Raw genomic sequence first — 59,223 nt, forward strand, 5'->3', positions numbered from 1 at the left:
ATTGTGAAATGTCTCACAGTGTACAATAGATATTAAATAATAATATGAATAACTGTAGAGAGAGGTGAGATTTGTAATAAATATAGAGAGAGAATTTTCATGTTCTGTTCTTATAAATTGTGCAAGGTAGACATGACTCATTGGACAAACACTTGCATCTTTAAACTTGTTAGTAGTGCTAGCTGCTCTTTCCCCCCTTCCTGTGCGTTGTACTGTATTCATCATGTCAGAGCAGGAGATACACAGTAGTGGTGTGCAGTGCATTATTAATCAGTTTTTAACAAATGAAGGAGTTATTCCATCCCAGGTTTATTCCAGACTTTGGGGATGAATGTCTCTCTCTCTCTCTCTCTCAGTCTAGAGGGAATGATTGGAGCAAGGCATTCAGGGAGGGTCTGTCATCTCTTCGGTCCACTTAAGGAAGTTTTAGGAGCGAGGTATTTCAAGTCGAATGACGAGGTTACTGACGCTGAGCAAGAATGGGTCAACATGAAGTGAAAAGACTTGAACTCTTCTGGGATTTAGGAGCTTCCTGAACACTGGAACAAGTGTATTTATTGTAGGGGCAGGAGACTACTCAGAAAATAATGTGGAAGTCGTTTCATTATATTCAATAAATAAAGCGTAGCTCATAAATTCCTGCTTATATTTGAACGCCCCTCGTATGTATATATCTTTATATATATATATATATATATATATATATATATATATATATATATATATATATATATATATATATATATATATATATGGCACTATAATAACAGATCATTATAATAACCACTCTATCATTCAGTGCCTTCGTATCAATGTACCTTGTACAGTTCCTTTCATAACTATCTTATAGTGCCATTCATATCTATTTACCTAGTCTAGTTTCTTTCATAGCTACATCTCTGTGTCATATAGTGTCTTTGATGGCTCTGTCTATTTACCTAACTATAATATACGATTGCGCCCTTCATATCCCTTAATCTTCTCTGCAGTCCGACTGCACTGTAAAGATGTCCAATTGTTCGGCGCTTTCGAGGGTCCACGTTTCCTTGATTTTTCGAACCAGTTGCCCGTCGTGGCACACTCGGAATGAAAGTAGTAATTAGTGTCGAGACCCTGTTAAAAGGAGCTGGGCACACAGCCAAGGGAGTCATGGCCATTGGACGAGCGGCTCGTCGCAGGTGTAGATACGTCCGAGGAGGGGCTAATTGCGCGGCTAGTCCTTTAGGGGCCGGACAAGGAGAGGCGGCAGTCACGGCTCTCCTCACTCCGATAGTTATTTACAGGCGTATGCATCAACGGCGGTCGAAGACTGACTCACGTTTTGTTTGGAGACCCACCGTGGCGCTGGACGCGATCTGAATCCTGAACCCGGGGCGCCTCACCCGTTTGTTTCGCGGAGCGAGTGCCAGGCTTCCTGTGGCGGCGCTTGGTGTCGGGGTGGAGGATCTGCTGCGGAGGAGTTCTGGGTACCTGCATCCATTCTGTGTCTTTTCTGTGGGCCAGCTTGGCTGTTAATTCTTCTTTTCATCTACCTTCTGATTCGAAGTACTGTATATCTGTGAAGATGGAATGACAGAAAGCACACCGAAACGAGAGCGCGACCACCCGAAGGTGACTGGAACGGAGGTGCGCGCCACACGCGTCGGTGGAATGGGCTTCTGGTAGCCAACGAACGCGCACAACATGTGCATTACAGATTCCATAAACTAGCAAACATAACGGTGATCATTCAATCTACATCCCAGCGACACCGCGCAAAAAAAACAAGTCGCTTTAAACTGATCAGAAACATCAGCGGCCGCCCGGTAATTTGTGAGTACATTTGCATTCAAAACTTTGACGGTTAAATGCTGGTCGGGTATTCACGAATAACGGCTTATGTGTAAAACTGAGTATATACGAAAGGCTTTTGGAGTTGTAAAACAATAGTTATGTTAGAGCTGCAAAGGATAACATCCCTCGTCACTTTCGGCTCATATGTGAATAGAGAAAGAGAGGGGCGTGTGCTTGGTGCCCAGGGCGGCATTTTCACTTTTGAACGCCGCGTCTCAAGTGTGCCCTGTGGGCATCTGTCCGCAGCAGGGAGTCCAGAGGGCATGAGAGTCTCGGAGCTCCGAGCTGGACAGCACTGACCCCATCGGACAACTTAGTAGTTAGGGCTTGTACAACAGTAAATGTTTGTTGTGGATGTCGCTTCTAAAAACGTTATAGGAATCAAATGGCACATTTTCAAATAACCAACTTGAAACAACAGCTCCGTGCTTTCACTGCCGAATTGAAGTCTCCAGTTAGTCAGATTAATTTTTTTCTAGATAGTGTCATCTTACAGAGAATGCATCCACAAGGTGCTGTAAAAAAGAGTTCAATTTTAGTCTAACAGGTACAATATTACGAGGAACTGTCAGAAGCGAGTTAAATTGACACGAGGACAACCGAGGTAGAAAACCGAGAGGCGCTGGGACAGGTTTGAGGATAACGAGGACCATAAAACACGCGCTGTGTTGGCGTAACTTTATACATTTCGAGTACTTTTACTTCCAAGCAGAACCTCCTGTGATGGCCTGATGTGATATTCCAGTGTGTATGCCGCTACTGCAGGTGAAACGTCCTTTAGTGCCAAGACCCCCGAACTACTGCTGGTGTGAAGCTTTGTTAAACCCGCACGTTGGCTTGTGTGTCATCAGAAAGAAAGCAGACCACCGCAGACACGGGTCACAAACAGCAGGGGTTCGTGGTTTAGTTTATACGGTATCGGTATTAGTTGGTTATCTCTAACTTCTCCTTTACAGTATTTACGGATACACTTATAGGTCTCGTTTACTTCGAAGGCGGTATTTCTTTCTTAGTTTTTCTTTTTCATTTTTTTCCTTTACCCTAATATTGTTTGCGTTTTTTTTATTTATTGAGCTTTTGTAAAAAACAAAATTTCCTTCTGGGGACAAATAAAGAATCTATCTATCTATCTATCTATCTATCTATCTATCTATCTATCTATCTATCTATCTATCTATCTATCTATCTATCTATCATGTAGTGCCTTTCTTTATCTATCTATCTATCTATCTATCTATCTATAGTGCCTTTCATATCTATCTATCTGAATTTCTTTTTTATCAGTGGGAATGACCACATTTTACCAGGCTTACAGTTTATGCATTTATTTATTTTTTTGTCATTTTTGGAAAAAACTGAAGTCTCATAATGCAGATTATTTTCTTAATGGGTGAAAGGATTAGAAAATTTACTGATAAATGTATGCATTACTTTAATCAGTTATAACAAAGGGACAGTGTATTTTTTATTATTGTAGTATTTTAATAAGGATATTATTTACATGTATTTTATTTAGGACATATTGATTATTTTTAATCATCATGCATGATGAATTTTTAGGGAATCTACTTATATACTGTATGTGTAACGTAACTGCTTGAATTTAAAATTTTACAAAATATAGCAGATTTCATGTACATTTTATCGTTACACCTTTATTTTAATACCACACATCTTTAAGCAAGCATTTATTTTAAATGATCTCTTTTGTTATGCAACAACATAAACGAATTACACAATTATTCAGCTCAATCCTAATCTCTTCCATTTGTGCATTCATGGTATTTTAATGTGCTATTAGACTTTTCTTGAGTCTGTTGACGTTTTCTCCAGGATCTCTAGATTTCTGCCCACACCAAAAATGTTCACATTTAGTTAATGGGCATCCTAAACTTTCCAGAATGAGCAGCTGTAGGGTGCTTAAGAGGTCACTGGAGCAGCATGGTGTCCCATCATGGGAGACTGCAGGGTTAGCCCACCGCTGTTCCTATGGGATCTTGCATTGGAACAAAGCACGCTAAGAGAATTCACTATAAGTCATTGATTTGAATCGACTAAGTCCAAAGCAGAGTCAAATATATTATATTATATTATATTATCTCTGAAATGAACTGGCGTCCTGTCCAAGTGGTATTCCTCTCTTGCAGACTGTTGAGACTCTGCCCAAGATTAGCGGGTTAAGAAGATGAATGGATATTATATTATATATTTGTTACATACAAATTATACTTATAGTACAATATGTTGTTAAATGCGTAGTTGCTCAGCTCCAGTGAATGTGCCTGTAAGAAGAATATAAAAGGACAATAACAATAAAAAATGACTTTATAAAAATCAAAAATCCTTCATAGAATTTTAAATATGTGATAAATGCTAAGTAACTTAATGTAAAAGTTAACAATATGGCACAATGTAGTTCTGGACCATTCAAGATGCATAAGGACTGTGGGGGGAAAAAAAGCTCCTCCACAATCTCCCCGAACTGGGGTTTAGACAGCAGTATTGTTCATATTATATATTATGTTAGATTAGATTAGATTATGTACTGCTTCTTCTTAACCCTGCCCTGATACACTGGCTAAGAAAATAGATGAATCGATGGATTATATACCGTTTCTTGTGTAGTGAATTTGATCTTGTATAATTTCAGTACCGATGTTGTTTATTAGCTTATTGTTGTTAATCTTTTACTGAAAACATAAGCATGAATAAATGTGATACTGTAGTTCTTATAAACAATATACTGCAATTCATCCATTGAACTTGATGTGTATAATAATTAGATTTTTTTTGTGCATACAGGAAAGCCTCCAGATCAAGTGTGCTGCTTGTGAGCCCAGCCAGGCCCTTCTCCAACAAAGACGGAGTGCAGTGCCCATGAGAAGCAGGCTGTTTTGCTTGGAGAGCTTCAAGTATTTTCTCCGCCAACAGTGAAGTGTTTTTTTTTTTTTTTTACTGACACTGACAAGTAGTTCTTCATCCTGTTAAGCCATGGAGAAGTATGAGAAGATCGGCAAAATTGGAGAGGGTTCCTATGGAGTGGTGTTCAAGTGTCGAAACAAGGATACTGGCCAGATTGTAGCAATCAAGAAGTTTGTAGAATCAGAAGATGACCCGGTTATTAAAAAGATTGCTTTGAGGGAGATCAGGATGCTGAAGGTACTTTCTGAGTTATGACATTTTCTTCTCTTCATGCAAAAATGGAAAGTGTTTTTGTTGAACTTTTAATACCAAAGTGATTATGTGTTTAGAACTATTATAATTATATTCACTTACTGTAATAAAAATAATGCAAGGAGAACTTAAATATGTGGCCTTGCATTTGTCAAAAAAAGAGATTTGAAGGTTAACTTATGTATAACACTAGAAGTGCATTTAAGAGCCATGGTAAAACGGCTAACTGCTTTCTATTAGTTATGCAGTTAAGTCATTTCCAAACAAACAAATTCCCAGCAATTTAGTTGCATTACTAAAATGTACAGAAGGTAGAAAAATGGGGGCTTGTGCTGTTACAGAATGTGCTGGCCGGCGGAGCTAAAGGTGATAGGAATGAATGCATAAGCGATGCCAGTCAGGTCTGTGAAGCGCTGTTACATTTTGTACATTTTAGTTACAGTATTTTTAAGTATACAAGCATTTTGTATTCACAACTCATAGCATGCATAGTCGACTCGACTACTCCTGTCTTTGTTTTTTTCTTTGTTAAGGCAACACTTTATTGTATAAAATTTGACGAATACTGTATATAGTGTAAAGAATAAAGTGTTTATAATGCCAGGGTAAACAGCAGGCCGTGTTGAAGAGGATAACCTTTCTTGAGCAGGTTCTTAGAAATCCATTTTGAGCATGTAGCAGCCTGCGTATTTTACTTTGCACTCGCACATTTGTCTTTTTCTGTGTCCTGTGTACACTCTTTTCTGCTTGCACTGTACAGTCATTCAATATTTACCAGAGGAAATGTCAGTTAACCAAATGTTAAGTGATTACATTGAACCAGCTGCTTTGATCCCAGCCTGTAGTGAGTTTTTCAAACACACTGCTGACCTTCTTAGAGTTTCTGGTATCTGATTGTGTTGTCAGCCTGAGCTATGGAATCGGAGAAGAACCTCCCTCTGTCCGTCCCTCTGTCCCTCTGTCCGTCCATCCACACATTGCAGCATTTTTGTCTTCCTTTAGTTGAATTTAAAATGAAGAGAGTAAAGAGACAAACTAACAGCAAGTGCAACTCTAAGTTTTGGAGATTCAACCGATACCTCCGGTGTTTTCACCTTGTGGCTAGTAGCTGCACTTTCTCTGTGTGTCTGTTTCTTTTTTTTTTTTCTGTCTGTCCCCTCATTGTCCAGGGTATTAATTCCTGTGTTTTTATCACTTCCTGGGGCTATTTCCTTTGAAATCTCCCACATACCTCCCTCCAGTCTTGCTTTTATTTTGACTGTTTGTGGTATCAGAGTTTCTCACCTTGTTGTGATGTTTCAGTTATGTTGTGTCTTTCATCTCACTAAAGTGCAAGTCTATTTTTTTTTCCATTCCTAGCAGTAGAGTGTTGTACCGTGTTAGCCATAGATTGATACAAGAGAAAGTAGGGTGAAATGACACATTTTATTGGCTCACTAAATAGATTACAAATGCGAGCTTTCGAGGCAGCTAAGGCACCTTCATCAGGCGAGGTGTAACAAAGAAACTGAAAAATACTCTCGCTTATATTGGGACAGCAAAGCAATTTTTTTCTTCCATCTTAACAACCTTTTTGTTCAAATGTTAGCAAAATGAATATACCTGAGATGAATTAACCCTGAAAGAAGAGAACAGTGAACTAATAAAATGTAGAGATAAGATAACCATCACTAGAGAAAGTCCTGTAAGGTCTTTTTTGAAGTGCATTGTCTGTAAGAGAGGCCTGTGATGTCGTCAGCTGGTCAGTCAGTCTGTTAGTCCACATATCAGCTCATCAAACTCTCGTCTATATTCAGACCATTTTGTAGACAGTTGAATTTAAGCATAAGTTTGTATTCCCATTGTTTCCGCTCCTGTTGGGTCTTGAAATTACCCATAAGCACAGTGACCCTCAGATCCTTTATGCTGTGGCCATTACGCCAGCGAATGAACTCGCATAGATTTCATATAACAGTACTGATCTTCCGGTGGCAGCACACTTTAACAGTAATGGCTTGAGGGTCACTGTGCTTATGGGTAATTTCAGGACCCAACAGGAGTGGAGAGAATGGGAATACAAACTTATGCTTAAATTCAACACTCTACAAAATGGTCTGAATATAGACGAGAGTTTGATGAGCTGATATGTGGACTAACAGACTGACTGACCAGCTGACGACATCACAGGCCTATCTTACAGACAATGCACTTCAAAAAAGACCTTACAGGACTTTCTCTAGTGATGGTTATCTTATCTCTACATTTTATTAGTTCATTGTTCTCTTCTTTCAGGATTAATTCATCTCAGGTGTATTCATTTTGCCAACATTTGAACAAAAAGGTTGTTAAGATGAAAGAAAACAAAAATCGCTTTGCTGTCCCAATATAAGCGAGAGTATTTTTCAGTTTCTTTGTTACACCTCGCCTGGTGAAAGGGCCTTAGCTGCCTCGAAAGCTTGCATTTGTAATCTATTTAGTGAGCCAATAAAATGTGTCATTTCACCCTACTATCTCCTTTTTCCATTCCTGAAAGAGTCATCTGTGGCCATTTATTTGGAGGACGTCATAGAAGCTGCAGAGAAAGAATGGCAGCACATTCATCAGTGTTGGCACTTGGTGTCATGGAATGCATTTGACCATCCATGGTGTGTTGTCTTTGTGGAAATGGTGTGTTTTGCGTGTCTGACAGGCTCAATACTCTCCACAAGGACCTTGAACTGGACTCAGCTGCTAATAGGTGGATAAATAAATAGACGGACTAACGTAAAAAAAGGCAGTTTGGGCTTAAATTTGCATTATGATTGACATTTTTTTTTCCTCTCTTTCTCTATGGGATCCTAAATGTCTATCTTGAAAGGTTCATGAAATGTTCTAGCTGATTTAAGTAGAAAACAGGGTCACCTAATCAAGATGAGTCTTATCTGGCTCCTCTGGCCATTAGCTGACTTCACCCATTCACTTAAAGATGGCCTCGCACTGATGCACTGTGTCTGCTTTACCTACATGACACTGCAGTTTGTTCCAGATGTCCACTCCTCTGTGTGAAGAAATGCTTTCTGGTTCCCCTTATTTTCAGCTGGAGCTCAGAGGTGACAGATTTACTATTTAATAAAATGAATTTTCTTTGAAAGACATGACATTGAGCCTCATAAAACAGATTGGATGTCCCTCTGCCTTGGCAGTTCTGGGTCTTTCATGGTGGTGCGTAACTGTGCCAGTTGCTGTCCTTGTTAGAAGAGAGGGTCCAGGCACTGTGGTTTTGTGATTGTGTGTATATGTGTGTGAGGACTTTCTGCACTTTCCTGGCACTGTTGGATTACTCATTTTTTGTCTTAATACTATTTGCTTGGCATACTGTGCACCGTATACAGCAGCTCTTGAGCATTTTTTAGAAATTATGACTCCCAGTCTCATACTAGGGACAGTTCTCGGGGACCCTGCTGTCACAGCTCTGGGCAAGTCATGTTTCGTGAATTAGTAGAAAAGGAAATACAATGTGTTGGACTGCCAAATGCAAATATATTTTTGAAAGTTCTTCCTTGATGGTATTGTTAACTTCTCAGAAATAACATTGTGGGTGGCAGAGGCTAGAGCTCTAATAAGCCGTATTGTCGTATGTGAGACACCTTAAAAAAGAAGGCATGTGCAGAAGCGTTAGAGATGGAAAAATAAAAGGAGATACGGCTAATAAGAGGAGAAAAATGTCTGATTTAGTAGAGCAGACAGGGGACTAAAGAAACTGACAGAACTGATCATCAAAGTCACAAACACAAACCCAATACCGTAGTCAATATGTAAGATGTTGTCCTCATCCTAACTGGTAGAAGTTGTGGTTGATGAAGAAAATCCAATCCTTTGGATCTCCAAAAATGTGCACTGCTGTCTTAAGTAGGTGAGGGTGTGATGATAAACTGTCACATTTAGGGTTGGGTGGTTTAAGAAGTAAATGGCAGCTTTAAAAGACCATCAGGTGCCAAGCAAAAGAGGGCGAGGAGGTAGTAGAAACCCTGGCAAGGGTTGGTAGAGTGCATGCAGAGGGCACCTAATCCAGGCCTTAGCAGTAGCAAGCAAGTGACTAAAGTGAACTTAAAATATTAGTATGAGATTCTGTGGTGTATCTTGTATCTCACTTGCCATGGATATAGCAAGCCTTTACATATTGTTATGGATACCATAAAAAGAAGGCATGTACAGAGGCATTAGAGATGGAAACATAAAAGGTGATAAGGCTAATAGGAGAAGGAAAAAATTCTGATTTAATAGAGCGCTCAGGGGACTGAAGAAACCGACAGAACTGACTGTCAAAGTCACAAACCTAAAACCGTACTCAATATGCAAGATGTTGTCCTCGTCCTAACTGGTAGAAGTTGTGGTTGATGAAGAAAATCCAATCCCTTGCATGTCCGAAAATGTGCACTGCTGTCTTAACTAGGTGAGGGTGTGATGATAAACTGTCACATTTAGGGTTGGGTGGTTTCAGAAGTAAATGGCAGCTTTAAAAGACCTTGTACTCTGCACTTCACTCTTCTGTTCCTCAACGGGCTCTAATAAGCCGTATTCTCGTATGTGAGGTGGTCCTGAAATATAACACAAATCTTTTCAATTAACACAATTGTGGTGCAGGTTTCTAGCAAGGATTTTGATCACCAGGATTTCCAATTCAAAGTTTTCACGGTAAGTTTAAGGGGATGGCAGACCTGTATACTTTGTCACTTCTTGGTCACATGCATGCACGTTAATGATGTCATCAAACACAACAGTGAGATGAAAGTTGAAATCTAAGTTTTGAATTATGATTTGACTTGTTTATAATGCATTAGTACACATGTCTGTTCCTCCACTATGAATTGCTGACAGATACTGCCCAGAACGTCACATGTTAAGCCTGTCTTTAGGGGACGCAGTCGTGCTTTCAGTTCCCTGTCACACCAACGTGACATCTCAGATATTGCCTTGTGTTTTTGTCGTCTGCTTTGCTAGAGTAGTCACATCTGATCAGAGGTTCCCCTACAGCACTGACAGACTGTAACTTTATACAGCCCAGCGTCTGTGTGTGCATGGCTCTATAGGTCACAGATGAGCTGGCTGGGCCATCCCTTCAAGGACGTTCATGACTGCCAGTCTGACATGTGCGCATCCAGGAGATGGGGGTAAATCATTAGTGAAATACTGGACCCCGTTTCTTGTATTGTAACCATTTGAGGTTCATATTCTACACTTGAATGACTGGCAGCACTGGTGTGCATGCCTGGGGTCGGCTGACAGATCTCTTTGTATACTGGGATGCAGAGCTACATTTCAAGGCAATAATGTTGTTATCTGAAAGCGTCAAGTGGTCTCTTCAATCTCTTTGCTCTGTGTAGACTCCTAAAGGTCGGAACAGCTGATCTGATACCGTGGATTTAAACTGGTAAGTTCAGGGTCTGTGTGGAAGTTAGCATTGCTGCTTCTGGTTTGAGAGTGACAGTAATTATTTAATTCCAGAGAAGTGAGGTTTTCCGTGGTTTAAAAGATCTTTAGGAGCCGTTGTGACAGTCTCATCAGGAAGAAGCGTGCAGGCCAACTTTATTAAATTGCCCAAGACTTGAGAAGAAAACAAAAGGAGGAACGAGCATTGAAGTGCAGCCATGTCCATTAGATGACTGGCAGAAAAAGGAACCCCGAACAGCACCACCCTAGCTTTTCAAGTTTTCTGTCTTCCACTTGTAAACAAGGCGCACACACAACTAGTTGACCATGGAGACGCCAAGCCTGTTTCTTCTTGTTTAGCCAGGTCTGTTTGTTTTAACGTGTGGTAGCTTGCCTCGGAGGGAGATGCTGTAATCCAATATAAACAAAAAGCCTGCATGTGTGGGGGTGTGTACCACTCCGAGTTGGCGTCCTTGTGGGAAATTGCTCAAGTGACTTCACGCCTGCCCACAATGAAATATACATGTTTGAAGAGGTGGAGTTCTTCACAGGAGTAGTGCACTTCATTGAAGCTGCTATGGAGTGACTTGAATATTGAATTGCTATATCACTCCATCCATTATCCAACCCGCTATATTCGAACTACAGGGTCACAGGGGTCTGCTGGAGCCAATCCCAGCCAACACAGGGCGCAAGGCAGGAAACAAACCCCTGGCAGGACACACACCAAGCACACACTCGGGACAATTTAGGATCTCCAATGCACCTAACCTAACCAATTGCACTGTGGGAGGAAACCCACGCAGACACGGGAAGAACATGTAAACTCCATGCAGGGAGGACCCGGGAAGCAAACCCGAGTCTCCTAACTGCAAGGCAACAGCGCTTATATCACTCCAAAATATAGATTTAATTTGTACAGAGACTAATTCACCCAAATCAGTAAGGAATAGCTGAAATATCGCTGTCTTAAAAGGCCACTATACCTCACAGGCTGAATGATTGATTGAGGTATGGATCAGGTGCCATCAGTTGCCAAGCAAAAGAGGGCGAGGAGGTAGTAGAAACCCTGGCAAGGGTTGGTAGAGTGCATGAAGAGGGCACCTAATCCAGGCCATAGCAGTAGCAAGCAAGTGACTAAAGTGAACTTAAAATATTAGTATGAGATTCTGTGGTGTATCGTGTATCTCACTTGCCATGGATATAGCAAGCCTTTACATATTGTTATGGACACCATAAAAAGAAGGCATGTACAGAGGCATTAGAGATGGAAACATAAAAGGTGATAAGGCTAATAGGAGAAGGAAAAAATTCTGATTTAATAGAGCGCTCAGGGGACTGAAGAAACCGACAGAACTGACTGTCAAAGTCACAAACCTAAAACCGTACTCAATATGCAAGATGTTGTCCTCGTCCTAACTGGTAGAAGTTGTGGTTGATGAAGAAAATCCAATCCTTTGCATGTCCGAAAATGTGCACTGCTGTCTTAAGTAGGTGAGGGCGTGATGATAAACTGTCACATTTAGGGTTGGGTGGTTTAAGAAGTAAATGGCAGCTTTAAAAGACCTTGTACTCAGCACTTCATTCTTCTGTTCCTCATCATGCTGGAGACTCCACGGGGACCCTAAACCCACTCACCCCACCCCTTTCCCCTTGAAGTGTTGTCGACTCCACAGGGACCTCTCCACACACACTTTGGACACGCTGGAGGTTCCGTCTAGCTCCAGATCCCTCTATGCTTTTCAATGCAATTGTAAATTGAAATGGTGAACTGCGGAGTGTGGCTGGGCAAAGAGGTTTGCATTTATGTGGTGTAACAGGGAAGCTCATGACTGTGCAGTGCACAGGGGTGGCTGGAATGAGACAGGGGGATTTGGAGGGGTATTTGCTTTTGCATTGTTTCGGTACTGATGCCGAGGTCCAAAACCTGGTATCAATTCAAAATTTTAGCACTGATCCAATACTTGTCACATTACCAGGAACCAGCGTAGCAGCAATAAACAACATGGCCACAATGGTGCAAGCATTGACACTTAATGACGGTGACCACACCAAAGCCAAAAAACAAACTGACTTCACCACAATAATGATAGAAATTATACATGTATAAAAAAAGACCTGTTATAATTGCAAAAGTATATCAAGTAGTTTACTGAGGCATCAAGACCTTGATTTGTCACACATATTTTTATACGTGGGCGGCACGGTGGCGCAGTGGTAGCGCTGCTGCCTCGCAGTTAGGAGACCCAGGTTTGCTTCCCGGGTCCTCCCTGTGTGGAGTTTGCGTGGGTTTCCTCCGGGCGCTCCGGTTTCCTCCCACAGTCCAAAGACATGCAGGTTAGGTGGATTGGCGATTCTAAATTGGCCCTAGTGTGTGCTTGTGTGTGTCCTGCGGTGGGTTGGCACCCTGCCCGGGATTGGTTCCTGCCTTGTGCCCTGTGTTGGCCCATGTGACCCTGTGCTCGGATTCAGCGGGTTGGAAAATGGATGGATGGATTTTTATATGCTGATAAGACATCATGAGGCAGTATCATTAAATTTACTTCAATAAATGCATATATAAAGCAGTTCCATTACATGAATAGAAGACTCTACACTTCCATCTATTCATCTGTCCTTTATCAATCCAGCGTTTTCTTTGGTATACTATTAATTAGTTGGCCTAATAACCCAAAATTTTCAAATGCAAGGAAATAAAAATATGCCTAGCTGTTTTATTGTTGTGTTTTCTCATAGTTTAAGAATTAACAAGACAAAAGGGCACCATATACAAAAAATATTTTGAAGGGGTGCAATGTGGAGATTGGTTTTGTAAGCAAAAGAGGGCGAGGAGGTAGTAGAAACCCTGGCGAGGGTTGGTAGAGCGCATGCGGAGGGCACCTAATCCAGGCCTTCAAAATCCTCCATAGAATTTTTTCAATTTAATGGCAAATTATGTACTAGAGGACACCAGTGGAATGAAAGGGGGAGTGTGTTTACTACTGAAGCCAGGAAGCCTCTTTTACTCAAAAGGTTTTAGGAATCTGGAACAAACTACTGAGCCATGGAGGAGAAGCAGAAACCATTAAGGAGGATCAGGATGAGATACTGGGACAGCTTAGCTATTAGCTAAACAAACAAGCTTGATGGACTAAATGGTTTCCTCTTATTTTGAGTTTCTTACATTCTTTTAAGATTTTGTCTTGGAACTGATTGTTCTTGTCCTTACCCTAAGAAAAGGGCAAGGGATGGGGTGTGGGGGCATTTAATAATATAAAAGAAGTTCCCAGTCAGACTAGGACACTTGTTGCCTTTTGTATGACTCCGCTACCTGTTATGGTGGACAGGGTTGTTGAGTGTTGCTTTCCCCTTTTAACATGTCACTCCAGTGACAACTGGGACTAATGTGGACAGCTCAAGGAGGATTAGCCCAAGAATTTTAGAGGGCATTCCTGTAGATGTATTGTATAGATGCAACAAATGTCTGATTATGAAAATTTCAGTTCCACTTTATTTGATTCTAGGTCTCAGTTGAAGATTTGACAAAGTTCACTGTGCAAAATATACAATGATGCAGAAAGTTAGATGGAGAAAATGTTTTTTCACAGCATTTTATCATGATGTTAAATTTAATTTGCACAAGTGTATTTCCATCCAAGACCCAGTTAGTAATTGAGATTATTTCTATGCTCTGTAGTCATAAACCTTTAGATCGCCTTACTGTTCTAATTAATGGCCTGTGGTATGAAGTTGCACTTTGTGTACGTTACTGATGTAAGCATCAGATAAGTTACTGTTGTTGTGGTTTCATTTTATTACAGCCGGCTCCTATCAAAGTCCAAATTGAGTATCTCGTGCAGAGAGGATGCCATGCCAATCAAAGGCCCATTCCCTTCCCCTATTAAATGTCCACTCCAGACTCCACCTCATCAGCAACTTGCACAGGAAAAAAAAAACAAGTTTTTTTTTCAGCTTGTTTGTGTAATACTATCTCCACTTACACCTCAGACCGAAAGTTTGAAACATAAAACTCATTAATATTCAACACCTGTTTTTGGCTTTGCTGTACAGGACACAGAAATGGTAACCTTTACTCTAGACTGGTAAGAGCTGTTTAGGAATGGTGCCTTTTCTGGTTGATTGCCTGGGTAAAATGCTTTGGTCAATGTTTTTATTGTAGTCCATAGTAGAATATTTTATACCACAAGTACGGTGGCTTAAATACATTATCTCCCAGATTTACAGTTTATACTCTAGCTGCGTCTATTCTTTTAATATGCAGCTGTTTTTCGAAAGCAGAGCCCAAGGTGATATTTTGTTAGTGTGACCACACTTTGTTTTTAGCTACATGAATTACTCTAAAATCTGCATACATAAGGTCATTCTGTTCTGTTTTAGGAAGAACAATTTCAGTTTGAGAAGATTGTAACTCCGTCTGGACATGTAGTAATAAAAAACAGCCGAATGGATCCCTGGGTGTTCATCCATCCATCCATCCATTTTCTAACCCGCTGAATCCAAATACAGGGTCACGGGGGTCTGCTGGAGCCAATCCCAGCCAACACAGGGCACAAGGCAGGAACCAATCCTGGGCAGGGTGCCAACCCACCGCAACCTGGGTGTTCATATACAGTATATGTCTAGATTGGAGTAAGTTCTTCGTGTTGTTTGAAAACAGGAGATGTCCATGTTATCAGCCCTATATTTTAGAGTCTCATCTGGGCTGCATCTTGACTGCAGGTTAAGAAACTACTGAGTATTTGATTGTAAAACAAGAGTAGGTGTGGGTTCCTCATGTCCTAAGTTTTGGGTTAGTAGAGAAATATTGAAAATTTCTATTTGGGATGTGGTTCTCCACATTTGAAAACTCTCATTTGAGTATCCATAACCCCATCTACTACACTGGTGCCCCATCACTATTTGGTTTCTTCAATATGGCAACATTAGACTGCCAGGATACATTTCAGATCATAAAATTAAGGAGGTTAGATGCTAGTGCTGAGGATTTGGGGGTATCTTGTAAGTAATCAAACGTGCACATCAGGGGTTCATTCCTTTTAAATACTAAAGAGGCACTAATATCCATAATACATCCATAACATTAGAATTATACTTTACAGAACTTAAAAACAGATTGTGGAGTGTTCTTTCTTGTTTTGGAACAAATGAGTAACAAAAAAGTAATTTTCACAGCTAATATGTTTGGGCCATTTTTATTTCTTTTTTGTCAAAAATTGGTGTAATTTTCCAAAAAAAGTCTTGTTCATTTATGTAGATGTGAGCGCACCAATCACACTCTGGTTTAAAACGAAACAACTGAACTGAGACCCATTGGAAAGGGAGGTCTAAGTGCATTACCAACCAAACCCTGGGGCAGTTCACATGAGGTATTAATGTGACCTGAGATAGAAATGATCTAAGTACATAATATATGAAATTATGCGCGCTGTGGTAGGCAGTCTAAGTGTCTGCTGTAGGAAATGTCATTCACAGTGTAAATAATCAAATGGTAACGTGCAGGTAAAAAAATGACAGATGCACATAGGTACAAATGTAACAACAAAATCCATAGCATCCCTAGCACCTGATTCAGGTTTCACAGCCTCTCATGCACAATCGGGCAAGAGTTGAATGTGTTAAATAAATAAAGGTATAAATTCCCTTGTGATTGGGTCGATCAAAACACATACAGATATGTTTAGAAACGAATAGCAGTGCCTTGTGAGCCTGACAATCCATCCATCCATTATCCAACCCGCTATATCCTAACTACAGGGTCACGGGGGTCTGCCAGAGCCAATCCCAGCCAACACAGGGCGCAATACAGAAAATAAACCAGCCCACCGCAGAGCCTGACAATCAAACCCCCTAATTTTAAACCATGAAAGTGATGCATGCAGGTGGCGTGTACTCTCAACACACACAATAACTTTGATATACAGTATGTGGTAAAGCTTAATCAAGCATTCCAAAATGAATGTTACTAACAAACAAAAAGGACAGCAGACATGTGATTTGAGTTAAATAAAATGTAGGTCATGTATAATGGCTACTGTTTTCAGACCGTCATGATGATATTTCCCAGAAAGTTCACGACACGCCCATGGGGTGTTTATTAATCTGTTTAGATCGCTTGAAAGTTTGCAGTGTGAAACACAACCAAACTACCTGGAAATTGAAGCAAACTAACAGAGCTTTCCCTGATTCGGAACAAAGTAAATCTTTAGTTCAAGTGATTGATGAATTTGTTTTTTTTTTCTTCAATAAAGATGCCCTGATTTCATGCCTGTTCTCTTGGTTTCAGATCAGGTCTACTAAACTACATGGACATGTCTACTTGATAGGTGTTAAAGTCCGCGAGCTCAGGTCAAGTCATTGCTCCCTCGAGCGGCAGTCATTTTACTGAAATTGCACAGGCTCTCTGATGCCTTTCAGAATAAAGGGATATTTATAATATATTCTTTGTCTTTTTATCACTTTTTTATGGAAGTGTTTCGGGGTCATGGGGGTCAGAACCTGGCCCAGCAGCACTAGACTCAACATTGGAAACGGCACTGGCCAGGCTCACTCATGCAGGGTCAAGTTAGAGTTGTCAATTAAACTAACTTTCACATGTTTTGTAATTTGGAAGGAAAAAGTTGCTAGAAATGGTGGAGCATCACAATAACCAGAGAAGCAAATAGCAGTGTAGCTGATGGATAATCTGATTACCATCAATTAATTTTCTGAACTTGCCTATCTAATTCTTGGTCATTGAGAGCTGCAGTATATGCCATTATTTTAAAAACGTCTTTTTCATTTACAGGATTGTCCAATCCAGTCCAGAGAATGAGTTACGAGAAAAGATTAAAAGAGCCAAACCTTTTCAGTTTAAGCAAAAGGAGATTGAGAAGAGGCATGATGGAAGTGTTTCAAATTATGAAGGGAATTAGACACGTGAAATAAGCTACCAAGTAGTGTGGTAGACACTAGGCCTTTAGAGACCTTCAAAACTCGACTTGATGTTATTTCAAAAGAATTAAGTGGATAGGAATGGCGAACTTTGTTGGGCCCCAATGGCCTGTTCTCATCTAGATTGTTCTGAATGTTCAATCGACATGCTACTGACTTTTGCCACTCTTGAAAGTTGAAGTTTCAGGCATAGGACACTTTTGAACTCTGTTATATCATCAAAAACGATTCACTATAATCCGTGAATACAAAAGCATTCAGCAGTACTTGCAGACTTTATTGTTTTGTTCAAACCATACACCACATTTGCCTCCCTGTGGCCAGTGATAATTGCAAGCTACACTCATATAATATGTGGGAAATCGCTGCAGAAATTCTAAATATTCAGCGAGCAAAATGAACACAGCAGACTTCAGGCTGGACACCCCACGTTTGCTTAGGACATCCTGAGTATTTACCAGAATCCCTAAACAAGTCTTCTACCCTCACCAGGTTGTAGCTGTGCTGGCCACCTTTATTCTTCAGGGTTACTTCAATGGAAAAAAACTATTTGTGTGAGGGCAGTGCAGTTATGATTCTTTGTGGGAATATAGTCTCAATTATACTACATTAAATTGTCACATGCCAATAAATGTCAATACAGAAACCAAAATTCACCACGTAAAGTACGACACTGACAAATGCAATCTTTGTATTCGATCTTAAACAGATTAGAAAGGTAAAGGAGTGTAAATATGGGTAACTGTATAGAAGTAAATACAGAAGAGCATCGTAAGTCCAAAAGAACAGTGGATTAAAAGATATCGGTGACGTTTAGTTAAGGATAAATGGGAGCTAAGAACTGAGTGTCACAGGTCAAACGAAGGATTCTGCTTTTGTCCTTTTCTTCCCCACTGAGCTCTCGTTCAGTTTGCACATTCTTTTTTCCATATTGTCTTCTTGATGTCTAGCCTGCCCTGTGAATTTATCTTTTTTCTCTTATTTTTGTTGTTTTATTTTTTTCTTCTCAGCAACTGAAGCACCCTAACTTGGTAAATCTGATTGAAGTTTTTCGTCGGAAGAGGAAACTCCACTTAGTGTTCGAGTATTGCGACCACACAGTGCTAAATGAACTGGACCGCTACCCTCGAGGGTGAGAGACTATTAAGCCTTGATATGTTTTGCATTTAGATTTTGATTCATACTGTTACAATATCAAATTTATAAAACAACACTTATTCTCAATGAGAGTTCTACAAATCATCTAATGATGCATGACAGGTGTAAATAAAGCAGAAAATACATCATGAAAAGAGGTGGAGTTCCAGCTGGGTGACCCCATTTAATCTGACAATGGATTTTAGCAGAGGAGCAGGTCTTGTAAGTTTTGGTTTGTAGGTGATTGGTTATCTATCACTATTGCTCGTTCTCGCTAAGTAAAAAAATTGAAGGTGAGAAAAACATCCATCCATTTTCCAACCCGCTGAATCCGAACACAGGATCACAGGGGGTCTGCTGGAGCCAATCCCAGCCAACACAGGGCGCAAGGCAGGAACCAATCCCGGGCAGGGCGCCAATCCACCGCAGGGCACACACACACACCCACATACCAAGCACACACTAGGGACAATTTTAGGATCGCCAATCCACCTAACCTGTATGTCTTTGGACAATGGGAGGAAACCGGAGCACACGGAGGAAACCCGCGCAGACACAGGGAGAACATGCAAACTCCACACAGGGAGGACCCGGGTCTCTTTATTGTGAGGTAGCATTGCTACCACCGTGCCGCCCATGAGAAAAAGAAGTTTGGCAAAATTGCCAGGCTCAAAACAGTCATAGCAAAGCTGATGTTTCCTCTATGAGATCTGTGGGTCAAATGACACCCAATTAATGTGACAGGGCTCTCTTATTTTTCTTATCAGAAGCGTCAGAGCTGGAGGTGGATGGTAGTGACACCAATTCTGTTCTTCCAGGCTGCTGTTCTCCATTCTACAGAGAGAAATGGAGACAGTGCAAATAACTGTACCACAACTCTTCACTTCGTATGGTGTGTCCTTGAATCGGTTCCTCTACCTCAATGCTATCGTGTTTAAAAAAGGTGTGAAAGCTGTAATGAAATAAAATAGTATTTGTGATTCCACTGCAAATTTTCCTACTTGTTAAATAAGGAAAACAAAATTTCTATTATCTGTCACTCACACAAAAAGACAAAGAAAAAGAGTGAAGATCCGCATGATTTCTGATTGAGGTAGCAACTCTAAGTATTTGCTTTGCTGTATTGATAAGTAAATTTGATTTTAGTGTTCTTCCATTTAAAATGTTGTATTGTTTGCCATATTAAGGTGGTCATTTCAGCTTTAGGAGACATAAGGCAAGGGAAGGTTGTAGTTGGTCAGAGAAATGCTGCCAAGATACACTACCCATAGTTTCAGTTTTGTTTGTTATCTAATACAGTACTTGTTTATGTTTGCCATAAAATACAGTGAATGCATAGAGATTATACAACAAAAAGAACAACATTTATTTCTATGCACATTGTCATAGAAAAAGTAGCTCAAAGTGCTTTACATAAAGAAGAAAAGAAAAATAAAAGACAAAATAAGAAATTAAAATAAGACAACATTAGTTAACATAGAAAAGGAGTAAGGTCCGATGGCCAGGGTGGACAGAAAAAACAGAAAAAAAAAAATAAAATCTGCAGGGGTTCAAGGCCACGAGACCGCCCAGTCCCCTCTGGGCATTCTACTTAACATAAATGAAACAGTCCTCTTTGTAGTTAGGGTTCTAACACAACGCTGTCTCAAATCGTTAGTAAATTAGATGTGATGTTACTGTAAGTTAATCATGCCAGATTGACTTCAAGGGAGATGTTTTGAGCTTATCATGACCACAAAGGAATTTTCTGTATTTCACTTTATGCTGTACACGTGACAATGGTGACACTTTTATCCTAAGAACTGCCAACCCTGAGAGTTAAAGGTGATCAAAGATGGCAAGGTAATAGCTCAAAGAAAAAGGCAGGAGTATTGTCACTTGTGATTAGTGTTACTGCTCGAGTTGGGCCAAATAGAAGCAAAAAGGAAAGTAGGCAAAGAAAGAGCTTTCATAATAAAGTAAGGAGCAAAAAACTAGGAATACATTGCAATGAGCATTAAGAGCTTGGGATAGGACAGAGCAGAACCTCTTTAAATGGCAGGTACATTACAACCTTGACTTAGCCTGGCACCCTATACAGAGTTTATTTATACCTTGCTCTTCATAGGTGGTGGTCCACTTGACTCTCCCCTGAATTTGCTATGTATGATCTTGAATGCATTGACTTCAGCAAGCTGCTGGAACAAAGCCAGGAAACTCTGCTGTGCACAACCCTGACCTTGGAATCAAGGGAATTTAGTAAATGAATAGATGGATGGATAACTTGAGCAGGTGTAACTGGACACATTGCTAGCAGAAAAATTGAAAAACAAAAGTAGCAGACAGGTGAGCCAGATCCTCAATGCCTACTTCATGGGGCACATCTTGCAGGCACATCTGTGAACACCCCAAGAATATTACAGTAGTTTTCCAGGAGCCATACGTATCTAATACAAATACATTATTGCTATAATAGTGAGTCTGAATTAATATTCATTACATATGGCTCGTGTTGAAGGTGTGACTGACTGATCATCACCAAAAAAAAAAAAAAATTGACAAGGAGAATTAATGTCATGCACCCTTTAGAGATGCAACCTTATGAATTAATTAGATAAAACATTTTGAAGGCCTTGGTGGAACAAAACCACTCAGCAAAAAATAAGTTGCATTGTTTAGTGAGAGTCTGCATGAATTGGTAATACTTTTAATAATTCTGGTGGCACAAAATTCATTAGGTAGGAGCTAAAGAAAGTACAGCATTTCATGTAAGGATCTGGTGAAAAATTTTTGAAGTGACTCCAATCTCACATCATGTAAAGCGTGCAACACAGTGTGGCATCTCCTGTACTACACGTCAGTGGCGAGATGCACCTGTGCTGTGTGCATTGTCTCTTATGTTAAACGTGGCAGATCATTTGACCAACTGGACACCAGGCTAGAAGTCTCCCTTACTCTCTAGTGATCCCTTAGGAACTCCTATCTTCTAGGGTTAGGTGTCCAGATCAGCTCCCATACTGCCTGCTGTCTCTCTTGATTCTCACCACTCCCAGTATTGAACCCTTTCCCAAATCCGTCTCACCTTAGCATTTGATGTTATTTCTAGGCAAGCCTTCCTAGGAATATGAAGATGTTCCCCCACTGGTATGCAGAATGCTTTTCCGTTGCCAGTATTTCTTTTTTTTTTTTCTTTTTTGGGGGGTGGTCTCCATTACAATTTCCTACCACCCATTTTTTCCAGGGATGTCTTCGTAGCTGAACACACTCTCACAATATGTTGTTTTGTTAATGTTGTAAATTCTGTGGATTATGCTGCCCTCTGGTGATTTACTGTTCTCATTTGACACGACCACAATACTGACACAGATCTTAATGCAAGTTTGGTTTTTTTTTTTTTGTTTTTTTTAATGCATGTTTTAAAATCAAAGCTTCTAGTTTTTTGTTTTTTTTTTTCTTTTCATTTAATGGTTTTAAAGATTTCAACAGAAAAAAAATATCCACCTGTATTTAAATCCAGCTGGGGACCTTGGAATATTCATTTATATATCTATCTATCTATACATTCATGCAGTCACTTAAATGCTCAGTCACTTGTATTGTTCAGTTGGTTTGTGATTTAATGTTCATTACGTTGTGTTTTCTTCTGTTTGTGCCCAAAACCCTTGTATTGCCCAGGAGAGAAGAGCAAAGAATGCTAGTAACATGCAAAGATTTTAAGAAGGGTTTTGGTAAAGCAGGAAGAGATTCTCTGTTAGCTCTTAAAAACAGAAGTAATAAATCTGTTGTGCCAGAAAGTACAAATGGTGAACTGGGAGTTAGAAGTCATGCTGTACAGCAAAAAAAAAATGATACTATTAATGGAGAATTTAAGTTATTTAACAGTTTATGACAATAACCTTTACAGACTATGGCAGCTTAGTGTATTTCTGCAGGAAACAGAAGGACAGCAGTAAGGCCAGACATCTGAAAATGCAAGTAATGACAGCAACTCAGGAACTGGCAATGAAATAATCCGGTCCATTGACCTGTGCTCGTCAAAGTCCACCAGGAGACACTCTGAAGAAATAACAGCCTTGCTGGTTCAGATTTCTGACTTATTTGGAGTGTTTTTGCTATTTTTATAGTGTTGGTACATTTCCATTTGATATAAACAGTTGATCATTGTTGTTTAATTTTAAGGGGAAATGTAACTGTAAAATGGTGAAAGGCTGCAGCATACTAGGAAGTGCTGCTTTTCCCAAGAACTACTTATTTGCTTGGTTTCAAATATCTTCAGTCTCATTCTTTTAATATTAGACCAAACTAGATCTACACAAGTAAGGAGTCATGGAGAGCTCGATGTATCGCTCAGCTTTCTAACAAGGGAGAAGACTGGAAAATGGTTCTAGGAAATAACAGGCTCATTCAAGATTGTCTATAGGTGCCATTTCTAAAGCTGTTCAAATTCTAGCAGGTGTTACTGAAGCTGGACTGATGCCTACCTAAAATCATTTTTCATTTGTGAGGTGATTTGTGAATCGTAAAATACTGAGAATTTCAATGAAGGTTTTTGCAAAACTGATCAGCTAAATCCAAATGTTCTCTCAGCCGTTTCTGCATTACCCGTTTCCTTACCATATTTATCATCAGCTACACAGGACTGTCATCATGCTTACAGCTGAAGGATTTCAGTGTCTGATGTGTCTAAAACCAATTTCCATACGCATTAGATGTTGTAGATTGTGAGATCCCTTGACACAATAAAAAGTCGAGAAAGCTTTTCTAGATTTCATTCCAATTCGTAGAAAAACATTGAAGTTAGTCACAGCTGAAATATGAAGAACCTGGAACAATGTGGATTAAATTCAATGGTTATTCATATGACAGTCTAGCTAGGCTACAGTGGGGAAGATTTGTTTTTATATCCATCTCCATCCATCCGTCTGTTTTACTGCTTGTCCAATTTTAGGGTCATGAAACCCAGGGCCAGTGGCAGCAATTTTAGATGCAAGGTAAGAACAGTCAGGGGGCTATCGCTCCTGTGCGAAGCCACATCTGCTCACATTGGGCCAATTTAGAGTCATCGGTTTATTCATCTTTCTGATTTGGCAGGGAAAGCAGAATACTCCGAGACAAACCCACACAGACAGAAGAAGAACATTCTGGTGGCATCTTCAATATTCTGAGGTGAAATGTGTCACTTCTGGTCCACTGATACTTGAAACAACTTGAGACAAATTCTTCATCTGAAGCAGATGGTTCTGTTGTTGGTGCTGCTTTGATTCAGACTTGTATATAAACCTGTGGTGCTCTCAGACACTGAAATCATTTGCAAATATATTTATAATAAAGGAGATGAGATGACGTGTTAATGTAAATAGGAACACTGTTGGAAAACTATACTTGTAAAAAAATACTTACAGAAAACTGCTTGTCCATCCATTATCCAACCTGCTGTATATTAACTACAGGGTCACGGGGGTCTGCTGGAGCCAATCCCAGCCAACACAGGGCGCAAGGCAGGAAACAAACCCCTGGCAGGACACACACCAAGCACACACTAGGGACAATTTAGAATCGCCAATCCACCTAACATGCATGTCTTTATACTGTGGGAGGAAACTGGAGCGCCCGGAGGAAACCCATAAAGACACTTGGAGAACATGCAAACTCCACACAGGGAGGACCCGGGAAGTGAACCCGGGTCTCCTAACTGTGAGGTAGCAACGCTACCCACTGTGCCACCGTGCCGCCAAAACTACTTATATATATATATATCTCTCTCTCTATATATCTCTCTCTCTCTCTCTCTCTCTCTCTCTCTCTCTCTCTCTCTAGATATATATATATATATATATATATAATATAATATAATATATATATATAATATATATCTATATAGATACATATATATATGTAGAGATATAGATATATCTTCCTCCAATAGTCCTAACCTAACTTGGCCAGTGTCCTATGGGGGAGCGACTGTAAATTTATTAGACACATCATTTGCGCTAGATCTAATATATATATATATGTTTTTTTTTTTTTTAAACTGAAAAGTTGCCTTGAAGGGAACAAATATTTTAGATACTGGAATGAAGAATCTTTCGTTATTGATATTTTGAGTAAAACTATGGTTTTAATCTTGTATGAGTTGTCAAAATCAATGAATAGTGCCCTTTTTGCGCAACTTCCTAACCCCTGTAAAGCATTTGCTGATCTGATGCTACTGCACTCAAAAGACTTGAGCAGATGTGATCTCAGTGAGACCCATAAAAGGTCTTCCTCTTAAGATGTGGACCTCTTTCCACAAGAGTGAGGGTGAAAATCAGCTAGCTTTGCAGTAGTTTCTAAATCATATATTCTCAATACACTGCAGATATGTATTTATATAAATATATTCAAACTATATATTCTTAATGTGAAGTTTTAATTGTTGGTTAAACGTCCTTCTATGAATGTCACAGCTCACATTTTTACTTATGAATATGATTTAATCTTTGTATCTTTGACTAAAAAAAAATCAAATTGCAATACATTGTAAAACTGGCTCACAATAAATATTTCAAAACATTAAAAAAAGTAAATGCTTAGCTATCATAGCCCAAGTGTGGTATCTTGATTATATTTTGAGGTTCATTGCAATTGCTGCACCAGTTTTTCTGTTAAATGGCATGGAGGCCAATAAAACTTTGGTCAAAGCTCAACAGATCCTGTTGGCTTCAACATCCCATTAACATTCTTGCAGCAAAATGAACCCATTTGTCAAATGTGCTGTCTACTCTTCCAAGATTTAATTATAAGTCTTGCCATTCTTTCAAGTGAATGTCAGTTTGTTTCTGCCATTGGTTTCACTTAAATTATTTAATACTTTGTAACCATTTAATCCAGAAGAGTCCTGGGCTTGAATTACAGCACAGGGTAATGTCCGTGTAGCGTTTGCATGTTCATTCCAGTTTTGCCTGGGCTTTCCTTGGGGTGTTAACATTTGTCCTTCCACATCCTACAGATGTATAGGTTAGGCAGACTTGTGTCTCTTCATGGGCCCCATGTGTGAATTTGAATTGAAATGTGTCCCGTGCAAGGTTGTAATGAGTAGGACTCAATACGCTGAAAGTGGGCCAGTCGCCACCGCTACCTTTGTTAAACTGTAAGACGGTTAATATAACGATAGGCCAGTATCACCCCCCCAAAGTGCCCCACTATATGCCCCCTTTTTGATATAATCAAGTTTAAATAATCAAATCTGTGTGTGTATGTATTTATGTATGTGTATATCTATGTGCGCAGTGGTAGCGCTGCTGCCTCGCAGTTAGGAGACCCGGGTTCGCCTCCCGGGTCCTCCCTGCGTGGAGTTTGCATGTTCTCCCCGTGTCTGCGGGGTTTCCTCCGGGTGCTCCGGTTTCCTCCCACAATCCAAAGACATGCAGGTTAGGTGGATTGGCGATTCTAAATTGGCCCTTGTGTGTGTGTCCTGCGGTGGGTTGGCACCCTGCCCAGGATTGGTTCCTGCCTTGTGCCCTGTGTTGGCTGGGATTGGCTCCAGCAGACCCCCGTGACCCTGTATTCGGATTCAGCGGGTTAGAAAATGGATGGATAGATATATCTATGTGTATGTGTGTGTGTAAAAGACAATTAGTTACAAGACAATTTTAGCTAAGCCATAAAAAATATACATGTAAAAAGAAAGACACAAAGATGAAAACAGCAATGACCTTTTCCTCCCCAACACACAATAACCCTGGTGTAAATAAAATTACATACAACAAAATACACACCAAGTTCACACAATAGTCTAGAGTTCCAGGAGTCTTGTTACACTGGGAGGATGAGTTGTAGAAGCCAGATAATGACAGAATCTGAATTTTTAAATGTAAAATGTTTCCACAGTCAGTACTACACCATAATAAAAAACTGAACTTCATCGAGCTTTGGGAATGTTCATTTATCCAACCCCTCCTAATTCCCATTTAAGGAATTACTGTACTAAATGTAGTCACATATTGAACTAATTTAACATTTTAACTCCTGTTAAAATTCACAAATTTCTCTTCACATTCTGATTCTGCATGTATAGTAAGGACCAGAAACCATTTCTTGACACAGAAGCACCAGTACATTTGATCTCTGAGAAATGAACAGGCCTCGCTTAAATGCCATGTATGATTAATGAGTCGCAGCTTGCATGCAGGTGCAGTCAGCATCTTGACGTAATGCCAGCAAAGGGAAAAGCAGCAGGCCTTGAAGCCCCTTCCTCAAGCCTCAATAACCTCTCCCCAGCAGCCTCCTCCATTAAATGCAAAGCAAACAGCAATCACAGATCATGTCTGTAGACATTTCTTGAATTATCAATGTGTTTTCTACCTGAATTGTTGAAGTCCTAATGAAAAATATTTAAGGAAATGTTTGATTCAGGTGGCGCAGTGGTAGCGCTGCTGCCACGCAGTTAGGAGACCCGGGTTTGCTTCCTGGGTCCTCCCTGCGTGGAGTGTGCATGTTCTCCCCGTATCTGCGTGGGTTTCCTCCCACATTCCAAAGACATGCAGGTTAGGTGCACTGGCGATTCTAAATTGGCCCTGGTGTGTGCTTGGGGGGTGTGTGTGTGCCCTGCCCAGGGTTTGTTTCCTGCCTTGCACCCTGTGTTGTCTGGGATTGGCTCCAGCAGACCCCCATGACCCTGTAGTTAGGATATAGCCGGTTGGATAATGGATGGATGTTTGATTTATTCTTATATGGCACTATTCCTATAGTTAAAATTATGGAGTAGTAACAAGAGTAATACAAAACTGCTCAGAATTTACAAACATAAGAATGTGTATATATTTAAATGTACACTAGTAAACAAATCAAGCTGACCTCAAGGAGCAATTTAGGAAACAGTAGTCTAAGTGAAGCACATTTTCAGAATATTAGAGAATAATTTATGTCTGAGTTCTTAAAGTTGCATTTCATCTCCTTTTAAGGACATGCTTTTGTGTGACCTTAAGCATTAAATTAGAATTGGCTGCAGTTAAACTCGCACATACTGGGCAAGCCCACATCTGCTATAATCTCAACTGGGAATGTAGTGGAGCAGGTAAGGATAATCCACTCTTAGCTGCACTTCTGTGTCCTACAGTAACAGTACAGCTATAGTGCAATATGGTACATTCGTTTTCATTATGGTGAGAATTGGAAGGGCAGGATGGCAGGGCATTCATTGGCCAGCATTACACCTCCACAGGTTCAGAGACCTATTTTAGGTTAGCGTGGTTCTCTGTGTCTGGGTACTCTGGCTTTCTGACATCCCAAAGGTGTGTGTGTGTGTTTTATGTTGATTAAGGACTCAGCATTAGCCTGGTGTAAATGCACTTCTGTTCGGCTGATCCCATCCATGGCTGCTTACTTCCTTCCTCGAGTGTGCCTATGATTGCAGGTTCTGAAAATGGGTTGATAGATAAATTATTAAAACCTACAGGGACCTGACTGTTATCATTTGGACATTCCTGGAACTCCTGGTTTTCCCAGTTATGTTGCAGTATTCCTTGTGGAGCTACCTGTTGAATGTTAGAGTGTGTCACTTCTGTAACTGCACTGTGCTACAAAGTGATGCTAAGTGGTTAGGGAGAATGTTTGAATTAATTCAAGCAGATAAGTAAAGCTAATGTTCAAAAGGTCTCCACATGCAAGTCCGCTTCAGAGCAGATGGAACCTTTTCTTGTGTGTTCTTCATGGTGGTAGTTTTGATCTCTAAACTTGAAAAGCTACTTACTGCTGCCTTCAGGATGTTTGTCTCTTCATTGGAGACAGTAGATCTATCCATCCAGTTTAGTGAACTTTCACAAATAAAGTGTGGTTAAAGTGTATTTCACTTTCCCCATTGTAGGACCCAAGCAGGACACATTTTAGGCCAGTGGTGGGTTCATTATACTAGGCAACACTGCTAGGTAGCCATCTGTCTTTTTTTAAATCTAAACTATAACCACTAGAAGTGAGTTATATAGTGCCCATGAAATGAAGGCTTCTCTGTGGAATTTTCTGGCTAGGTAACAGCTCTGCCATTGTTTGACATAGATGACACCTTCCTGTTGTCAGCTCACCATTTCCGGCCTCTTCCATTCTCCAGTATCTTGTGCTTTTTCTCCTCAAAGATTCAATAATGATTGCTGCCATTGTTCTGTTGTTACCATGGTCTATGCACAATTGCCTACGGTATGTTCATCATTATCCACTCCCAGATGCCAGGCTGGTCAATATCCATAGATTCCGTGGGCTTGCTGCCTGGGCTGCAGTGGCATGCAGAGTCCAGGACTGAGACTGTTTGTCTAGCTGGACAAACTCTGAATGAGCAGCTTGTTCCTGTTTTGCGTGCAGCTTTACGTAAGCCTTCCTGGCCATTTCAGTGCCCAGATCTCGGAAAGCTGTGCATCGAAAAGACAGGCATGTTAATAAATTACTGATCGGAGGGCTTAAATTAGCTAACGACCTGCCTGGTGCTGATTAATGGGGGTCCTCAGTCAACAAAGCCCCATTGTAAGGCGAAGCAGTTTACGATGGGCACATGAGGCCAGCCTGTCTCCGGCTGATAATAGGCTAAGAAAGACAAAGTGCAGGAAGGAGAAAAGGAAGCCTGGCCATGGAAGAGCTTGCGAAGAAAGCAAGAACGAGTGTGATTTCTTAGAGATTTGTGCAGTAGTACTGTTCAAGAAGGAGAGTTATTGTGCCATGGCAGTGACTTGCAATGACATGAAAACGTGAACGAGGCTGTGCGTGCCCCTCAGACTGTAGAGTTAAAATGTGGCATAGGGGCCGCTGAGCTTGTGTGAGACCCTGAGACAGCTGGGAGGACATGTGATTTGAAAAATGTTAGACAATCAAAGTGGATGTCTGAAGGCTCCTGGACAGGTGGCTCAGAGGCAGATTTTACTCTGAATGTACGCACTCCCGATGTTCCCTCAGAAAGTCACTCCTGTTGGATTTTTTTTTGCAGATGTTGCATATTTTTGATGCATTATCATACCTTTATATAAATAATACAATGTCAGATGTTACCAGTGATCTGTTTCCTCCACATAGTCATTGTCTCCATGGATTTTATTGGATGCCTTTAACCATAATAACCACAAAGGATAGCCTCAAGTCAGTCATTTTCATCAAAGTGGGACAGTTGTGTTCCATTTCTCAATCATGAAATGTATCATTGCAAACTTGTGAAACTGATCCAAGGTTTGTGTTAACGTAGTGATGCATGGGCCCACAAGTGAACATGCTACTGTGTTACTGTTTACTATCTGAATTGTGGGCTGTTTCAGTAAACCTGCTTAGTTCAGGGTGATAATGAGGTTTTTGTATTTTCTACTAAACACTAAGCTCAAACTACACAAAAGCTGCCTTCTTTACAGGTCTGGGCCTACTGGATGGGGCTCATCCCAGGGAGCCTGACCCCAAACATAGCCTAAAAATTGAGCTTTTAAAATCATAAATATCACAAGGAGAGAGGGAAAATTTGTAAGGCATCTGACCAAACTAATACAAACAAAGTTCTTTGAATATTTAGGAATTATTAGCAATTAAAAAAAACAATAGATCACTAAAGGCAGGGAAAGAAACAAGAACAAAAATTTAATCAAAACCAAGAATCTTAAATCAGTACCTTTTTAATAAAATGAGAAATCCAACATAATAAGTATAACATAGATTAAAGACACACAGTGCTGAAGCTGATGTGAGAACAGCATAATCAGGTGGCCTGCCTCCTTGGGCTCCACATACGGAACACAAGACAGATAACCAAAGCTATAAATAAATAGCAGCATAAAACAAGCTATATCCTACAATGTAATCAATATTCAAAATATAAACAAACCAGAAACAGAATTAACAACACTATACACAAAATGATATTTGAAAAAAAGAATTAAATAGACAAAAACGAAACTTAAGTCAGGAATACAAGAAGACTAGTCTACTGTAGAAACAGATGAGGGCAAAATGACCAACAGTCAAAACAAAAAGGGCAGAATAAACGTGACAGTCGGGAGAAATGCTGATCAAAAACAAAAGTCAACAGCTCTCAAAAAGATATAGCCAAAGAAACAAACATTCTCTTGCATATGATCTATGCTTCACCATGATGCACTTTAAAATCTTTTGACTTCAGATGGAGACGGAACATAATGAAAGATGCACCAGGAACATGGGAAAACATTGTGAAACTCACTTAATCCACTTCAGGGTGTGGTAGGCTGGAATCCTTCTAAACCTAATGCACCAAATTATTTGTAATCTTATGTGAATGCTTTTAATTAACTCTTACAGGACGGATGTTAACTTTTTGTCAAAAGGAGGGGCTGACGGTGGTAATCAACTGTAAGCTGTGACAACACCTGCCGTTATGTTTTAGTTGGATTCTCTTTCCTAGAAAGAACGTTGGCTTCATTGGTTTACCGAGATTAGTTGTGCTCGTGTAAGTAGCGAGGATCAAACGACAGCAAAAATGGCATTGACATCTGGCTAGATGGCAAAGTGAATGAATAAAGCAAAAAACTCTGTAGATAACGTTTTGCATATTATTACTGATTTGGACTCTGACTTGTCGGACACTGATTTTGATTCAAAGAATCAAATGAACGTGAGGTACCAGCATCAGCTGATCGGTCCCCAGCTCATTGTGGTGCTGGACAGGTTTGTGTAGCTGACACACCTATGGAAAAGTTTGCCTGGGAGGTCCGCCACTTACAATGACAAGAGGTACAAACCAGATTGCAATGCACTGTGACTGTAGCCGCCACTGTAACCCCCACCACATGAGGACAGCTTGGCAGCTAGATGTTTTCTGTTGATTTCTGTGTGAAAACATTGCTTTGTGTGCTTTTCAGAAAACTGTGTTTTCAGCCCTCAGAGTTAAATGATGAGTTTGAGAAGAGATGTAGATTGGCCTGTCATTGTCAGACTGGTGCAGGGAACCCCTGCAAGACGGATAAAGTGGCCCTGGTGAAGGAGCATTCATCCTGCTCCAGCAGCACCAACTCTACCAGTATGCAGACTCAGGGTCTGTGTCTGTGTTTGTTTGTGTGTGCGTGTGTTTGCAGGCTCCGGGAGGGGAGCATTTCATCTTTAGGCGATTCTTACAGATTTGCTTCTGCTTGTGAGGTCTCTTTTATTGCAGAGTAGCAGGTAGAAGCCTCCTTGTTGCTATTGACCCTCTGGAAAATCTTGTAAAAGTTAATGATCTTGCAATCCTTCCCAAAATGCATGCTGGTCTTTTCACACAACACATCCATATTATTTAGTGGCCTAACAACAAAGAAGGTGGTTCAGGATTGTCTCTTGTGCCTTGTTGCAGAATAGAAAGGCTTGTGACATGGTGTATTGTTCTTCAGAAGGCCATCTGCCTTGACAGTGGAGCTCAATCACTTGGTGAAACGATCCTAACTGTGGCCATCCTGCTTCTTCTTGGAGCAGACGATGCATTACACTTGTACAAATGATGGTCCGATAGGTAAACTATACATTGGCACATGTTTTAGAATATTACCACGAAGAAAGCCCTAACTTAGAAAAATGTGATAAGCTCCTGGTGTGTTGTCTTGGGGATATACTGTAAATTACTTTTGTCATTTACTTGATAGTCAGACATGGGAGTTCATGACGGTGGTAAAATTAAGTAATTGAATTTTTTTTCCTCCATAAATGAGTTAATGTTTAAAATTCTAAAGAAATGATATTATGATACTGCAGTAAATTCACAATTATCAAGATTCAAACTTGATACCCAGGAGGTTGGAGACAACCAACGTGTCTGACTATATGAGTACAGTAGGTAAAAGAGTAAAGATACTTTTTGGATTTCTAATAATGTTTTAACAATAAAAAATACTTCTTTAAATCTTTTGAACAATAAATCACCTCAAAACACATCCACAACCTTATTATAACAACACTAACAATTTAAGCATAAACCTGAATCTGAGATGACTAATTTCATTGATACTTCAGTAATATGACATTCATTTCCTTACCAGAGTGGTAGATAAATGATCACAACACTCGTCAAACAGGTAAAACAAGACACAAGGACCAAGGGTTTGAAAAATCTCATTTGTGAAACTACACCTTCCTAGTTAATTCTCTTAACACGTATTTCTGATTGGAGGTTTTGGAAAAATACAGCAAATGAGGACAACAAGCTTGTTGACTGCATGGTATCGGGTAAATGAAGTAAGGCCTTGTGGCTCATCCTAGGGTTAACATTTCATTTCCTACCCTTTATCTACTGTAGTATTACATTCTTTCCATGTGCTTTATTTTTTGGATCTTGCTGTTGCATTTTAAATAAAAATGACTCGGTGGCATGTGAAATGCCTGAATATATACTGTGGATGCTAGGGGTCGCTGTTGCCCTGTTAAACCCACCGGACAGACGTCCAGGACACACTTGTAAAAAGCACTAAGAAGAATTTTTTATATTTTTCTTTGATAAAGTGCACAAAAGCACCACCACCACAATACATAATAATCAATAATAATAATAATACAATAAATCAATCCTCCACTCCCAGCAGCTTCGTCACCAACCTCCCAACTCCGGCTCAGCTTGCTGGGTGTGCACCAGTCCTTTAAATAGTCCTTGACCTGGAAGTGCTCCTGTCCTTCTGTCCATGTGATTCCATAGCACTTCCAGGTCAGATAAAGACTTATATTTTTCTTCAGCCCGGAAGTACTTCTGTTTCTCCGTCCTCGTGACTTGGGAGTACTTCCAGGCTACCGGAAAAATGAAAATCCCTGAGTTTCCCTGTAGTGTCCCATGATGGCACCCACGGCACCCAGCAGGGCTGTGAAGCCGAACTCCATCTCCCATGGTGCCCTGCGGGAATCCGGGGCACCTCCATGCTGCAGGGAAGACGCCATCTAGCGTCTTGGATGTGTCCATCACATCCATCCATCCATTATGTAACCCGCTATATCCTAACTACAGGGTCACGGGGGGTCTGCTGGAGCATCCCAGCCAATACAAGGCACAAGGCAGGAAACAAACCCTGGGCAGGGTGCCAGCCCACCACAGGGCGCACACACGCACACACACACACCAAGCATACACTAGGGACAATTTAGAATTGCCAATGCACCTAACCTGCATTTCTTTGGACTGTGCGAGGAAACCCACGCAGACACGGGGAGGACATGCAAACTCCACGCAGGGAGGACCCGGGAAGTGAACCCACTACACCACCATGCTGCCCCCGTCCATCACAATACATTTGAATTTTTGCCTTCTTAAGATGATGTCACATTACATAATCTAGTCGTTGGGTATGTCAGATTTGCTGACCGCAGTTTCTCAACTCTTCAGCGGACCGTGTCAATGTACATGACCGAACATTAGTGGCCATGTCACATTTAGCGACTGTGAGCTGACCCTGCAGTACAGTTGTGCTTGACCCTTTTATGGACAGCCGCCTGATGGAGTCTGTGCTGTATGAAGCTTTAACAGGTGCAGTGAGTTTGGCCCCAGTCTCAACCCTTTCCTTACTCTTTTCTTTCTGTCATGGTGTCTAAAACACTATCAGTCAGAAAGCTGAGGTTCTCTTCTGTTTGTGTGGTCCAAAACACCTGCATTTCTTATTCCTTGTCACTGCCTTCTATGTAGTGAACATCTGGATGAGCAACAGGCAATTGTCAGCTCCTGATCCCAACCCTACAACAAAAGACAGGTTCACACCTGTTTGATTTCATTGGAGCGGGTCTCTTGGTATGTCTGCCTCCAACTCACTAACATTATGTAAGTGAAGGCTACAAGTGAAAATGGCTAGAAAAGGCATCAAATGTGGCATGGCCTTTAGTCTGGAGAGATGAGCTGTGTATATACAGTAAGACACAAGCACATCCCACTCACTGCTTCAGTCTTAAATTAGCAAAAAGACATAGAAGGGACGGAGGGACGAATAAAGGAACGGCACAAAGCAATGCAGACACTTTGTAAGCAGATGCTCTGCTGCTGTACTGGCCTGACTTTGCAGCTTTCTGTCCCAGTCTCTCAATTCACAATTTTCCATAACACAACTCACTGCTAGTGAGCTTGTTAAGGTTTTTTCCAGCTGCACATTGTTTTAAGGACTATAATATTCACGTGTGTTTGCACGCGCTGTGTTACCCAGTGCTGTTCTGGCCTTGAGCTCAGTGCCCCGGGCCTAGAGCCTTATACTGGAGTAAGCAGATTAAGGAAATGGATGAATGGACTGTAGATTGCCTCATTTACTCTGTTTCCTTGATCCATTAAGAGTGCTGTATACATTGTGAAAAATATTTGTTGTTTTCACTGATCTTTTTTTTTTCTACAGTTGAGGAAAGCAGTAAAAGTAATTCTACAGGCGTACAACACTTGGATACGAACTACAAACTAAATGTATGACACTGACTAGAACTCTGTATAAAACACTGGAACAGGACACGTCATAAACCTGTTTTTTTTTTTTTTTCCCCACAGAGTCCCTGAATCGCTAGTGAAAAGCATCACTTGGCAAACACTTCAGGCTGTGAACTTTTGCCACAAGCAGAACGTAAGTTGCTGCCTAAACCCATCTGCTGGCTCTGTGAGCTTTTATTGTGAAGTAGTTTTGTGTTTCCTTCTCTTGTCTTGTTTTACTGGCATAGAAGCCTAAGTGGACATAGCGAGATGACGCTAACTCGCTCGTTTGAGGTCTAATGAAAGAAATTGCTGCATTTACTATTTCTCAGACCCGGCAACAAGGTGAGGGAAGACTTCCTTTAATCTGGCTGCTGCTGCGACACAAAGGCCCCCCTCGCATACAACAGAAAAGCAGCACTGCAGTAATAAATAAAGTACAGAGTGACGACTCAAAGGCCAGGCATTGCAAGTCTTTGCATAGTTGAGGGTGTTGACTGTTTGGGTAAGCAGACCAGTAGCAACTACAGCGTATTCAGACCTCCAGACTTTTTGTTACATTATTGTATTGTAGATGCAATTTTAAATGGATACATTTACAGCTTTTTCCCATCAGTCAATACTCAGTAATCAATAATGGAAAAATGAAACGATAATTTGAGAATGGTTTATAAATTTATTAAAAAGCAATAATTGAAATTTCTCATTCATATAAGTAAGACCTGCTGCTTATGGCACTCCAAATTGTGGTCAGATGCATTCTGTTTTCTTTAATTACCATTAAAATGTGTCTAGAAAAAATAGAAAAACCTCCGGCAAACTGAATTGATGGACATTATTTAGAAAGACACACACTGTGTATATAAAGTCCCACAATTCACACTGCAGGTCAGGACAAAAGCCAAGTCATGAAGTCCAACAAACTCTCTGTAGACATCCATGATCAAATTGTGGTGAGGCATGGATCAGGGCAACAGAATAAAACCATTTCTAAAGCTATGGCTTCAGTAAGTGTGAAATGGAACCACCAGGATTCTTCAAAAGAGCCTTGGTCAGGGAGGTGGGCAAGAACACAGAGATCACTTTAACACAGCTTCAGAAGTCCTCTGTTAACATGGAACAACAACAACATTTATTTTTATAGCACATTTTCATACAAACAGTGCAGTTCAAAGTGCTTTACATGATGAAGAAAGAGGAAAAAAAGGCAAAATAAGAATTAAAATAAGAGAACACTAATTAACATAGAATAAAAGTAAGGTCTGATGGCTAGGGAGGACAGAAAAAACAAAAAAATACTCCAGATGGCTGGAGAGAAAATAAAATCTGCAGGGGTTCCAGGCCACGAGACCACCTAGCCCCCTCTAGGCATTCTACCAAACATACATGACATCAATCAGTCCTCATGGTATTCAGGGTTCTCATGGAAGGACTTGATGATGACGGTCATGTGGACTTCTGGCTTTTAATCTTTCAGTGTAGGACATCACGGTGCTTTGATCATGTGGTGGTGGCGCAGATCGCCACCACAGAAAACCGGAAAAAGAACAGAAGAGAGAGTAGGGGTCAGTATGGATTTTGGAGCCACCATGAATAGTAATGATAATTAATTGAATATGCAGAGCATCAGGATTAAACTAAAATGAAGTTTTGAGAAAGCCATGTTAAAGTAATGTGTTTTTAGCAGTGTTTTAAAGTGCTCTACTGTATTAGTCTGGCGAATTCCTATTGGAAGGAAGAGGAGGGAAGAAAAACACAAAGTGGAAGTCGGTAATCTGCTGTGTTCTGGTCCATCTTCCCTCAGCCCACTTTCACTAAAATGTCTCTAATTTTGTCACTTTTCCTCATCCAGTTTATCCTACTTACCTCTTTTTTTTCTCATCAGTTTTTCTTTTTGAGATTTGGCAGCCCACACCATCGGCTCTGCCCCCCAGTAGTAGAAAGTAGGCAGCATGAATTACATTCTCAGCCAAAGCCTTTTCATCATTCTGTTTAATTAGTGGCTGGATATCATTCATTATACAGTTCATAGACACAGTAGGGCGGCTGACGTTTAGCCCTGTAGCCTTACTATCTGGAGGTTGGACACTGTCTAGGTGGAGTCGACATATTTTCCCAATATCTGTTTTGTTTTATTTCCTAGGCACTCCATTTTTCAACCCACACTCATAATATTCATGTTCAGAAAACCGGTCTATTGTGAGCGTACCCCATAACGAACTGGTTCCCCCTCTAGTGTTGGTCCCTGCTAGGCATCCATTTGCCACTGAGAGAGGTTGTGGCTCTCAGCATTCCTAAAATTGAATCAGCAAGAATTATTACACAGGAAAATGTGAGTTTAACAATCTGATAAACATAACTTCTACATGCTTTTTGTTTTTTGCATGATTTTGTTTAGATTTGTTTTTCACATTCCTACAGTGTTACATTTATGTTTTAAATAATAGTTTTAAGAAATTGGGTAAAACCTTCAGATTTGTTAAACTTTTCTTTAAGAGTAGCAGTAGTTAAATTAAAACTGAAGACATTGTGCCCTTTGAATGGCTGATATCTCATCCAAGGCTGCTTCTTGGTTTGCTCCCTGATTCTGAAATGATTTCCCAATCATATTAAAGAAACCAGTTATTGGGATGCCATTTGGCACAGGGTGGGGACAAGAATCCCACTTTGGAACCTGCTAGCCTACCCTCCAACATGCCACCCCCCTGGGAGTAAGCGGGTGTATTGTATAGCAGGGAATCCACTTTCCAGTTAGCATGCCACACAGAAAAAATGTTTCCATTGACAAGATATTGTGACGGAGAAAGAGAAGCTTAGTCACTGACTTTGGTTTCTTATCTGTCTTGTTTGTTTTGTTGTTTTTTATAAATTCTTTGTTTTGTGTTATTAAATATTTTTCTGATTTCTTTTGTATGTATTTTATACTTTAGTATTCTCTTGTTTATTAATTTTACTTTGTCATCTTCCTCGTTTCTTGTATATCACACCAAAGGGGTGGGGTCCTCCTTATCTTGTACAACATGCATTACATACATGGCATTAACTTACCACCTCCCATTTTTGGTTCTTGGATTTTAAATTTTGTTAAGTACTAATTTTTGATTTTTTGGCTTGTTAGCTCTTTGCTCTAGTTATATATGTTTGCTTTGATGATTTTGGATTTGGTTATTTTTGAGTTGGTTCTTCCAAGGCTTCTTAATTGAAACTTTTTTTTTGCCAATAAACCTTAGTGTCATGATCTGGAGTTTGCTCCAGAGAAAAAAAAGGTGAGGCCTCCAAAAAGAAGCTAGGAAGCAGGCCAGTATTCTACCTGGTTTTCCTAGGACTGTCAACCTTGACTTTAGCAAGGCCCGAGGGCTTAGCTGGAGCAGGCCCAAAAAATAAGGAGCTGGCAAAGCAACAACAAAAATTTCTGAAACCTATAATGAATACCCCTGAAGGAGAAGGATAACTGTCAACCTTAGGCTTGCATTCGAAGTGCGAAGAAACATTTTTTATCTGGTAAGGTTTTCTTAACAAAACTCTAAAAATACAAAGTTAAGCATAAAAGAACAGGAAATAGGTACAAACAAAGGTAAACAAATGCATGAAACGTATACTATTATTATATTTATTTTTTTTTTAAAGCCAGGGGTTTTCGTGGTTTTCCTCTCTCTTTTTCAATAATATACTGCCGCCCTGCATGCCCATATTTAAACCCTCTACAGAAAGTATTCTAGCCAGAAGCAGAACCTGGCTGCCATGTGCTTTGCTCAAGTGATGCTGTCTTTCTATTAATTGTTTAGTGCCTTTCGCCAAGGGACTCATCACAAGGCTGTTGGCAAAGAGCATAAGATCCCAGTACAATGCATTAGTCAAACATTGGCTAAATCCACCATTTCTTTCTTACAACACATTATCAGTTTTAGGATGTAAATCCATCACTTTCACTGTGACAGCTAGATCAGGGTGAAGGTATAAAGTCCAGCAGTGGCTTTCCGTTTGACTTTGGGTGTGTTGGCCTACCTGGCTGCTTGCTAGTACAGTACTTGCATTGTTCTTCTTGCTGTATAAATTTACTCTGTTCGCTTATAAACACTTGTTTCCTTTACTCCACCACTGTATTCACTGGACACCTTTCCATCCTCCTTTGCTATCACTAATTTACATTCTCAGTAAAGCCAACTACATGTATACTGAAAAAAACAAAAGCTAGTGCTTTCCTGGTCTCTCCCTATTTTTGAAATAATGCTAGTATATACAAATAATGTGTCTATTATATCAAAAAGAACACAAAGGCAAAATAAACAAGTGCTGCCTCTCAGACCCTTACTTAACAGTCTTGATGTCTTGTCTTGTCTTGTCTGGCTACCATTTCCAGTGCCACATCCAAGCACTTCCTTTTCATTTGCCAACACTCCCTCTTTCACACCACCCTGGTCTCCTCTTCCCGTCACTGAACATTTGTCTTGAGCTCTCCTCCTGATACCATACTCTATATTCTAATATGAGGTGGGTCTGAACTCACTCCCGGGATCTGTTCCAGGTTTGGGTGACATTTTGGTTGAAGGAATGTCAGACTAGAACTCCCCTGCACTTGTAACTTTTCCCGGCCTTATAGGCTGCCTGCCTTAAAAGAGCAACCTGCTCTCTGTTTTTTCTCCACTGTCTGCTCTCATCTGGCTTTTAATGGACTGCAGAGTAATGACTGGCAAACTGGCAGTCCTGACATTTTTAAGTGATGGTCCTGCTTTTTAAAGACGTGCCTTCTTGTCATGTGTCCGAAGCCTGAGCGTCTCTCATGCCTTATTGTAACCTGCTTGCTGAGCTCCCACTACAAGGATTCACCCTGCCCATTGGTGCCTATACCTCACAGTGGAGCACAAACGGGCATTTCCAGGGCCACTTCTGGCAGCGTTTCATACCTGTTCCTGTGCTCTGACACACCTTCCTTCCTGACAAGCATTTATCCTTGAGTAACATATTTCAGTATATATAATATGTTAGAATGAGAGGTGAAATAAAGATAAATGGAGACAGTGCTGTCTTGTGAACGTCAATCAATGTTAAACAGGGCAAAGAGAGCAGGGAGTGAGTTATAAAAGGGGATGCATGATGCAGAAGAAGTTGCACCAAAGAAAGGACTTGTAGTGCAGAAATGAGCATTGTGACCAATTTGATATTTTCCTAAAAGAAAGACTAAATTATTAAATTACTTGCGACTGGGAGCCAGATCGAATCGGGCTACAAATTCTATGTTTGTGAAATCCATACTTTCTCTGCAAAGAATTATTTGTTTTTTTAAGTCCTTGAAATGATTTTGTTATCATGGCACTGGTTTGTGCTTAAAATAAACCTTTTCGGCCGATGTAATGAAGAGCTTCCTGTTTAAATGGGGCTGCGAGATGTGAACTCAGCTCTTCGGCGCACCTCATTTAATTTTTTCTGGCAAACACATTTTCAAAACAAACCGTATTTTACGACTCTAATCGGAGTCGGAGTAATAATTATGTTGGCGTGGTCATTTTAGATCTGAGATCGGCAAAATTTAAACAATGTCCGCTGTTAATACCCAGCCATCATTACTCAGTTTGCCAATAGATATCAGAAGGACAGATGCCAAAGCCGAACTGCCCAAAGATAGATTTCAACGTACCAAGCAAATGGCGATAGATTCTAAATTATTTACGGTTCCAGAGTTGTCGAAGGGTTTAAGTCAGTCGACGATGTTAGTCCTGGAAAGTATGCCCCACCAAACCAACGTTCCAAAAACCAACCAAACTTGCTGTTATCTGTTCGAACCAACACCGACTTACTATACTTGGCCGTCCAGCGGCGTCACTGAAGCATTCGAACATTCTTAGCCAATCATGCAATACTGCGTCCACGTTTGCCACGTTATGTTCTAACTACAGAGGCAGAGCCCCATTGCATGGTTCTAACTTGTATTGAGTCGAGGTATTGACGCGAACACCATACATACGGATAGTATCAAATTATATAGAAGGATTTGAGTGTGAGTGTGAGACTACAGTTGAAAATCACAGAGAGCGCAGTCTGGGCAAGTAGGATTTGTATTCCAAAAGAGAGATTGCTACTAAATAATGAAAAGCAAATGAAATAAAAAAATCATAATTTTTATTATAAATAATAATAAAATTAAAATGAAGCTTAAAAAACAAAAACCTCAAAAAAATAAATTATTTTTTTCATTTTTTGAATCAGTTTGACACTTGCGGAGCAAGATGCTCACCCAAAATCCTGTGTCTGTGTTCTTGTGATGTCACACCAGTGTACAAAATGACTTGCCCTAGTGATGTGTGGTGTAATGGCCAAAAATTTTACAGTGGTGACACTTGATGCCATTACCAACAAATTGACTTGATATCAGTGGAAAACAAAAGTATAAGATAACTAACAGAAACAAAAACACTTTTCTGTTAAATATTTTAATGACTTTAAGATAATGATGTTTTGGTATATTAAACCAGTCAGTGCTAAAAAATCTCTGGGAACAAAAGTTTTATCAGCATTTCTCCAGGCCTTGCCAAATTATTTTCTTGCTGACTAATATAAGACAGTAATAAAAACAAAAATCAAGAATATATAATAAAAAGGAAAAGCAAGCAATGTAACACATTAACAACCTTAAATAATATATATAATATGGTAAATGAAGGAAAAATATGTCATCAGGTTATATGACTGCAAAGCTTATGAAATATACGGACCACAGTGACACATTGAATACTGATTGAACTTCATTGCCGCCTACATAACCAAACTGCTGTTCAGGGTCAGACAAGTGGTGGACAGCACCCAGAGGCATCTGTACAGGATGGATGCTGGTTCATTACCTGACTGGGAGGCCATTTGGAAGGAAAAACGGAACATTTCATGTTCTCTCAAAGAGTCAAAAGTGTGTTGGCATCCCAGTGGGCATGGAGCACAGATAGTTACCAGGCAAGTATATTGGAAGGACAAGGAGTGACAATGGGACATGACGGGTCTCCTGTGCCTTGGTACCCAAATGGACACCGGCAGGGCATGCTGGGAATTGTACTGATGTGGAACAGCACTGTTGGATTCCATGGGTGCCTCAAGGGGATGCTGTGGGGATTTGTGATCGCTGCTTTTGAGGACTTCCACTTGACCCAGAAGAGCACCAGAAGTACTCCTAGTGTTATGATAAAAGAAGCCACTCAACCTCATCCAAATGAGTTGGAGTTGGGTGGAAGACAGACAAAGCTCACTTGGATGAGTGAAAGGAGAGGGAAAAGAGTGAAGAGGGAAAGTATTCTGGTGGTTGTGACACTTTTGGAAGCCTTTGTAAGGTATTTGTGATAATAAAAATTTGAACTGGGGGCACTGTTACTACCGCTTGTGGTCACAACCCACAAATCAAATATACAAGACCACAAATATGAATAAATAAAATAGTGTTGCATGACAAATGTTTTTATTTCCTTCAGCACACTGTGGGTGAGACTTGCTGGCAGCTGTTGTCTGTATTTCCTGAGCATTTTCTGCACTTGTCACACGATGAAGCAATACTGTGTTCTTTCCACAAGTGACCACTTCCTATTCTTCATTTGCAGTGCATCCACCGAGACGTGAAGCCTGAGAACATCCTGATCACAAAGCACCAGGTCATCAAACTGTGCGACTTTGGCTTTGCCAGGATATTAAGTAAGTCTGTCTGCTTTCATGGTCATCAAGTGGGCAGCAGATTTTCTTTGTAAACTAATTTTAGATTATAATTTCAATTCTATCTGAAATAAAACTATTTCCTAGTTTCTGTCAATGTAGAAACATCTAAGTGCCTAGATGCGAAGGTTGCCTTCATTGACAACTCTTAACTGGGTGTGTGTATAAATGTGTCATGTGATGAGCTGGCATTCTGTTCTGGAATTGTTTCTACTTTGCTTGTAATGCTGCTGTGATTGGCTCCAGCACTCCACTATCTGCTAATGGAATAACAGCTTCACAAAACTGACAGATGGAGAGTGCACAGGTTCGAACCAGGAACCTCTTGACTACAAGTCAGCCGTTCTTACTGCTGCACCACCCAAGTGATCGTGTCAGTGTCGTACTCTAACCTGATTTCTTTTTCTTTGGTTTCATTGTTGAATAAAAGTATACTTGTTGTGTTATACTTGTACCCTTTGTGAAAGTGTTTATTTGATATTTGGACTTCAGTCTTCACACATTATACACTTCATGTCTACATTTTGTCGATTATTACTAAAATAAGAAAAACGTTTCTTTTTAGTTATGTATTCAACAATTCCTGCCTTCCATTTCATCCTACTGTACATTTACACAGGTCGTTGTAGACACGGAACACACATGAAATTTATGTACAGTGGAACCTCGGTTCATGAACATCTCGGAACACGTACAAATCGGTTTACGACCAAAAAGTTTGCCAAACTTTTCCATCTGTTCACGACCACACACTCGGTATACGAACAAGCCAGTTTCCCTTTCGGTTTGTGTGCGCTGATGATTTCCGCACGTGTTCAGTCTCTCCCTGTGTGTTCCCTGTGCAGCGAGAGAGAGAGAGACACACACGCACAAGAGAGAGAGACACACACGCACAAGAGAGAGAAAGACACACGAGAGAGAGAGAGAGGGCTGGCCGCATAAGGCAGAGAAGGCAGTTAAAGAATGCACCAGGCTTGTTTTTAAAGAGACAGATCCGAGCATTGTTTTAACCTCATTGTATTTAATGAAGTCTTTTTTCTATTGGATTTTAACCTCCACTTCACTTCTGTTTACAGCGTTCGGTTCGTAGCGTGCATTGTTGCAATGTTACTTTTCTTGGTGGTTTATTAAATTATGAATTTTTCAAATGTTCTTTTTTTTCCCTGTGCTTAAAACTCATTAAAAAAAAAGTGTTTTTAGCGAGCAGTTTGTAGTGCTATAGCGTGAACTCTTGCAGTGTTAGTGTTCTCTGTTTTTCAAGGTTTTGTCAGTTATTCAGTGTTTTTACATTTAGTTTACTATTACGCTGTGCATTCTATGGTATTATTAACTATATTTGTGCTTAAAAATCTTTAAAAAGTATATATTTACATACAGTTCGTAAGGTCTGGAACGGATTAATTGTATTTACATACAATCCTATGGGGGAAATTACTTCGGTTCACGAACAAATTGGTTTACAACCAGCGTTTTGGAATGAATTATGGTCGTGAACCAAGGTTCCACTGTATTCCAAAAGACGATATATTATAGGGTGGTCCAGATCTAATTATGCAATTTTCATTACGCTATAACTTAATAGGTTTATTACATAGAAAATCACCCGAAAAATCCCAGACCATCAAGTGTGTGAACTGACGACATGAAGAATCGTCTTTGTGCCGAACTGGAATCGTCCCCACATAAATCAAAGTCATCCAGACGATCTGGATCTGCATAATTAGATCTGGACCACCCTATATTTATCCTCTACAACTTCAGGCACCTAACACTGAGATAAACAGACTTTAGCTCTGAGATTCTTCTCTGCAACTTGAGCTGCATCTGCGTTGAGGGATGGGACAGCAGGCTGCATGCTGCTTGTGCCGATCAACACAATTTACAAAACAAAAAAATGGTAATGGAGAGGTGCAAAGGAATTTAATGTGGACTGGGATTACGAGTTTTTTCAAGGGCTTCAGGGAATCTAGTGTTAATAAATCAGTGTTATTGGAATTAGTTTAATTATGAGAAACTGTTTGAAATGAAACATGGCACCCTTGGGTTAGAATGAGGCACAGTGACTCCATGCCAATTATCTTGTGGCAAAGTTGGTCTGAATGTTTTATTTTTTTTTATGGCAGTCAGGTCATTCTGTTCAACAAGTGATCACATATATTGACAGAAGTGAAACTAAAAGTTAGGCCACAGTAGCATACTAATTTCGGCTTTATGAAGTGTCCTCACTGATGCAACCTGGCCGCTTGGTTGTGCAGCAGCATGGTGGATGAGGCCTGCAGTGGGTCAAGGCCATGTTGTATAGAAAGACTAAGAACTTCACCACACCAGCAAGGCAGAAAGAGTGCACCTTGGAGCAGCAACATTCATGAACCATGGGCTCCACTACCAGGACAGAAACACTTGACAGCTTTAAAGTTACAGGGTAGTTAAAAGCCATTCACCTTTGTAAGCAGGAAAACTGAGGTGCCCTTGCCGCACTGACATGAAGTGAACCATGAATGAGGTGGTGTGAGTGTGTATGTATGTGTGTGCATTGACAAGCATGCTCAGGTTTGGAAAAGTGCGAGAGTTCTCCATGACTTGTGTTTCCATTGCTCTATGTCTTACTTTGGTTCTGAATTAAAGTAATGTAAGTTTTCTTTGTGTGCTAACTTAGAAAGTCTAAATGGGCAATGCAGGTTGTGGAATGGTATGACCCCATGTCCTTGCATGAAGGAATATTCTAGATAGAGCAGTGGTCAGGAAATTGTCTTTCATTGCAGGGTCCTCCTTAGGCAAAGTAATTACTCTTGTAAAAATAATAAAAAAAAAGGATTTGCATAATAATAGCAGGCCTGTGAAGAGAATCGTGCTGAGCTCTAACGCAGATGGATCAAGAGTGACGCACAGTTGGTCACCAGGGCTTTACTGTCTTGCTTTTACACAGAAAGATCAAAAGGCATAATTTCCTAGCCAGATAGAGTGAGTTCTAGAGGTCCGTATGACTGACTGAGCAGAGCAGGACACTTTCATTTTCCAAGGGCAACATGGCACAGTAATATTTTTACTGTACCTGCAAGACAGAGAGACTATTGTGGAACTCCAACAGAAACCCATACAAGGATGACTACTGTGAGGAAATGACTTGCACATGGGCCCATCTGGTTAGAAAGGCAGTAAGTATGTCTCGACAGCTGAAAAAAGAAACACATCCTATGTATTTCACTTTAGGAAACCTCAATATCTGCACTGGTTAACTGATTTTTTTTATTTTTTGTTAATGCTGTTGCCTGTATCTGCCCACAGCAGGACCCTGTGACTACTACACAGACTATGTGGCTACAAGATGGTACCGGGCTCCTGAGCTGCTGGTGGGTGACACACAGTATGGACCTCCAGTAGACGTCTGGGCAATCGGCTGTGTGTTTGCCGAACTCCTGTCAGGCGTTCCCTTGTGGCCTGGTAAATCTGATGTTGACCAGCTCTATCTCATCAGGAAGACTCTGGGTGAGTTCATGGCCTATTGCTGGAAATGTCCTTTTAAGGCTGTCTGTGATTTTGTATATATTTGTATAAAGTACAAATGCCCTTTTTGTAAGACGTCGGATAATAAATAGAAAGGCAAAACAGTGTCCTCAGTCAGGTTTATATAATTTCAAAAGTGCCAGGAAAATCAGAATCACCAAACAGAAGTTGATTTAGCAGCCGCAATCTTAGAGCAGCAGTGCCCCCACCTGGCTGTTGTTTAAAACTGCAGCCAAGAGGCCTAATTCTCTTGTTTTCACATTGACTTGTAAAAAATGCATATTTTTAACATAAACAGAACTTATAGTTCATTCTTTTGGGAAACATTGCCTAACAATGTGGACATTTCTGATCAATTTCATTTTGGGCTCCACATTGAAATCTCTCAGGTGCTAAAATATATTTATACAGAATACCAAGAGCTTATGCCCACCACTTTGTGAAATGTTGTCTTTTTCTACATCAAACGCACTGCTTTAGACAAGAGAGGACAGTCTTATCTTTAGGAAATCCCATAACACATTGAACACCATGTGGCATCTAAATGTCTTTCAATGGTCTACAAATTTACCTTCTCTAAAACTCTTTAACAACTAAATAGAAAGACTGAGAATCTTGATGGTCTCTGCACAAAATGGCTGTGCTGGTACATTCACCTTCCTAATCGTGTGGCTGTTCCTTTTATGTCATGACAGGTGATCTGATTCCTCGGCATCAGCAAGTGTTCAGTGCAAACAAGTTCTTTAGTGGCATCAGCATCCCGGTGCCTGAAAACATGGTGAGTGAGCCTCCGTCAAGGTAAGAGAGCTGTCATGCACAAAAGTATAGCAAGGTGAAGCAGAGCTCTGACACACAATCCGTGCAGGTCAAGAGCCAATGACAACGCTGCCACATAGAAAAAAAAAAAAGCAAGAGATGCACTAAATCAGAGGATGCCATACGGCTGTCATGTGGACATGGCCGAGAAGAATAATTCTTTGCATTTATATAGCGCTTTTCTCACTACTCAAAGCATTTGGCAATTGCAGGTTAAGGGCCTTGCTCAAGGGCCTATTGGCATTTACGGGATTCGACCCGGCATCCTTCCGATTGCCAGTGCAGATCAATAGCCTCAGAACAACCGCTCAGGCCTAAAGAAGACTTACTGGAACAAGGGACTGATAGGCTATTTTTCTTAATGTATTAAAGAATCATTAAATGTTGGATCTTTTATCTGTAATTCTGACAAATTGTCATAAATACAGTCCGGCGTGTTCTATATCCATGGAAAGTTTATTTATCTATACTTTAATTTACTTAGATAAAGGCAGGTTCAGTGGCCTGGTGTCACTCAGTGATCTACATGCTAGACGAGGAATTGCAGCTTGATGTTTTGAAACATATTGACCAATAACTCATATTCCCTTCATTTGTTTGTATAACATTTCAATTTTTTTGTAGAAGAAGAAATCCACGCTAAACCAGGATTCTTTGATTTATGATTTGGCTGAAAGGAGTTGGCAGGCAAATGAAAGGGAATTGATCTCAGTGATGGAATTTAGCTGTACAGTGTCTGCTAGTCTCCCAGTGCTTATGGCATCTTCCTTGTTTCTTCAGGAGCCTCTGGAGCTGAAACTCCCAGGTCTTTCCTATCAGGCTTTGAGTCTCATGAAGGTAAATATTATCATGGCAAATAAGAGTCTGAGCTTGCCAACTGTGCTAGTAAAATCTCTCTAACGTTGTTATATTGTTTTAATAAATGACTACATATATGCATGCATATTTTACAATTTTTTGTTCTTCAAATCTGCTGCAGGAGTTCCTTTAAAGGTGTCATTTTAGATTTGAAGAGAACTCCCTTCAGTACACTTAATTATTCATTTATTCACTTATTCATTCTCAAACCTGCTCATCTATTTACGTTTTGGTAAATGAAGAGGAGATCTGATTACAAATACGAGGTTATCTTAAAAGTGTTTATACTAATCGCAACTCCACCACCACATAGGGCTGTCTGCAGATGGACCCTGCAGAGAGGCTGACATGTGAACAGCTTCTGGAGCACCCGTACTTCGATAGCCTGAGAGACGACTGTGATGTGGCAGGAAGAGAGCAGGACCGGTCAAAGAGAAGGACACGTCTGCCCCGCAAGCACCTGCCCCCAGGGGTAAGCTGGCATTTAACCCTCATTATTAGATAATAAGCCGTCATCATCAAGAAGCCGGCACAGTTGTCTGTTCATCGTTAAATATCTTAACAAGTGCAGCATGCAAGATGAACAGGCTTAAGGATGGATGTCTGTAGTGGGTTTACAAAGGCTGGTGTTCCATAGTCGACTCAAGTAAATGACTCACTTGTATTAGCAGGGTCACTGAACGCTTAAGGAGGTTTTTTTTTTTGACGTGAACGAATCTGGGCAGGTTTTTCCTGGAATGTGTACCCTGAGGTGTTATAGTTAGCGAGACTATATATGATGCTGTAGCTTTTTCGGCCCTTAATATTGTAGGTCTCTTACTTGTCAAGCTTCTTGTGTATTTTTGATCGTTATGTCAATATTCTATGCACCTTCAGCAATGAGTAATATTTTCACATTAATTGCAAGTACATCAAGAAGTGATTTCCAACTGTTTTCTGAACTTGCTTATCCAGTTCAGGGTCATGGGGCACAAGAGCTTTCTGTGGCAGAATCAGATGAAAGACAGAAATGAGTGCAAGGTGGCATGACATTCCATTACCGGGGGCACTCACTCATTGACACTGGGTTGTTTTAGAGCTGGCAGTCCGCATGGCCTCCTTGTCTTTGGGATGTGGAAGGCTAGCAAGGTATTTGGAGAGTGTGAAGACAAAACAAAAGCAGTAAGAGAGCACCAGAGCCGGGATTTTTCTCTAGACATGAACCACTCTACCAACGTGCCCCCGATACACCCTCTAACTTTTTGCAAAGTAGGGCTAAAGCAAATTCATGCCAGTAATTCAAAAATGGCAGTTACAGACACAAACACATAAAGCAGCAGATTTTCTAAGCCCAAAAAATACTTATATTGGAAGGGGGAGAATAGAAATCACGTAAATGTGCAAAGTCAAAAAGAAAGCTCTGCTAGTCGTGTTTCTCCAGTGCCATGGACATCACCACAAGGACCTCCTGCTCTTCTTACGGTAGACTCTTTAATAAAGTTGTATCCTCATCTCTGAAACTTTACACTGAATAGCCTCACAACACAGAAACCAATGACATCCCAAAACAACGACCTTCACTCGGCTGCATCACTCATTGTTATCCTTAATGGAAACCTGCCCCTCTAGCCGTCATTATGGACCAGCACCTTGGCTTCTCTGTGGTCTGTTTTCACGATGCCTGACCCCTCCATCCACCTTCTGCCAAGACGTTTCCAACCCAACTGATGCCTGCCAAACTAAGCCACACTCCTTTGTAACTGAAATAAGTAAAAAGCAGCAAAAAGGGGGAAAAAATCATAGAAAGAAAGTGAGTTGAATTTTTCAAAAAAGTAGTGTTGTCTTACAATATTAAAAGCAGGCAACTCCTATCTTCTAAAAGCAATACGTTCTTTGCTACACGTTATTGTATGGTCAGAGGGTCCGCACTCCTGGTCCTCTTTCCACCTCTAGTGGCTGTAGAAATTCTAGCAGTGCAAACGCTTGACAATCTAAGAATCAACTTATTGATTTTTGTCAGCCTTCGAGCAACAAGCAATGAGGACAAGTTAGAAATTCAAGCAATGCTCACTAGCCCCTCACTATTTTATTGCCCATTTCAAATTTTGAGTGAGTGGTCATACAGAACATTAACGGGACACAATAGTGGATTGAGTTGTCTGTCAAAAAAAACAAAAATTAGAGTGAATAAATGCCACACTGGAAACAGTCGTGTATACAGTGGTGTGAAAAACTATTTGCCCCCTTCCTGATTTCTTATTCTTTTGCATGTTTGTCACACAAAATGTTTCTGATCATCAAACACATTTAACCATTAGTCAAATATAACACAAGTAAACACAAAATGCAGTATTTAAATGATGGTTTTTATTATTTAGGAGAAAAAATCCAAACCTACATGGCCCTGTGTGAAAAAGTAATTGCCCCCTTGTTAAAAATAACCTAACTGTGGTGTATCACACCTGAGTTCAATTTCCGTAGCCATCCCCAGGCCTGATTACTGCCACACCTGTTTCAATCAAGAAATCACTTAAATAGGAGCTGCCTGACACAGAGAAGTAGACCAAAAGCACCTCAAAAGCTAGACATCATGCCAAGATCCAAAGAAATTCAGGAACAAATGAGAACAGAAGTAATTGAGATCTATCAGTCTGGTAAAGGTTATAAAGCCGTTTCTAAAGCTTTGGGACTCCAGCGAACCACAGTGAGAGCCATTATCCACAAATGGCAAAAACATGGAACAGTGGTGAACCTTCCCAGGAGTGGCCGGCCGACCAAAATTACCCCAAGAGCGCAGAGACGACTCATCCGAGAGGTCACAAAGACCCCAGGACAACGTCTAAAGAACTGCAGGCCTCACTTGCCTCAATTAAGGTCAGTGTTCACGACTCCACCATAAGAAAGAGACTGGGCAAAACGGCCTGCATGGCAGATTTCCAAGACGCAAACCACTGTTAAGCAAACAGAACATTAGGGCTCGTCTCAATTTTGCTAAGAAACATCTCAATGATTGCCAAGACTTTTGGGAAAATACCTTGTGGACTGATGAGACAAAAGTTGAACTTTTGGAAGGCAAATGTCCCGTTACATCTGGCGTAAAAGGAACACAGCATTTCAGAAAAAGAACATCATACCAACAGTAAAATATGGTGGTGGTAGTGTGATGGTCTGGGGTTGTTTTGCTGCTTCAGGACCTGGAAGGCTTGCTGTGATAGATGGAACCATGAATTCTACTGTCTACCAAAAAATCCTGAAGGAGAATGTCCGGCCATCTGTTCGTCAACTCAAGCTGAAGCGATCTTGGGTGCTGCAACAGGACAATGACCCAAAACACACCAGCAAATCCACCTCTGAATGGCTGAAGAAAAACAAAATGAAGACTTTGGAGTGGCCTAGTCAAAGTCCTGACCTGAATCCAATTGAGATGCTATGGCATGACCTTAAAAAGGCGGTTCATGCTAGAAAACCTTCAAATAAAGCTGAATTACAACAATTCTGCAAAGATGAGTGGGCCAAAATTCCTCCAGAGCCCTGTAAAAGACTCATTGCAAGTTATTGCAAACGCTTGATTGCAGTTATTGCTGCTAAGGGTGGCCCAACCAGTTATTAGGTTCAGGGGGCAATTACTTTTTCACACAGGGCCATGTAGGTTTGGATTTTTTTCTCCCTAAATAATAAAAACCATCATTTAAAAACTGCATTTTGTGTTTACTTGTGTTATATCTGACTAATGGTTAAATGTGTTTGATGAACAGAAACATTTTGTGTGACAAACATGCAAAAGAATAAGAAATCAGGAAGGGGGCAAATAATTTTTCACACCACTGTACATATATAAAAATCAAAGTTAAGTATAAGCAAGAATTTGAAAATATGGTGGGCAAGCAAAACTCTGAAACATTGCAGACACATTTGTGAGGTCAAAACCATTTTACAAGATTTTCAGGGAGTCTGCTGTTTAGAGTCTGTATTGCTGGACAACACACAATACGCACACTTGAGTGACGGCCTGATGAACCTTAAGTGGTTACGGCAGCATTTCACCTGCTTCACCTGAACCGAAGCTCATTCAGTCACTCCCTGTCTGTGCATGTCCATGTTGGCAAGTCGGTTGTATCGATGTAATATTTACAGTCTCCAACCCACTTAATCCAGTCCAGCCAATCCATCGCAGGGCCTGTATGATTGCATTTTAATACATCAAGAGACAACAAGATCAATATTTTTGATGGCTCCTTTGAAGTGTACAATAATATTGAAGCCTGGACACAATACATTAATGCGGGTGTAAAAACAATTAAGTTTGTCTCTCCTGATCTTGATTTCCTAATTAGATGAGCACACTGTAAAAAATACCTGACTGTAGATGCTTACCACTAGATTATTACAAATGTGATTTGCACACTAGTGTAAACATCATGAAGTAGTAAAAGGCTGCATGCCGGTAAAATGCTGTTGACGTACCAAAATAATTTATTTCCATAACTCATTTTGAGACTTTATTGGAGGTAATTTTAGTTTATTTTGACAGTCTTTTTCTAATTGAGATGCCCCATAGTACGCTGTACAAAAAATTACAGGAATTAGAAACAGACTATACGTGAAACAAGTTGTAATTATCGAGATTAGTCAAGATTTGAAGATGCCTTACGCATCACCTGTGTCTATAGTTCTCTGTGTAAAGAGAAACCTCCTAACGTATGTACAAAGTGTACCCTTATCAACCTATCTGTGCCCCATCTTCTTGTTGAACTCATTTTTAAAGTAACAGTTCTCAATCTACTGTACTTAGTCGCCTTATAGTTTTAAACACTTCAGTCATGTCCCCTCTAAATCTGCCATTGCTTAAACTGAAAAGGTCTCCTTCCATCTCTCCTCGTAGCTCACACCGCTTAGTTCTATAATCAGCTTAGTTGTTCTCCTATGGAGTTTTTTTTTGTAGCCCTGCTATGTCTTCCTGTAATATGAAGACCAAATGTGAACCCAGTACTTAAGGGTGAGGCCTCACCAGTGCAGTCTAAAACTTTATCATAATCTCCTTTGACTTGTAAAGCTAAGTTGTTTTGTGTCAACCAATGCCAGGATAGGCCCCAACTCCCTGTGACCATGACTTTTGATTAAGGGGATTTTCCTCTGGGGTGTACAGAGATGTTGGACATTTGGTTGAGAAAGCTACTGAAATTATTTGATTAATTGATGGAGAGAACTTTATTTATAAATGTGGCTTTTTACAGAAGCTCTTTAAATAAATACATAAATATGTAGGTAACTTAAGTAAATGAATAAATAAATATATACACACACTCTATTCTAAATGCACGTTGATTGTGAGCACTTTTGGTTTTATGGTATTATACACAGTAGCTGTAAGTTGCAGTTGTTTTAAGAATCAGAGAAATGCAGCTTATTTTAAACCGAAAGGGTAGCTGCATTGGAATGAGCAGGATCAGAAAATGGCTGGACTGCCGGAGCTCTATGTAGGTCTGTGTCAAAGCAAACTACACACAGCTGTGCTGGCTTGTAACTGCTCTTTCTCTCCATCTCTATTTTTCTTCTTCTTATTATTATTTTTTCAGTCAACCTTACACCTATTATGTCATCCCAGCACTCGCTGCTTGATGTTACAATCCTCCAAATAACAGCTAACCTTTTCAATTTTTATATAGTGGCTTGTCATAAACCACCCGCCACCCCACATACACACACACAGCGGAGTGGTGGCTGTTAGGCTAACAATCTGTGCTGGTGTTTTATCTTGGTACAGTAATATATATATTGCTCTACTTTCCCCTATTTGTATTATTAACATGTAGCCTTAGAATGCCTAAACTCACAGACTTACCACTGTTTATAAGGTATTATTTTATATAACCTCCCCACCTTCCCTTCTATATCTATAACCTCAGGCAATTAGATGTAGTAAAAGGACAAGCAGGAGTTAAGTTACACATAAAATAATGTATTACTGATAATATTCATAAATAATAACAAAATGCAAAGTACATTTGAATATTGGCAACCATACAACCTGATAAAATGGTGATGTGTAATTCAGGTGGCACACAGACTTGCAGTTACTTAAAATGTCTCTAGTTAAGGCATCGTTGGTGCTCAGCTTTCACCCACATGTCTGTTCAATATGGCTGCTGAGCTGTGCTCTTCATTGTGTTGTCTTCATCCTCACAGGTTAGCAAGAGAGATGCTTCTTTCATCATATGTTGGTAAGAGAGAGAGAATGTGGTTGAGTAAGCAAATTTATAGGTTTTCTCCAATTCCTAGAACCAATAGGACATCATGGTACTTAAAGGTCTCTGAGACAGGCCAATTCCAAACAGCCATATCTCAGACCAATGAGAGAAATAGTACATGTTAACAACTCAACCCCCCCAAGACCATATGTTAAGCTAACCTGGCTTTGTATGGGGAATAAGACAAAGACTTTAGCAGAGAAATACTCATCAAACTGGTTTAAGACACATCCCACCAAATCCTGTCATAAAATTACAAAGAGACAGTCGTAAAAAAGGGGGGGGTGGGGGGCGAACACGAATACCTCTCACCACTTGGTTTGCCTAAATTATAAATAAAGACATACAAAACATTTATCAAGTTATATGCAAAATCCCACATCACAACAGCTGGTATCCCGAAGGTTGACGGTTTGAATCCCCATCACTGCCAAAAGAGATCCTACTCTGCTGGGCTCTTGAGTAAGGCCTTAACCTTCAGTTGCTCCAGGGGCGCTGTACAATGGCTGACCCTGCACTCTGACCCCAAGGGGTATGCGAAAACTAACAAATTCCTAATACAAAAATAAAGAAATAAGGTGAAATAAAGAACAAAAAAAATACACCCGCAGGTCTGGGACTGTGGGGTTGTGAGTGACGTGAGACACAAAGCAAGGAGCAGTGACAATGTGCTCAGAAACGTAGGCTTCTGTGTTGTTGACTTCTGCTCCTTTGTGTGTTTGGCATATGGAACGTGTCCCAACGATGTCTTCAGCCAGGATCAACATGTATTAATACAGACGGCTGGTACTCTAGTTGGTGTGTGTACATTCTTTCAGAATGCCTCAATCCTTATACAGTAGTTGTCCAGCTTCCATTGTCTTGTAAGTTGGACAAAATCCTTTGAGGTTCAAATCCTAAAGCAAGTGTGCGGCCTACTATACTGTAGTTTCTTTGTAGTTTCACAGCTCTTTGGAGTATCTAAAGGGTGGCACCTTTGGTCCTCATTTAACTGCTGATCCCTTAGTTTCATTGTGGCAGTCTGGTATTCTTTTGGTACATTTTATCCAACCACTGTGTCCTTGAGCTGTTTCATTAGGCCCAATTTAATGGTAACTCTGTCACACCCAATATCACGTGTTCCTTTCGTGTTACTTTCAGCCCATTGTCTTGGGGTTTGCTTAGCGTTTTATGAAGGGAACACTGCCTTGTATCCGAGTGTACATCGAGTTTGAAAGGAGGTTTGAGTGATTGTCTGCTTGCCAAGTGTGTATCTTCTGCCTGTCCAGTTAAGTGTCATCAGTGTGCCCATCAGCTCACTAGCAATTGCTGGTACAACTGTGTCGGAAAACAAATTACAAGTAGGATTCTTTCACACTGCTATACGGGTTTGCTTGCGAGCCTATCAGTTGATGGTGATCACAGCAATGGCGTAGCTCGAGTTTGTGCCGCTCAGGGCGGGGCTTTAATTTGCCACCCTCCAAAATATTTGAATATGTTAAATAGAAAATTAAAATGATGAAAATAGAGAAAATTTAAGATAAATTTTGCATAGATTTATTCATATATAGAGAGACGGCAATAAGTTTTCACATATAATTATTTATAAGCACCAATTAGACAAGAATATAGTATAGACGCACTGATAAGCTGTGTTCTAATTATTAGTTTAATTTAATTACACTGCAAAAAACAGAAAAAAGTGTAGTGTACAAGTGAGAGGTGGGGATGTTCTCTGCGCAGAGCAAGAACGCATTTGGATTGATAATGAAACAAAATTATAAATTAGTTGTTTATCTTCCTAGAAATTATTAAATCGGTGTAATGTTTATGTTTATTTTTGTTATTATCTCATAAATTTCAACTGCTATGTCTGATGCCATCACAGAAGGACAGTCTGAAAATTATTTTGGAGCATTTGTGGATAAAAATCTGAGAATTCATGGGTGATATTTTACTGAACCCTGCTATGCTACTTACACGCGAATTGTACTGAATGTTTTGGCCAATAATGCAACCCCCAAAAATCTGCCGCCTGGGGTGGACTGCCCCCTCCGCCCGCCACTATTTATGCCACTGGATCACGGTATTTAGTGTAAAAAACTTTCAGGGCTACGGCTTAGGAGGAAGGCCTAGTGTGCCTGAAAAAACAAACCGGCCTATGCCAGGTTGGTCCTACAGAGACTAAAAAGACAAAGGACATGCAAGTTTGCATTTCTAATTGCACTGCTCTCTAGATAACGGTATTTTCTAAACTGTTTTTCAGTATCTGCCTCAGCTCACCAACAGCAACATATTCCCAGCTTTGGACAGCAAGAAATACTATGGAAATTTACGGAAGTACAACTACCACTTTCCAAACATCTGACAATGGGGTAGGCAATAATAACAAGAAATAATTACAGTGACAAACACAAAAAAAGATCCTAAACAACATGGAGGGAGTGGAATATATTCAGTTTCTAGTAGGCTTTGGCACCATACCATTTGGTGAGTGGCTCAATAGCACCTCCTTCATCGTTGGTTCTCCACTGTAAATCTTACAGTATCTGCTCATCTGAAAGAAGACAAAAAACAGACTTGTGCAGGAGATGCCAACATGCAGAGATGTTCTCCTCGTGACGAACTGCATGTGCAGAAGATAAACTGTGTTGTTAGGCTCTGGTGTGGGATTTTCAACCACACTTGCTAAGAATTATTTAACTGAAAGAATAACAAGCGTCAGATGGCTACTAAGATAGCTGTATTTGGCCGCATGTAGATTTAGTTTGGGCTGTTGTAGCTTGCTAGTCAAGGGAGAGAATGTCTTAGTAAATCTTGTGTTTTTATTTTTTCTTCTAAAAGAAATCCTGTGCCAAAACATGTAGAGCCAGTTCATTTTTCAGAAACATATAGTTGTCTTCCAGAAGAATAATTACTGGCTGTTATCAAACTTTTTTTATTTATAATAAAAAAAATGCCCAACTCTGTTGCCAGGAATCAAACACATTCTAGCAAAACAAAATATTTCTAGCTCTTTTTACTCTTTCAGTTCCCACCGCCTCCCAAAATGCCCTCCCCTAACATTCCTCGATCCAAAGTATTTCCACATGAACCCCTAATGCTATCGATGGGGTACAGATTTTATTTAAGACTGCTGAATGTAAACATCAGTGCTGAAGTATTAATCCCCAAGAAATTGTGACCAAATAAAGAAAATGGTGCTAAATGGCCAAACTCCTGTATTAGTCACTCATCACTGATGGAGAACGTCGGCCGTTTAGTCTCGACGGTTACTGTGATGCGGCACAAGGGACAAACTTCAAGACACTAAATGTGAACAAGTTGAATTTTACATCATGGCTTATTTAATGTGTGAATCTTATACATAGAGAATTTACAGAAAATTATGCCATTAAAACCAATTAAACTTTTATTCTGTTAATTAATAAATAAATGTTTTATCTAGTTCAGGGTGACCCATGAAAAGTCAAGTATCATGATCAACACCCATAGCTGACTTAACTTGTTGAAGTGTCTGACATCACACACACTTGCTTTTCATTTTTTTGATGTGGCGAGACGAGTCAAAACAGGAATTTATTAGTAATGAAAGCGCACACTGCAGATTTACAAATAAAGGATGTTTTTATGCACTTTCCTGTAAAATTTGATGTTGTTATTGAAATATTATTTCAAGTAATTTTTAGCCTTAGTTAAAAATGTACTTTTTTGGCATTGGAGCAATTTACAAAAACACTTTTGCCATTAAAGTCCTACCCACAGCACACTGTGGCCGGGTTTATGCACTTCTCCACTAGAGTGTCATAGCAGTGCAATGCACATTTAATTTTCTTTCTTGGCTCATTATTCACTACAGAATGCTTCTCGCAACTGAGAGGGTCCGTGGCGGATGTTTGCAGACTGGCAGACCAACCACACGTATTACCTAGTAGGTAACCACCCATACAATCAGATCGGGACTCAGACTACAAATGCTATGAATATATGTGTGTACATATACATATGTATATGTGAAATGGGGACTAATGGCACCTCTTCAGGAGTTTATTTTACCATTGACCAGCTGACAAAGGGGCTTCTGACTATGGCAGCCCCAAATCAATGTATAAGACAGGCTAAAGCAATGTCACCTCTAAGGCTACATCTAAGACTCGAGTAGTCTGTGTGTTGCATTTAGTGCTCAAACACAATAAAGGAAGGAAAACCGTAAGAATAAAGGAAACTCAAGTGCTGCTTCCAACTTCGACAATGATACAGACATTTGGAGCCGAACTGTTATTGTTCTAGTATAGGAGAAAAGGCAGTTAAGATGATTTAATTTTGCTGGCTAGGAAACCATTAATGTTCAATTATTTATTTACAATTTTTTTTCCCTCCTCAATTTTTCTAGCTAGTCCCAAAAAGTCAATGCCTAGAATGCAATCTGATTTGATGAATCTGTTTTCTTAGCCTCTTAATATGGATGTCTTCTTGGGTCCCTGTGAATCAGATCTTATTTTATAGTATTAATATGGATGCCAAATATTATGAAAATGAAAACCCTGTATCAATGTTTTTTGTAAGAAATTTTAAGTGTGAGACTTGCCCAATTTGTATAGTATACGGTATACAGCAATGTGTGTGGCTGCATTGTACTTTTGTATTCATTTCAAACAAAATTAATTGAAATAAAATTACATCAAAACAATTTGTGGAAAGGTGTTGTTTCTCCACAGTTTTTAACTATTCATTACAAAGGTGTGATCAGCAATCCTCGGACTAGAACTCAACCTGCTGTGTGCTGCCTTTGCATCCCTAAACGTGCTGAGCTCTTTTGTAAATCTAATTGAATCTGCTCTCCCAAGATACAGACGTACAACGTTTTGGCTTCACATGTTCACCTCAAGGCCCCTCATTGCTTTAATATAGTTCATGGTATCGAACCTAGTTTTGTAAAACTTGACTTGCTTGTATGGAATGTTATTTGATTTTAATAAATTCAATAAAATAAAAAAAATATCTATATTTCATGGTGTCATTGACATCACTAGGTCTATGTGAGCTACCCGTTGATGAACTGCATAGGCTCACTTGCCAACTTACTGCACATATCAAGTCTGGTTGTTTCTCGTACACTTTTAAGGTGACTTCACTACTGCCATTTGGGTTTACTAAATCATATTATACTATCACTGGTCATGAACTCAGTTTGGAATCGCCACTTAACCTGCATGTCTTAGGAACAGACTGCGAGGGAAACCCCTGTGGCAAAGGCTGAACACGCAGACTCTGGACAGTGGACGAAATATGTAGGGTAATGACTGGGTAGGATGGGGAGTCCATGAAGCAGCAGCACTAACTACA

General features: G+C 40.2%; 1 protein-coding gene across 6 annotated transcripts; it reads left to right on the top strand.

Annotated features, from left to right (window-relative positions):
- Positions 1-1,188: 1,188 nt before the first annotated feature.
- Positions 1,189-57,814, top strand: cdkl1 (cyclin-dependent kinase-like 1 (CDC2-related kinase)). Of its 6 annotated transcripts, none has more exons than XM_039741663.1 (10): positions 1,189-1,812; positions 4,636-4,992; positions 18,336-18,457; positions 34,889-34,961; positions 42,385-42,475; positions 45,779-45,979; positions 46,693-46,775; positions 47,594-47,650; positions 47,985-48,143; positions 56,144-57,814. In XM_039741663.1, the coding sequence occupies exons 2-10, from the start codon at positions 4,825-4,827 to the stop codon at positions 56,243-56,245; spliced, it is 1,056 nt and encodes a 351-aa protein (XP_039597597.1). In that variant the 5' UTR covers positions 1,189-1,812; positions 4,636-4,824; the 3' UTR covers positions 56,246-57,814. The 6 variants fall into 6 exon arrangements, with proteins under 6 accessions (XP_039597597.1, XP_039597598.1, XP_039597600.1 ...); XM_039741664.1 differs by having other exon boundaries at positions 1,189-1,805; XM_039741666.1 differs by having other exon boundaries at positions 1,189-1,626.
- The last annotated feature ends 1,409 nt before the right edge of the window (positions 57,815-59,223 follow it).

Source organism: Polypterus senegalus, chromosome 18 (assembly GCF_016835505.1).
Source record: "Polypterus senegalus isolate Bchr_013 chromosome 18, ASM1683550v1, whole genome shotgun sequence".
Classification (NCBI taxonomy): domain Eukaryota; kingdom Metazoa; phylum Chordata; class Cladistia; order Polypteriformes; family Polypteridae; genus Polypterus; species Polypterus senegalus.

Bases quoted from the DNA above. Each gene is read 5' to 3' on its own strand.
- cdkl1 (XM_039741663.1), top strand. From the start codon at position 4,825: ATGGAGAAGTATGAGAAGATCGGCAAAATTGGAGAGGGTTCCTATGGA. The intron at 18,458-34,888 runs GTGAGAGACTAT...TTTTCCCCACAG, and splicing joins CTGGACCGCTACCCTCGAGG to AGTCCCTGAATCGCTAGTGA. The intron at 48,144-56,143 runs GTAAGCTGGCAT...ACTGTTTTTCAG, and splicing joins GCAAGCACCTGCCCCCAGGG to TATCTGCCTCAGCTCACCAA.